The 60948-nt window shown below is 33.8% G+C and overlaps 1 pseudogene; it reads left to right on the top strand.

Moving 5' to 3' along the window:
* Window positions 1-48283: 48283 nt before the first annotated feature.
* Window positions 48284-59806, top strand: LOC124354190 (annotated as a pseudogene).
* The last annotated feature ends 1142 nt before the right edge of the window (window positions 59807-60948 follow it).

A 60948-nucleotide genomic window follows, 5' to 3' on the forward strand; every position in this document is an offset into this window, starting at 1 on the left:
AATCATTTAATTGAGGCTCTTACTTGCCTCGATCAAATGAAATTTAGGATATCGCCACCCATACTATAATTTAACAAATAATATTCTATGTTTATAATTAGTAAATGAAAGCCACATAAGGAACAGAAAATTACTTCTGTAATAATTATAAATAATTAATAATTATATAAGTATTATTTAAACGGATTTAGTTTGGTGTAGTTTGTTAAAGATAAAAACATGTTTTGGGTTATTAAAAACATTATTATTAAAATATCTTTATTGTCTTATCGTTAGCGAAGGAGCCGGAAAATTTCATTTATGTCTGCCTGTCTGTCCGTATATAACATAAAATGAACTGACTTACAGACTTGACATTTTGAATGTAGCTTCATTTCCATATAGGCAACACTGAAATCGATGATGGTGTATGTCACTCCTTGGGGTTTGGCTGAGCGTTAGCTAATATTTTTACATTAATCTTATGGGTACGATGGTAGGAACAGGATAATAGCAGAATAAATAAATTTGTAAACAAGCTGAGTATAACCATATGAGATTTTAACGTGTGATAATTTTATTCCTAGAGAAAATAGAAAATATAATAGAGTGGAAAATCAATGTTAAATGTTAGTGACAAGATTCGATTACAGCGCACTCTTGCTGAAGATTTAAGATTTCCAAGATGACGGTTTTAAAAATTGTATGATAACACAGGCACAATTCTAGAAAAATATTTTTCCTACAATCTCTTACTGATTGAAAGTAAACTTGACATGATTACATTTGATTTGTTCTAAACAATTAAAAGTATATGTTATTTCTGAAACTTTATATTTTATTTTCTCAGTTATTCCATATGCTTGAATAATGAACTACTTTATTTTAAACGGTGGGATTTAAAAATATACTCCATGTTTATTAGTTTGCAATATTAAGAGTATATAGGAAGTATAAGTTATTTCACAAACTGTAAATTTTTAAAAGAACTTATGTACCTGTAACCAGTGCTTTATTTAGTAAAATTTGTGGATTATGGGGATCAAATGCTTAAAAACAATGTATTAACCTACCAGCCACCAAAGATCACAGTGAAAACTATTCAAAATTAAGATGCAGCACACGATTTCATGTTGAGATAATTGTTTTGTATTGTATAGTCATATTCATTTCAGAGAGCTTACCTAATGACAGAAAAATAATTTTGCTAACTCCACGAGTACTGTTACTACAAACATTAAACGTATGAAATTAAAATTACATTAGTAATCAGGCCAAAATAAAAAGGGATGAAGATAAAAATGTTGATTTTTACAGTCTCTACATAAGTTATAGCTTTAGGGAGTATAAAGAAAAGAGAGGGAGGGGGGAAGAAAAAGTATCTTAAAAGGAATACACAAAAATAGTTAAAAGAATATTATTACAACTGAAAATTGATTGCACAGGTAAAATTTAAAAACTATTATTACATCTTGAAATTAATATTATTTTTAAGATTCCAGTCAGACATTAAAACCCTTTGAGTGCCGCGGCGGCGTTTTTCTATATGATATGAATAAAATGCCGAGCGAAAATGCCTGATTTTGCAAGGATCTGGTTAAAAATTCTTAAAAAAATTATTTATTGGAGTTTTTTTGTAGATAAATATACTTTCTTTATAAATATAATACATTGATAAGTTATTTAATGTTTTTATAGCAATAAAAAAACATTAACAAAAACTTTATGAGCAAAAACATTTTGTTTTTTATTTTGACACAACGTAGTGTTATTGAAATATTTTATTTTTTCACTTTCAGTTATACTATCTTATACTCCATTTAATTCTTTACAAAAAGACATATAAAAACTTTATTTATGATTATAAATAAAGTTTGAAAAATAAATATGAAAATATGAACCGCTACAAAACTAGAAAGTTTCTAACCTAACCTAACACTCTGTGTTTTGTCTACACTGCTAATGATTAAATATAATGCCTGCAATACTAGATCTTCATTGTCAACAATGTTTTTACGACTCATTGTTTATAAATATCACTGAAAAAAACACAAAAAACATAAAAACTATACAAATGTATTTAGTAAAGTACTAGCTGCTTACAATCATCGTAACTCACGGTCAATTCATTGTTCTACTTACACACAGACTAGAACAACATACACAAACGAAATAATTTGAAGATACTAACACTACAAACCCATTTACACTTAAAAAGTTTCAATATTTACTATCATTTGTGAAATAAACAACAAAACATGTGACGGCTCGTCCGTGTAGCTGTCGATTCTAAATTCGACCGACGCGCTCTCTTTACAACCGCCGTAAAAATCAGAATCTACCCAGAATACAACAAAACCTTCGTCAAAAGTTACGATGAAGCCTTTGAAATGCGTATATATATATAGTCATTGATTTTATATAGTATTTAGATAAATACTATGTAAAATATAAGCGTTACTGCAAAAGTCGCAAATAGCGATTCTAGCATTTCTTGCATATAATGCAGGATCGCAAATAGCGATGCTCCGGCACTCAAAGGGTAAACTTACCTTTATCTTACATTTTTAAGATAATAAGATAATATTCTAATAGCCTATTTGTATTTGAAATGATTGTTAAATAAAAACCCACTGTAATTGTTTTGATAGTATTTTATTATTAGATATTCTTTATATGTTAAGGAAAATGGTAAAAACTTCATTAGTTAAACTTATCCTGCTTTAAAAGCTATAACAGATTTTAATTATAATAGTTTTGAAGTTGTATTGAGAACCCATGTAAAGGTTAATTTTTTGTAAAGGTCTGCATGCAATTATACAGGGTGAAATAGACAACCCGTCCAGAATATATAAAACCTGAAAACGATTTAATGTAGTGACATAAAACAAAATGATTTCCCCATAGGTCGAATATTGAGAGTCCATTGAAAATATGTTCATAAAAAACTATGTTTAGGGTTCCAAAAAGGGTAGAAGGTTTTAATCTCAAAGTCAACGGGAAATCATAGGGCAAATCATACATCATTTTTAACGTCTTGTTGAAATGAACTCATTGGTGAAAACAGAACTCACTTGTCTTAGTCAGTTTCAATATGGCGGCTGTTTTTGTGAAAGATATTGTAATTTGCTGAACGGACACTCCCCCCCCCAACACAAAATTTTAAAAACTAAAAAGTTCACATTGGTAAAAATATTGCTAAAATATAAAATAAAATTAAGATCCATGGGAAAATTACGTTAAAAGACATTTCTGTTTATTTTTCAAAAAAGTTGGAGATAGAAAAATGCTTAAATAAAAACTTGAATAGTCTTAATTAGACTTTAAAAATTATATACATCATGACGCATGTTAACATTTATAAATTTAGACTTCCATGAATTTTGAGTTTTTCAACACTGTGTTAAAATACCAGATCTGGGTATTATACAGGATTAAAGTAGGATTAGTTGTCAAAATTAAAAAGTATTAAAAGATGTATTATGTAATTTCAAGTCATTTATAGATGATCCAACCAAACAGTTTACTTTGCCTAAAGCAAAGCGCTAGCACCTTAATAGCTGCAGTTGTAAAGTGACTTTATATCGTCCATCAATATCAGTTTTAGTGCTTAAGCTTTCAAACCTTTTATAATCTTGAGCTATAGTTAGACTTATAGAGTTATAGTTCTTCTCTATATAATATTTTTATCACCAGTTTTACGGTGTTTTAAACAAAGAGATTTAAAATGAAAAACCTATTTGAAATTATACTACAAATCCCCAGAGAAGTATAATACTTTTGGAGAAAATGCGGTGTACTATATTCATTCCTTGACCTTGAGAGTACAGTTACGGAAAATTTGTTATTTTATTCACCCTGAGAAAGTTAATTGTTGGTAGTCATGTTACAGCATAAAATTAAAAACATATTTTATTCAATAATAATTTGTTATAATTAAAGCATTTGTTTAGTTATACATTTAAAAACATGTTTTCAAGTATCGAAAACTGCTGTCTAGTCTAAAGTAATTTATCGAATAGAGCGCAGTCTAAAAGATAAATACACTCGGGAAGACTCGTCTACAGGTAACGATGCAACGTACTATCCACGGCACGATTTCCGTAAACGACTCGATTTATTCGGCATCGTGCACTCCAACTCTCACGTGACTCTGGAATCATCTCTGGACAAACAAACTGCTGCGTGCAAATCGTATTTTATAATCTTCTACCAAACTATTATTTTGAAATTTATTACGCATTACAATTCAACACTGTACTCTGTCGTACTTACCCATTGTATGTCACTCTAATGTTTGTATTACAGCGTTAACCATATAAACGTTTAAGTAACGATGTGTGTAGGCTGTTACTGCGGGAGCCAAAGCCAGTTTGCAACGTATGGCTTTTATTGAAATAGAGAATCGAATTTATAATAAGAAAGAAATGAATCGTCACGTAAGTTTTGGTGGAGGTCAAAATGAGAGGGTAACCTAGGGGTTACAAATATGAGAATATTGTTAAGGTAACCAAGGAGTTACAAATATGAGAATATATTTTGAGGGTAACCAAGGGGTTACAAATATGAGACAATATTTTTTCCTAGATAATATTTCTCACATAAATAATTGTCGTCAGTTAAATCATATGCAGACAGATTATTTGGTTGAAGGTGACGATCTAGTATCTCTATAATTAGTCGAATGCCGGTGATTATTATTAATATGACTGACGGTAAGGTTTTTAAGTGTTTAAAGTTAAAAAAGTATGAATTGAGAAAAATTATACTTTAAAATGTTTGTTTTAAAACCTTTTAATAACCCCCCATTTCAAGCTCCACAAAACTGCGCTACTGTCAATCTATGTCTTTGTTAGAAGTCCTATTGTTTTTAAGATCAGCGTTCGGCAAGAAATGGACGGCTGCGATACTTCGCAGGCTTGGTAAGCTTCACGCAAATCTGTCACAGCGGTTCAAAAATAACATTGATTTATTACCTAATATTATCTAACGTAAACAAATAAATAACATCGTACTTTACTATCGCATTTATCATACTTGTAGAACAGTTTTATTACTATCTAAGAATACCGAGAGAGATATGTGGCCCTCAGTTGTACCTGGCCGTAACCAGCAACTGTGTGTGATATCGCACACACAATGGTTACACGTACCTCATCTATCATGGTGATGTCACAGACCACCTCCATCCATCTTGCATCCTGTCTCTGTCTCAAGTGTTATAGCAGCAGCTCGGCCTCTTGTGGGAGGCAAACAGAAATACGAGTACTACCCGACAAGAAACTATTCAGCCACTTCTTAAAACCCTTGATTATCAAAAGCCTCCGTGTCATCTCTCTGTGTTTGACTGTTTTCAGTGCCTCAATAACGTGAAACTGATATCTATCTTGGTATGGCTACAGTAGTAATATATACAGTTTGGTGAAGTGAAGGCAATGTGTTGTAAATATGTGTGAAGTAAATATTTAATGTGTTGGTGTGGGTTATAACCAGCTGAACCTGGTCACCTTGAGTTTTGCTTAACACATATAATCAATATGGGATCATAAGCCATTCAATTTTTGATTTCAGAGATTTTCAAGATATCTAATTTTGTTTGGCACAGCTAATACGCCTCCAAAGCAAAGTCGTAGCCAACGAGGGGGTCCAAGGGGTCCGGACTCTCCCCAAATTTTTAATTTTTTAATTACTTTTATAGTAAACCATTATTCTTAATAAAAGATTCCAGTATTACTAAAATCTAATGCTGAAAGATCGTTCTGAAGAAGAGTCGGGTCAAGAACGTTTTAAGGAACGAAATGGGGTCTTACTCTCTGCCCACTACGGAAATTATCAGTTGTCTGGATCCCCTCCAAATTCTTTCCTGTTTAAGTTCTTGCTCCAAAGACATGTGTTCAATAACATTTCAGTTGTTTAAAATATTAAAAGTATAATCTAGGTTTTAATATCATAACACTCGACTATGAAAAACTATAAACATTTTACGAAACTCTAAAGGAAATTGGAATGCATATAAGGTGTAAATGATATAATTGTAAATACTGCAACGGAAAATAGGGAACAACAATTGTATGAATTGATTACCTATGTTCCCAAGGACTAAACAAAACTCAAAATTGGATCAGCACATCCAGATATCAATACCCGATAATATCTGCATGAAGATAAATAGACCAGTCATGAAGATAAGAAGACGTCCGTGTCGACCAAGAACAATTAGCACGGATACTAGACTGTTCTAGTATCCGTGACAATTAGTATATTGCAGCCTGCATACGTGGGACATTTCCCAAACTTCTACAAAAAAATTTCAATTCAGAAAAATGCTAGAAAATTTCTTATTTTTTTAGGCCAATCTATTCCTAATAGATTTTTTTTTTTTTTTTTTTTTTTTTTTTTTTTTTTTTTTTTTTTAATAATAGCTTGAACAACAATAAACCTCTATCACTTCGATTTTGTTCCAACAGAACAACTTTGTTTTTGATTGCAGAACTGAAAGATTGGGCCTAATTCTTTTAAACTTTTTGGTCATATTATCGTTACATTAGAAATCCCTCAATTTATTTAGTTTGAATACTAAAAAACTGGACATTTTACAAGAAACCCTCCATCAAGTTTGGGTGAATTTTAAGTTCTATATTTTCTTCTTGTCACGTGTACTTTTTTTATATTTAAAAGTTGTAATACAAAACCGTTTTAGTTTTGTTGAATAACCAATAAAATATCTTAGAAAATATTAAAATTAGTTTAGATGCGTCTTAATTATATCTTTAAAACGAGATATGTCTCATAGTACTACGATCAAAGTTAACGGTGTAAACATGTTGAAGTTTAAGAATGTTCTTAAGGTTAAAAATCTCAAAATAATAACTTTTAGTAACAGATTATGTCATATTCTAGTGTACAGACTATTATTAACATGCACTTGTGTAAGAGTAACAATCAGGTATAGAGCAAAATATGGATAAGGTATTTTATCAGCACGTAACGAAAATGTAAATTATTTCAACTTCTGGGTTTTCATGGAAGGAGAGTTTTAATATCAGCTCCCATTAAAGCTGTATAATTCCCATAATGGGAGAAACGAGATTTGGCCTCTTATCGCCCCCTTAATGAGTCACTGTAACTGTAATGGGAATCCATTAGAAGTCGGAGTTTTGTCAAGTTGGCCAATTAACCGCGTCGTGTCCCGATGTGATCTGCACGCTGCACGGCACGACCAGGGCCGTAATTAGCAGTGCGGGACCCGGGGCAACTGGATATCGTGGATTCTATCTACACTTTTTCACTAAGAGATCGGTATGCGTGGAAAGACTTTTTTCAGTACTCGGACCTACGGTGGGAATAAATTTAACTTATTAAATAAACATAATCTTTGTTAATTGTTAAGTGGCCTATTAGTTCTGTAAATATTGGAATGGTCTCTTTATTTATATTGACTTTTTCACTAAGAGATCGGTATGCGTGGAAAGACTTTTTTCAGTACTCGGACCTACGGTGGGAATAAATTTAACTTATTAAATAAACATAATCTTTGTTAATTGTTAAGTGGCCTATTAGTTCTGTAAATATTGGAATGGTCTCTTTGTTTATATTGACTTTTTCACTAAGAGATCGGTATGCGGGGAAAGACTTTTTTCAGTATTCGGACCTACGGTGGGAATAAATTTAACTTATTAAATAAACATACTCTTTGTTAATTGTTAAGTGGCCTATTAGTTCTGTAAATATTGGAATGGTCTCTTTATTTATATTGACCTGTCTATTTAAATAAAGATTTAAAACTTCTTATTTTCATTGCCCTTCATCGATTGAAGACGGCTCTCAACAGTGAGGCCAAAATATTTCAAGGTTATGATTTTCTTATTAACGTGTTGCCGCAGTTGTTAATGAAAAAATCATAATCATATATGACGTATACAGCGGAAGACTAAGAATTAGATTACCGTTATTGTGTCGTATTCTATTTGTTTTATGTCTTTAATTCATATCTTATCTAAATATACAGAATGTACCGCAACACTGGAAATTCTTTGCAAAATGTATTCCTTGTGTGGAACAAACATATTATACAATATAAAAATGAGTCTACAGTGCATTTCCCGGCCGCTTTATCTGTTTGTGCTTCATTATTAATTATCTTATATCTCAAGAACACTTTGAGATAAAAATTTACAATGTGATATGGTGTAAGTAAACCATTAATACAATTTTTACTTTTACGACCTGCAGCAGAATTACAAACCTAAACCGATGAACCAAAGTGGTCTTATAATTAAAATAAAATAATAATTTTGCTCATCTGCTTATTTACTTGTTTATCCTTTTAATAAAACAATAAAGCTTCAGTAAAAAAATAATAATTTTATTTAATTTATTTTTTATCTAATCGTTTTCAACCATTGGACTTGTAATAAAATTGCGTTACTTGTATGTCCCTTTACACATTTTTGTTTAACTAACGGTTAACTGTTGTTTTCTTTTGAAATGGCTTTACTTATTAACCTTTTTATGCTTATATGAAAATTTGTGGTACGTATCAATACCAAATTTCAAATTTGTTTACAAACCGTTGTTGTGATATGAAATGATTTAAACATAAACAGACAGCCTAATGGAAAAATACACTGCATATCAGTGTTTATATTACTTATCCTGAACTCAGGAATGAATATTGTAAAAAAGTTTCACAGTGTTCCGGGACATGCCGTATAGTACCTACATATTACATATACATTGTCACCTACATATTATGTTAGTTTTTAATACTATTTGACATGTTATTTGTTGGTCCTATAAGTTGTGTTGTTTCTATTCATATGTTATTTTAAATGTTGTTGAATTTACAAATAATGTAATTTTTTATCTGTCATGTACGAGTGTTTACAACATGTAAATGTAATTGCGATGATATTTCAAAACAAAACCAGGCACTAATGATATAAGTGGACAAATCTATTTAAAATCAACAAACTATTAATCATCAGCCCTTTTGTAATTAGCCGTGATTGAGGTCCGCAACAGGCGATTTACCTAAAGAGTTCCTAAAGCAAAACAGCACAGAGAGAATATTACATTAGAGTTCATCATAGCACATAACCATTAAAATGTACAAAAACACATTTTACAAATGTAAAAATGTGCATTTTAGTGGTAAATAAACAAAAGTATTTAAAAAAATATTTTTCGACAATAAACTGTAATCTAGATTCAAGAAATATATTTTAGTATAAAAAAGTTGTGTAAATAAAAGCTTGGGTACAGAAAAAAAGTTACTAATATATCTATTACGCCGAGTAAATTAAATTAGAAATCGTTATTATTGGATTAGGAATTGGATTGTAAAATTGCGCCTTGTTGTTTGGAGACTGGAAAGGAATCCTATGGCTGTCAGCTTATCTAGGCTGTATGGCTGAGTCTAGCCTCAGTTTAACATCCGGCTACCACCGGAAAGGCTGGAAAGCGAGAGAGAGAGAGAGAGAGAGAGAGGGTAATATAAAGCCCTTCCTGATTATAGCATGAGGGAAATCTGCAACTCCCCTTAATGTGTTATTAACATTGTGATACTCACTAGCAGTTTAGGATACCACACTTACACAGTCACGATCGTAAGTAACTTTATAAGCTTTGTTCTTCACGGGTTCTATTTTCTTGTTGAGCCAGTTTCACGTTCACTGAAGGCTACCAATTCTCCACATCTTATTTTTCTCCATGTCAGTGCCACATTCCAGCTCCATCAGTCTCAATTAGGATGGTTTCTGCTGGAAGCTCCACGCATTCCAGTCACATGATTTGTTGCTGTTATATAGCTGTGTTCACAATGAGAGCCCTGCCTCAATATCTCGGAAGATCACATAACTATCAGGTGGACACTGTATACATTTATAATTTTATGAAGTTATTTATGAAATTTGATACTTGAAAGGGTGCCAATTTTAGTAGTATTTACCAGTTCCAACTGAAGTCTCATTCGTATATTTATTGATTTACTTTGTAGGCCAGCCTGATCATAAATTGTAAAAAGGACTTCTACTACATTATTTGTGAGTAATTTTGAACAGTTGAAGAGCAGAAACAAGAAAAGGGACAGACTGGTTAGAACAGATGTAATAACTTTTGAAATAACACGTTTTTACAATGTCGTAAGGTTTTAAGGTTGCCGCCGTTCAAATTTATGAATATATCAAGTATATGATTATGTCCCAGACTCTTAGTGTAGTAAAACAAAAGTACTCATTTATAAATGCTGCTTTCACAGCGATATATTTAGATTAGTCCAATTGCTAATGTAACGGTTTGATATAGTACATCATCAACTAGTATAATGCAGTGGTTAATTGACAACCTTTAATATGGGAGCCATTAATTTAAGGCTTATTTGGAGGTATAGTGCTGCAGACAATGTTTCTTTAGGTTGTAATTCAGCTTAACTCTGGAATTCCCAATAAATGAGAGACACCTTGCTAATCTATACTATTTCCTTTATCAGTCGCGTATTGAGGATTTTGGCGCCATGGAGCGACTCAGTCGCTGGCGCCCCTTCCCCAACTTTTTACCTACATGATCAATCAGTGCCGACAGTTCACCTCACTACCGTAACAAACCTTTCTTGGCCATCATTTCATCAGCAATGTAAGGCGTCTTTGACCAAAACATCATTTTTTATAATAACTTACAGTCTACTATTCTTTATAAAGTTTTGTTCCCTGTAAGAGACCTAGTTTACGTATATAGCAATATGTATTTAAATCTCAATTCAATTCCATAGGGTTTGGAATGAAAGTACAAATTTCAATATATTTAATAAATATGTATTGAAAACCCTAGTTTAAATTTGAGCACATTATCTAAAACGTGAACAAAGTAGTTAAGTTAGTTACAAAACCAACTCGCATATTACTATCTTAACTAATCTTCTTTCGTGACTTCATGCTAGCAAACTGTGTTATTGTGTCGTCCAAGTTGATGTGCCTGGCTCTGCTGCGCTCTATAGATATGGTTGCCAAGGCACTCAGACGTTCTTGGGACATGGTGCTGCGAAAATAGTTCTTTATCAGTTTAAGTTTTGAAAATGATCTCTCTGCACTTGCATTTGTAACAGGTAGTGTCAAAAAAATCAAACAAGCATTCACAACATCTGGAAAGCTGGAACCAACTTGACCACGCACTATTAAAGTATCTGCAAGATCCCTTATACTTTTGAGTTTTTCCACGCGACTTAAAAAACAAGTTTTTAGCCTTACAAGCTGTGGACCTAAGTTAAGGAAGACGTCATCTTGGTAGTTTAATATCAAAATTTTGCTTGATTCTAAGATTTCTTCATCACTTGCTCCAACTAAAACAGAAGGCTTCAGACATTGGAAACTACTAGTAATGTGAGTAACAGCCTCAAAACGCTCTGTCAGCTGTGTTGTGATTTTATGTCAAGGCTACGGGTTGAACACCTCAACCCGGAAAAACGTTTCTCATTGTCTTTAATAGGGTTCATCAACGTGCACTTCATCAAACATTCTTGTCTTCTTTTTTGTTCTTGAGTCAATGAAATGTGGTACAACTTTCCATTGCAAACAAAGCTTAGTTGCATCTGCTTAAACTGTTTGCCACTCATTCCTAAATTTGTTAATTTTTGTTTTGGGATTTACGAGCATTTTTGTTGCGTCGTGTTCCAAGTCTTCTTCGGTACTTTGGCAGTTTTTTAAGAAATTATGTCCATAGTTTCAAGCAAACACACTTTCAATAACTATCAATATTACTATGATATTGAAAAACAACATTTGATAAGTATTCTGATTTCTGGCTTTCCACTTCCAAAAAGCCCCCGAACGCTTCTTCTATGACTAGTTGTACTGGCCTGTCGCCTTCGTCAGTTTTTATCTTTATATAACGAAACACTGTACTCAGCTGATCGGTTTTTCGCTATATCTTGAGTTGTATCAAAGATAATAGACACATAGGGACTTTTTTTCATTTCTTCCTTGATTTTCTTTTTTTATCTCTTTGGAAATCAGGTTGATCAGCTAATTTTTGAATCTGAGGACTAAGGTAGTTAACACTACGTTTTGGTAACTTAATTAAATCTGCAAGGACCTGGTCATATCTTGCTAGCATATGTATTATCTCAAGGAAATTTCCTTTCGATTTAGTTGCATCTTCATCGTCATTACTCAATCTGTGCTCTCTCAGTGGTAAGTCGTTTGTAGCTAACGTAATAATGACGTCCACCACTCGCCTTAAAACTTGTCTCCAGTAATCAGTGGCTTTTTTAATCTCCTCCAGATTCTCACTATCAACTGTTAGGCCTAACTGCCAGCGATAGTATATTTCACACGCAATTGCATGACTTTGCGAATCTTCTTCATGGTCTTTTATGTTTCGACCTAAATGTTCCCAATCAGACCTACCTTTCGAAAATCCCACATCAGTATAGGCCATATTGAAAAGCCAGCATGGCTGACAATAGCAAACATTGAGGATGTTTGAATAGCATAACCAATTACGTTTTATTCTCAATTGGTTTTCTTATTCTTTTGAAAATACCATTTCTCGTCAAATCCCCTATTTTTATTTCTCCCTTCTGATTCTTTTGAAAATGGCCCTTTAGGCTGATGAGGGCCTAATTTTATATTTGCCGTTTTTGTTTGGCTGTAAGAGTGTTTTCTAAATTACCCTTATCAGAAGAACTTATAACAGCTGTTACATTTTCTTTAAGGTTCAACTCGCAATCGGTACCTTCAGCTTTAACTAGGCCTACCTTAGAAATAGGTTCCTGAAGAAGGACGTGGTCTTCTGCATCTTCAGGTAAGCCTACAGGTGTTTGCTCCAAGTCCTCATCGCTTGTAGGTACTTGTGAGCTACAAGTGGGTTCTTGAGAAACTGCAACTACTGAAGTGTCCCTCGAAAAGTAGGTAGATAACTTCTTTACTTTCTTAAGTTCAAGATTTTCTGCGTGACCTTTCTCTAACCTTCGTTTCCGATACTCAGCACCACTTAGTTTTTTTTGACATTATATACCAAAGGTAATAATCAACACCACACAAATCACATCACAACAAAATAAATAATATAATCAATACTTTGCACTAACGCTAAATCTGCAATCACTACGCAAAAGGTAAATTGAAGTAAGTCAATCACTCGGTGGGTCCTGTACGGACGCCTTTTGTCTCAGCCAAGGTCAATGACAGACTGACTGACACAAAGACACTGCGCGGCCGTGATGCGCGTGGAAGGGGCTACTTCCCGCAATTTTATCGTCCGCCCGCCCGCCGCCCCCCTGTCGCCCCCGCCCTGGAGCGGTCGCTCCACTCGCTCCTCTGTCGCTACGCCCACTGTCCTTTATGCCAGAACTTTTAATTCCACAACTGATTATACCATATGGTTTTGGAGAACATCGTAATGCTTCTCTTGTTTTCCAATATTTTTACCAGGTTATCATCTAATTATAGTATTCAAATAGACCTTTGAATCTGTAAAACTGCAATTTATTAAAAATCTTGTGTATACATTTTAACCATGGCGTGTTTTTTGGCTGAAAATGAACCTTATCAGAATCGTTTATTATGCACAATAGAACACAAAAAAGGTTTTCTCTGCTAATCATAACATAATTCATGTTTGATGTATTAAGTTGTAATTTTAAATCAATTAGCTAATTACCTATTTCTATAAAATTAACCATTAGACAATTAAACGTCACAGAAATACATATGTTAAATACCAATATGTCTGCCGCTGCCTCTTGAAGACTGCAAACAGCCTTTACCTCCAAGTAGGCCCTTTATTTCCCTTAATTCGTATCCGAAACATTTTGAATTAAAAAAGTCTAAACCAGTCTCAAGTGTCGTTTTCGTGATTAAAATGCAGAAAAGGTGTTTGGTTTAATAACCAAAGATAGAAGAGTGAAATAAAAAAAACATATTGCCCAAACAACTTCAAGTAGCATCATAACTAATATGTGTTTGATTTAATAACATTAACCAGAAATTGTAGGTCTTTTGATCCTACGCAATATTTGTTTTTGTATATAACAGGTTTAATGTTATTTTGTAACTGAAAGACACGTTCTGTTTAGTAATCTGCATATTATCACGTTTGAAACTCTAAAAAAGTAACTCTAAGCCTCGAAAAAAAGACGACAACTTTGGAAATTCTAGTTACATATTGATGACTGGAAAGGAAACTAGAAACGTTATACATTCTGTTTGAAACTACTACTCTAATCGTTTGGCCAATCTAATTAGGTCCTCGTAATCAACCACTTTTTCTTTTAATGCCATACATTTGATATTCAACGGGAACTTGTCAAAACCAGACCATAATAACAAGTAAAACATTGATTCGTTAAATATGTCTTACCTTATACGATTTCTTCAATTAATGTACATAAGAGTGAAAAGTCATGTATAAAAAATAGCAAAACTCCTTGTTTAAAGCTTGTCATTGACGATGGAGGGTTTGAAAGGATACCAGGATAACATTTGCTTTCCCTTCTTTTCTTATTTCTGTACTTTAATTATTTTTGTATCAATAACTTCCCCAACTGAAGAAGAGGACAGATTCCAGTCTTCGAAACGTTGTGTTCTATCTTTTGTAAGACTATCTTTTGTTGGATAAAAAATATCCGAAATACTTTCAAATAGCAAACATTGTGACAAATTTTTAATTTTATGGTTCAAAATGCAATGTTTTCAATTCGAGACCACAAATAATTTTGACCTCTTTTCTGACTGTGACGTAAGAGAAACGTACCGGCTTACGTCACGTCAATGATAAAGTTAACGAATTTAGTAATGTATATGATAATTATGTATTACGTTGTAAGCTAAGGATAGTAGGAAGAATTTACAATTCCCTTACCACGTTTATAAAAGTAGTGTTGTGGTACAAACGTTAGACTAATTCATACAGTTTCAGTCCTTTCTTGAAGATATTGTTTCTACCCTTTTGTTGGAAAATATCAATAAATATTCAGATGCTAGAACTGGTTTCATAGTCGATAGAAAATGGAAATTTGATATCTGTACACTTTTGTAATAATAAAAAAAACACGAAATAATTTTCAAATAATTTAATTTGAAGAAATGGTGGGCTTTGTAAAAGTACTAGCTATCCAAATAAACAATAACTAAGAATGAATTCATTTAGGTTTGATACTTTCATTAATAAACAATATTTGTTATCAAATCAGTTTATAGCGGATGTTTTTCATTGGTTATCGCCAGTGTAACACGATTCCTACTAAAGCACGCACTCACATAGCCCCAAGCACGGTGCTGTCGACCGCTGGTTGTAAAGCATTCATATTGGACAGGCACCACGGCATATTACTTATCGATTTCACTTCTTGGCTGACGCGAGTCGACGTCTTCTTCTCTGATTGCTCCTCTGACATTCCTCAATATTAAACTTCCAATTCTTCCATTCCATGTTTTCATTTGTCATTCTATTTATGCTTTACATTTCTAGTTCTGTATTCTCGAATATGGTGTCTCGTAAACCAACAATAATAGAAGGATTCAGAGATCTGCCAATGACTAGTCCAAATATTCAAACATTGGGTTAATAAAATAGTTCATTATCTGAAATACTGCATTGAACAAAATACTCCATTAAGATAAGTTTATAATGTTAATAAATTAGATGCAGCAATACTAGGTAATAACCATGATATTTCCATGCAAAACTGAGAAAGTAGTTACAAAGTATTTGATAGTAATCAATACTGAGCAAAATTTTAGTTTGTAATGAAGCGATTCCTATACTTTGTTATACTAAATTTGTTAAAATTTGTCTTGGATTCTATAGATATTAAAACTATTTGACGGAATCTATTTTGTAACAAGTTCTAAATATACATTTCCTTTACTATAATTTAGTAATAACATGTTCTATCCTACTTTGCAATCCTCACCATTTGTACACTTAATGACTCTAAAATATTAAATATACAGGGACTTATAAGCAAATGACAATTACAAATAAATTACAGATTGTACAATTTTAAGAGAAAATAAACTGATATTGTAGAAGTGTTTGATTTACTTAATATAATGCATTTATTTCATTCAGTCAAATATTAGTTCAGAAATTCAAAATTTTATTAGTATTATAAAGTACAATCTCTATCCGGATTAATTCGGATAGAAGAGACCCGGATAAACGGATATCCGGATAACCCGGTAATTAAGTGTATGTTTTTAGATTACATAATTTGTTGCAAATATAACATCAAAAGAGAGCGAATGTATTATTTAGTTTATAGAGGTTAATAATAAAGAAAACAAATATAATAACAAATAAAAATTCTTTACTGCTTTTTAAACTACAGACAGTATCTTTTTATTAACTGTGGCACACTGCTTCTAAGAAGTAGGTACACTCATTCATTTCGCAAACTGACCAAGTGCGGGACTGTCATTAAAAATAATCAATAAGGTGACCTTAGTATCAGGATGTCATATCATCTTCCGGTTCTTCAGTACCGAATCCTTTAACTTTCCTCTATTCCTTTGCTGCTGATACAATTTCTATGTCGGTCACCGCATCTATGCTACTGTCAATCTGAAGCCAATCATTAGGTTTTCCAAATTTAGAATTATAAAGCTCTCGTTGGCTTATTAGCACATAAGCGTAACAATGGGGTGGGTTTTTGCGCAATGTGTCCGAGTCAGCTGGGTTTAGACCGTCTAGAGACAGATTAGGTTTATCCTACAGATGACGAGTCATTGCAACAGTAATCCTGCTCAGTGTGAAAGGATTCGCAGATTCGGACAGTTGGTTCATGCTCTCGGTCAAGCGGCCGTTGTTTACCATCCGCGTGATCACAAGATTATGCCTGAATGCTTCTAATCCCGCCTAGTGAGCGGAGCAATCTACTCGAAGTCCCTTGTGGAGGACTGACGCAGCAGTCGCTTGTTGCATCCATAATATACCATTAGTGAGTCGCTCGTTCGATTTTCATCGTGTCCATACGGATAGAGGCTTATCTTTGGGTCGACCCTTCAAGGGGTTGAAGTCAGATTGGGACTCGGAGTCGTCCTGAAATTTGTATTGTTATTATTCTAAACGGTGAAACTCTATTAACTGTAAAACACATTGTTGAGAATGGAAATTGTCTGTTCTTTAACAAAATTTGACTCCCTCCACTCTGTAAAACTGATCCGGTTAATTGGGAGATCCGGATAAATGAGGTCGGGATAAACGAGGTTGTACTGTATGTGAACTTTTCATATAGAATAGGCGATCTTTGAATAGTGATAAGACATATTAAACGACATTTATTGAGGTCGTTTTGTTATTTGTAAGGACGCTGCCCTATCACCCTTAAAATATTATGTTAACGTTGACTTACAAAACCGGTAACAATATGTACTATTTAATAGTCCTCTCTTTTCAAGTAATCCAAATTTAAGTGAACGAATTTGCCGATGCCGATATTTTACAACTCTATGAGTTGTCTTGTTTCTTCTTCTAAAGAACTAAGCATTATTGGAATGTCTGAGAACCCTATTCGTGGTCCATTATTTCTATCATTTCTACAAGATTGAACAAACGTACAATATTAATCTGAATCATATTATAGTTTTAGCAAATATTGACTGAGGCTGAGGCACAGATATTTTTATACCCACAGAGACGCAGTGTAGGGGATTAGGTCCGGCCACATTTTCACCCTATTCTCTACCTAGTGTACTTCCCCAGTCGATGCAGGATTTTTTAATTCCATCCTTCAGTGTTTAGTATATAGAGATTGTAAATATCATAACGAGAAATATGATACCAAACAACGTATAATACACCGAAATTGTGACAGATTATTGCTTAGTCATGAAGCCGGGACGGAAAAGGCAAGCACGCTTCATCCCTCGTGAGTGTGGGAGTGCGTGCGTGCGAGGAAACTACCTAGCCCTTCAATCGCATTCCCTATGCGCTAATACTATAGTAGTATTAGTGTTAGTACTAGCTTGGTGGATGAATTAGTAACAGTCATAGTATAAGAAGTATTGAGTGTCCATTAAATAACTAAAATTATTTTAAATGTGATTAATAGTTGTCTAATAAATAAACATTTTTTAAATAGATAAATTATACAATAATATATCCTGCCTCAACACTTAAGCCTAATCTGAATTTCCAAATGGTAGGTGGTGTACGAGGTTTCTCCATACAAGATTTAACAACATCCGTCAATTAGGAAGATTAGGCGCGAGTTGTTGACAAGTGCGTCACTCACCCCCTCACCACCCTTTCCATCACCCCCTCCTCTTCTCCTCCCACCCCTTCTCGCCTTTTATTGGCGCGTGGACCCCGCGGACACATCCGATATGATTGGACTTTTTATTGCTTCTTTTACTGGTCCTCTCAGAGGTCTTCCCGGGCCCCGCATCGCGTCGTTGACCTCTCGGCTGATAACATTCTGAACTTCTTAAATCGAAATGCAATGTTTGCTCTCCTGCGGTTCAAGGTTTAACAGGAAACACGACTTACCAATTTTGGATATCAGTAACATAGTTTATAAAGGAGAACGAAAACCTGTTTCGTTCGTTTTTTTAAAATTAATAATGTAGTCTAATGGGGTCGAACTGATAATTGGAATTTTAATTGGTAATTCTACGGACATCAATTATAGCTAGCGACGTACTAAAGATAGTAGTGAAGGTAATAGTAGTAAAGCCTGTATAGAAGTAATAGTGAACATAATGTATCAAGGAATCGGATTTTAAATATAAAAATTCCTCATTGACGTCAGTTCATTCATTCACCACCATACGTTAAAATGTTACTCATAATGCGTGATGAAGTAAAATATGTATTTATCAATGAATGTTCGTAAAGTATACAGTTTAAAATATTTTACTGAAACTAATGGAATATTATACATATATGTCACATCTTTGTATATATCCAAGTCCATGTTTGTTCACCGGGTCACAGAAAAACCAAATGGGAACATTTTCTCAGCTGCAAAGGCGAGGTTGTAATTTAAGTTGTTTACTAGTTGGTACACTGTCTTCCTACGAGACATTATCATTAATCTATTGTAGTAATCCATTTACTAAAACCCTTTTCACTGTTTTGGTGAAAACTATTGAGTTTATGAAACAGTTTATAAACAATTCAAGAGTTAAATGTTCGATATAACTTGGTATTAGCTTCTATAACAGAAGACACCATCGTGATGGTATCCAAATTCCTTCAAGGAGCGATCTGCGCTGCTGATTGAAGGAATCGATCACTTTCTCCGGACAGTACTCTTCTCCATCACGTAAAACGTAATTCTGAGAGAGATCACGATTATTGCGCAAACTTCGCTGTTAATCTCTTCGTTTGCTCACTTAGCAGATTCTCTATCAAGAAAAAGCAATGGACATCATTTCGAGGGAATAATCTAGAAATTGGTTGAATAACCATTGTTGGAGGGTTGACATAGTAAATAATTTTCGAAAACCTTAGAATCATTCAGTTAAATTGTAAAGTGTAAGTTAAAAGTATGGATACACTCTGTTTAGTTCATGATGGATGAAGGTGGAGGGACGGAACTTGGGACAGCTTTCTAGGAAATAAAAGACAACTTTTTTTATGTAAAGACAAGTAAAAGTTCTTGGTAAAAGAAGAACAGTGGAAACTAGTGCTTTCTATCTCTTAATGAGTCTTTTTAAATTTAACAATTTTAAGCCCCCCCCCCAAAGTTCTATTTTGGGGAAATGGGAAAAGTTGTAACAGTGACTAAAAAGTTCACTTCTGTTACCTAAAAAGGTGTCCGGAGTTCCATCCCTCTATCTTTATCTATCAAAAACTAAACAGAGTGTATCCGTACTTTTAATTCACACTGTATATTATTACAAATATAGTTTGATTTGGAAAATGGAGGACTGATATAATATTGATGAACTTTCAAATGAATTTAATATTAGTTTTTTATTTATGAAACACTACGTCCGTATAAACCAGTAATGACAGGAGCAACATAATAAAACACAACAAAACAATCGACGAAATTATTGGAATCGTTATCATTAGTATTGTGATTATAACGGAGCTGGGATCTGTAATTCAATTACAACACAATAAACAATGGCTTATCTCCCAACTCACTACACGAGCTATCTGCTCCAACCCCCTGTGGATGATTACATTGTTGTACACTATGCAGATATCTACGAATAGGGACCGATAAAAGTGTTTATTTTTAAATTTAGTGATTAGATTCTACTTTCATGTCTCTCAGTTGTCACAGAGATACTGCAGATTAGCAATTGTATAATGTACTTCTAAAATAAAACTTTTTTACTGTCGAAAAGATAATCCTGGTCGGAAGAAGTCGTGTACGTCATCCGCATAAGTAGGAATTGTTTGGAGTTTTTAATTCCAAACAATAAGATAAGAGTTTTTAGTTCAATATGCATTAATTAATAGTCATTATATTTAATTAACCGACTTTAAAGTAGCAATCTTCATTTTTAACATTACATTTTCCAACGGCGCACTAAGAAAAAGGTAAAATGGAGCTGAACTCAACATTCGCATTTAACCAATTATAACAATGTTTTATTATTCTGTCGGTCTTGCTCAATTCTATATATCTACTAATTATTTACGCAAAGAGGCCACATTCTATTTTTTTTCAATATGTGTAGTTTATTTAATCAGCCATCTTTCATCTTTCAAGAACTGGTTCACAGAAAAGTGTAACACATGCAACAACTTGTATAAATTGTAACGCTGATCTGTGATGCGGTTTTTAAGTTGTAATAAATTTTATACTTTATATTTAGAAATAAATACAAAACTATTAGTTATGTTTTATGAATACAAAACTGTTACATTAAATAATACTTTTTCTGATTCAGTTCAGTTGGCTGATTCAATAAAATTGGCTATTGTAGATAACATTCAAAATAAAAAGTATTAAGATTGAAATGAAATCCAAACGATTAAAAACAGACGTGTATATCTCAGGATATATATCCATTCAAATCATCTGGAATGCGAACAGGTTAAGCAATTTTTTTTAATCTAACAGCTACAAGTCTACAATTCTAAAAGTGACAGGAGTTAAAACTGAATAAAATCCTATAACAGTTTCTACTTCCGTTAAAAGTAATAAAATATCATAGCTAGTTGGTTTTTAAACCAGTCAATGACATTTTTTAAATTTATTGCCACTATTTTTTTACTGTAAATCAAAGAAAGTTGAACTCTCCTCTGACAAATAAAGGAATGTGACTTACAGGAAATAAAAAAAAAAACTCTTCGTAAAAAAACCTACTGAAATATAACCCACCCAGATTGATTCTGTAATAATGTAAAATGTTAATTTAATATTTGTGAACAAAAACTAAGTCAAAAGATTATAAAATATTCTGTCACTAGAATCCAATTTTGAAAGAAATGTAATTAAATATAATGGGAACGTTTGCAAACAACTGACATTTTCCCATTACTCCATGCACAGGTCAGATAATGAAGCGAGTTATTAATCTCATTTGATTATGATTGGATGTAAAACCAATCAAAGTTTACTCTCACGTGGAGCATGGATGCATGTAAATTTGTTTACTAGAACCTCGGTCGTGTGTTTGTTATTATTAAATAACAGCTACAACCTACACTTGTGGAATAACGGGGTTTTATAAAGACCTTCTGCAGGTATAAAATATCTTCAGTTTTTGTCTCTCTTACTTTTAAATATCTTACTTATATATCTCTCTCTCCCTCTTTCATCTCTGTTTCCCTCATTCACTATTTCCGTATTTTGGTAGATTCTTTCATGGCATAAGACATAATATATTATACACTAAAAATACACGTCAAAAACGTCCAACAAATTAAGGCAAATATTAATTATCTCCAGACAAGTTACAGAATTATAAGTTAATCCAATTATAGTTACTAAAACACAACTCTATCTAAACTAAATATCCTGTTTTCCTTCTTTATCGCTCACATTATATGAACTGCGCCATGTGTTGCTTTCGAAATGTTCTTAGGCATCCATTAGTTAAGAGACAGGTATAGGAGGAAACACCCATCTCTACACTTCAAACTACCCAAATACTCTAGGACGTACAATTGTTATAGCTACATAATGGAGGTCACTTAAAAACAGACTGTTTTGTAGCATATCTAAGGTAAGTGAAGCAAATTGAAAGAATGACCCATCTCTGTACTTCAAGCTACCCCACTACTCTAGGACGTAGAATAGTCATAGCTACATAATGGACGTCACTTGGATGCGAAATGTTTTGTAGCATATATAAGGTAAGTGAAGCAAATTGAAAGAACATCACCCATCTCTGTACTTCAAGCTACCCCACTACTCTAGGACGTAGAATAGTCATAGCTACATAATGGACGTCACTTGGATGCGAAATGTTTTGTAGCATATCTAAGGTAAGTGAAGCAAATTGAAAGAATGACCCATCTCTGTACTTCAAGCTACCCCACTACTCTAGGACGTAGAATAGTCATAGCTACATAATGGACGTCACTTGGATGTGAAATGTTTTGTAGCATATCTAAGGTAAGTGAAGCACATTGAAAGAAACACCCATCTCTGCACTTAAAACTACCCCACTACTCTAGGACGTACAATTGTTATAGCCCCATAATGGAGGTAACTTGGATGCGGAATGTTTTGTAGCATATCTAAGGTAAGCGAAGCACATTGAATGTAACACCTATCCCTGCACTTAAAACTACCCCACTACTCTAGGACATACCATTGTTATAGCCTCATAATGGAGGTAACTTGGATGCGGAATTTTTTTGTATTATATCTAAGTTAAGTGAATAAAATAAAAAAAAAACTCCCAATTCTGCATTTCAAGACCCCTGGGATAAGGGACTTACACTGGAATAAGCATTCATTCTACAAATGTTTGTTGTCTGTAAAACATTTTCTAATATTTCATTATTAAAATCACACGTTTTTTTTTTGTATTTCATGACGGGAAATGATAACTAATTCGAAGTATGAAATATCATTATAATAGAATTAAAACATTTTTTTACAAACACAAATATATTAGTTGTGTATTATATTTAAGATGTTAGTTGGTTTGTACTAATAGGGCTGTTTTAAATATTGTCCTTAGTCTGTTGTTTGAATATGCTGGAAATTATGAAGGAAGATCTCGATAAGTACAGGAGTGTACAAGACAGGTTTATCATTGTTAGAACAGCTGGGAAGTAATCAAACAGAGCTTCCTGACTTGATGTTCTACTGCAGCCACTGCTGGTCTAGTTTGCTGGCGACATTGGTTGTTAAATGGGGTGGAATTCGAGCGAAATTTGGCGTAGATTTTCCGAGTAACTTGTATTCAATTGGCTCCGAGTATTACTTTACATAAGTAATTAAAATTTGGATAGTTGTGCCCTTTTGAGCTTTGCTTGTTATTAATATCTATTTAATTAAATTTGACGTAAACGTTTATTGAATATTGAAGTATAACGAATTTACGTAATAGTAAAGTCATAACTACTAGGCCGTTATCAAGTGGTAACGACATATATGCGGTTAATATAAGTTCATATTACGCAAATTTTAGAATATTAAATATTATCCGTGCTCGAATAAATTTATATAGTTGCAAGGAGGTAGAACCAAACTTTTCAAATAACTAGTGTTTGACACTTTGAGTGCGAACGTCAAAACTCCCGAAGAATACAGTCATTTAATGTTACGAATTGTTTTTAATTTTGGCTTATTACCTAGTTGCAAATTTTACTACCTAATCACGTATTACGTACTTTGACGTCTGTTGTGTTGCCAGTAACACGGTTCTCCACTAGACCGCGCCAGCTGTATTACATCAGCTTTATTACAAAGAAAAGGCTGGTTGATTGCATTGATTGTAATATATTCTCTCGTCAAGTTAACAGAATTTTCATTAAAAAGTGCTATGTAATGTTTAAGTAGTATAAACCACCGTTTCAGAAAACCATCAAATTTGGGATCAAATGTACGATCTTGGATTTTTTTATTATATAGGCCACAGTGTGTTCTACTCTAGATTTGATTGCACACTGAATATCTTCCAGACAGTTACTTATAATTTAACATTTTTAGTTTCGCTCACAAGTTAGAAGTAATAATGTTAAGCATGTTAAAAATTTACTTTAGTTTACTTTGTTTAACAAAAGCTATTTTGTCTGCGATTTTGTTTATTTAATTTAATAATAGTAGTCTTTGAGTTTTTTAAAATTGAATGTGTTTTATTTAACCTGCAGTGGTATAAGCTCACTTAGTCTTAATTTTAGGTAAAGTTTAATTTTACCTGAAAGAAAAAAACTAAAAACTACTTTTATTAAAAATGAACTATACATTTTAAAACTAAAACTAATAGGCAGTAACAAAACAGGCGTAAATGTAATAATGGTCACCTTTGCAAGTAAATTGTTTAAAGAAGCTAATGTTGAGTAAGTTTTACTATTTCTGTAACTAAGAGAAATATTTTGTACGAAACATCAATTTCAGGGATGTTTAGCGTAATTCCACATAACTAGGTATGTAAAAGTTTATTTTGTCACTATACAATTAGTAATTAAGGTTTGCATCTGAATGGGCAGATAGTCGTCTCGCACTCGCGCACCCCCACACTCACGAGCGCAGAGGGTTGGACCCAGCCCGACACCTGTCGTTTTACGTCCCGGGTTGTTCGGTTACGTCTTTTCAATATATGTATTATACGTTGTTTGGTATCGTTTTTGTTCTTATGATGTTTATAATATATATTTATATATACACTAATCACTTTAGGATAAAATTACAAATAACAATAATTTTGGTTTTATTGGGGAGGTGCACTAGCTAAATAAAATAAAATGGCGGAAATGCGGCCGGTCCTAATCCCCTGCTCTTGTATGTGTGTGGTGTCTACGTGTGTGTTGGTTTAAAACTACCTGTGCCTCAGCCGCAGTTATTATTTGTTAATACTATAAGTTTGAATTTCTAACTGAAGTCATTTTTTATATAGGATAATAAAAAAAGTAATCTCAATTCTTAGACTTGAGGAGCTTTCTCCCTGAAGCGACTATGACTGGAGCGATTCTTTTCATTTGTTCGGCAATAAAACCAGTTTTACTATTGTTGTATCATATCATTTACAGGCTAATAAACAGGACAAATGATACCTCGGAGAAAAAATATTTCGCACTTTGTTTGTTTCTAGCAAATGATATATAGGGCAAATCAATTAAATTTTTCAATCAAAAAATGTATAAGGCACATATGAAGGAAAGATGATATTTCGAACAAACTATATCGTTTGGCACAGCTATACGTGCAAGGCTAATGTTAGATTATATAAGGTGGTCGGACAATAGTGTGAATTATTTACAACAACAAAACATTGATATTTTTATTAGTGAAACCCAGCCTTTTTTTGATTGTAACATTAAGCCTGTTCAAGATTCTGTGGAGATTTGTTAAAAGCAAAACACCGAAATAAGTAGTGTAAGAACTTTTAAAGTGGGGAAGAAAGGTTCGTAAAAAGAACATCTAGCTGGACCTATAGTCCCAAGATGATGGACATGGACGGGTTTCAAAGACCAACGTCCTCGCCCTTAAAAAACCTTTTGTAATTCCTTTCTACAGATCACATTCCTTGTAAATGAAAATTAGAATTATTTTTAAATACCAGTTATAATTCTAAAAAATTTATTTTCGATCAGATAAAAAATTAATAACACTTTATTTTGTGATACTACTTTGCAAACATTCTATGTAATGCGACGACATGAAATCTTCACGAAACGACCAGAATGAATGACGTCAACATTACTCAATAAACAAAAACAAGATGAAACATGACGAAAACAATAAATTAATACTGTGCAGAAATAATGGCGTTGTTTGCATAACAATAAGCTTACATTAATGATATCACTAAAAGCGGGTAAAATATAAGCTCTAATAATAATGGCGAGTGAGGTCTACACCTGAGTAATTGAATAATTGTTACAGCAGATATTGTTTTGTTAATAGGACAAAATGGTAAATACAATAGAATAGTCTACACATGTGAGGTAGTAATATCACAAGAGGACATTTTACTTTCAAGATTGAATACGTGAACAAACTGAGTTCTAATTTATCCAAACGAATTGAGTGAGTAAGGAAATGTTTCTCCCCTGACGATCGTTACTTCAAAGCGGCAAACTGCCTTCGTTTATTACACTTTTGTAGTCTACCGCACTTAACTAAGTATATCTTACTAGTCTGGAAACTATTTCAAATCTTTTATAGAACAGGAACGATTTTCTTTGATAATACGTAATTACATAATGCGTTTTTAAATAATTGTAATTTTACATGTTTCAGTTAAATTCTGCAGAGTATTAAAAAATTCCAGAAATAATTTAAATCGATATAATCATTAATAGAATAAGAAGAATACGTTTGAGCAATTATATTTCAAAATGATAGATATCTAGATAAGCCAATATCAATAAATCTTTCTGACATTTAAGCCATATAAGGATTTTATATTTTATAACCCACTCAAGTATTTTGTCAAAATTTACAAATATTTTTGGAATTTTTAAAAAAAAATTGTATCAATCATATTTAAATCCTATGGGTAGGTGAATGGAGAATCTTCTTCAATATTCGCTTCAATCTTCTTTTTAGTCAGAATATCCAGTTTGAAACATCTTATAGTATGACACACTTGCGGATCCACAGAACGGTTGAGTCACTATCACATTAAATGCTGAACTCAAAATTCCCTTATGACCTGGAACAAAACAAACGGTAACGTTGTTAATCCTAAAGGGAGAGAGAAAGGGTTTGAATCTCAAACTAGTTGCAAAAAAGGTCTCAAAATATTACCTCTCTTCCTCAGTTGTCTTACCTTCCTGCAGTTTCTTGTAGAGACGTTATAAATTGTATTTAAAACATTCTAAAAATATTCAATGTTTATAAATTAAATTAAAATTAAACTGTTGACCTTAATCATAGCGTTAGGGTAAGTAAGGCTGTGGCTCTAAAACCGAAAGGTCACTGGATAGATTCCCGCAGGGGGCAATCACTATTTGCAAAAGCGTTTAGACAGTTTACCCCTAAAGCAGTGTAGTTTGAGATATTATAATATAGGTATTATTTAAAAATACAAATATTTAAATGGGAGCCCAAATTTATAGATTTATTATATCGTTTTTCAGCTTTAAAGAGATTGAAATACAGATATGTGTAAATATAAATTTTCACTATATTAAACACTTAAACTCAAATACATTTTCTTTTACTAAATGTATATATATATTAACTGCCACTCCATCTCAGCTAGACATACAAATGGTCATACTATATGCAAGTGTGGCTTATTACAGTCAAATGTTGTATTTTAATTGCTGGGCTGGTATGTGTTTAACCCTAAAACTGTTGTTCATCAAAATTTTGATGGTCCATTCGGGAATGTTGTTCGTCAAAATTTTGACGAATAAACATTCCTTTGCATAATTACTCATTACAGTATATTCCGGCAACGTATCGATTCGATTCATGCACCATTGGATTCGGGAAAAAAAGCCTAAGGAATACTATAGTTTTATTCCTCTTTGTATTGTAGTTGCAACGTACCAAGTTCGTCGTTTGGAACGTAAAAGAAGATGATGCAATTCATTGTGACCGCCATGTTGTCGATGCCGTCTGATTTGTTTATGTGACGAGTCGTGTTTATTAGTAAGTTTTATTTGTGTTTTAGTGTTGTGTTTAGTGTGTGGTGAGTTGTTAGATATTGCAGTAGTACAAATAAATATATTTTAGAATAAATAAATTTCTTTTTACTGAAATATGTTTGATGAATTATCGAATCTGTGTAGGCTATGGCAAAATGACTTGGCTAAAATTCATTTCACGTAGTTTGTTATTGTTTTTCACTCACTAAACGTTATTTTAGGCACTCTTTTAGTTCTGAAATAACAATTTTCACAACCAAATATATATTTACCGTAATTTCTTTGGTTATGTATGATAACTGTTTGGACCATTCCAGGGTCATTGTTAGTCGCGTAGGCTATATACTGTTATTTTAGTAATACATGTAGTTGTAGAATCAAAATATATGTAATATATTTAGACACAGTTTATTTTTTTCTAAAACTACATAAAATTTCCCATCATATTATGTAAACCATAGATTTATAAATTTGGATATAATACAAGCTTTGAAACACATTTTATACTTTGCTGTTTGAAAATTTTTCGCAAAAGTTTATAGTAATGACAAAATGAAACTTTTTTCGACTCTTCAAAAAAATGTTATGGAATTTTTTTAAGGCCAAATTTAAATACTAATATTATTATATGTTTAATTCTGAACACAAAAATATATACTTCTATATATATTACTTTTAATTTATATTTTTAATACATTTTTTAAAAAACCCTTGCACGAGGCTCGAAAACATGCCGCCACTACAGGAAAAAATGACCGCCACTAGAAGGGTTAATACATAAGTCCGTATCCGATTCTCCCTGATTAGGAATGTCGAAGCTTCTCTTGAAGGGTATGTTTTAATTAGTGGCCTCCTCATTAATTTATGGCGAACTATTGCAAGACGTTCAGGATGTTAACTCACAGTGTGGTATTTATACTGGACTGAGCTTGGGAGTCGTCAGGAACTGGACAACATGATCTGTTCGGTGAGTATTGATAAGTTTAAAAATGTAATTTATCTACTAATAGGCGTAATTTATAGTTTAATTTTTTTGCATTTCCTTTAAATTATCTTTGTTTCTACATCTTGAGTTGACCTTAAATCCTGAGTTGTCCTGTGAGATTCAATCATTTAAGTCAGCAAATGAGATGTTTTAATTTATTAATTATTCTAATCTCATAATTTTGATTTGACGTTTATGCAAATAAAACTAATGGTGGGTGAAGGTTATTTTGAACTTATATCTAGCTATGATTTAATATAGTTCAAACTTTTGCTGAAACCACCGTAGTATAACATCAATATTTTGCTGGTTTTCTATACAAATTATATAAAAACAAATTGATAAAAATAATTTGCGTCTTTAATTACTTAGAATGAAGCCATTTTAAGATGTATTAAGTTGTGCATCTTTCAGTGATGCATGTTTTATTATTCAGGAACGTTATTGTTATTAATTAATAACAATTCAATTAGTGAGTTGAATAAATAATTTTACTGCTCCTTTACATGTGTAAATGTGATGTATATGTGCTTGTGAAATGCATGACTGTAATACAGGGTAATAGCATTAATGTTATACCTTTATTCCAGCGTATACTGATGTAATGCATATTAGTGAGTTGAATAAATAATTTTACTGCTCCTTTACATGTGTAAATGTGATGTATATGTGCTTGTGAAATGCATGACTGTAATACAGGGTAATAGCATTAATGTTATACCTTTATTCCAGCGTATACTGATGTAATGCATATTAGTGAGTTGAATAAATAATTTTACTGCTCCTTTACATGTGTAAATGTGATGTATATGTGCTTGTGAAATGCATGACTGTAATACAGGGTAATAGCATTAATGTTATACCTTTATTCCAGCGTATACTGATGTAATGCATATTAGTGGCTTGCTCCTATCATTAAACGTAGCTCAACTTGGATATTTGTAGGTTTTAATAATTATAGACTCAGAAACAGTACTTACTAAAAAGTGGATTGTTTTAAACAACTAGGCTTAACACACATACATAAAATTGTAGAATGCCAAATATTTATGCTACGCTGTATAAAGTTAAAATACAAATCTTATATCGCACATAAGTTACTGTTATATAGATTCTTTAAGAAGTAAATATTTTAAAAAAATCACATGTACTTAAACCGAAATATCATTAATGTCAATGTTATTACCATACTTTAAAATTGTTCAGTATTTTCTTCGTTTCATGTTCAGCAGTGCATTTCCCAGCCTCATTTGGTACAAAATACTTGTTATTAACTTTGGAAATAATGTTTTTATTACAGAATACGTACAAGAGCGGACGATATGGTGAGAATTCTGAAGCGTAACATGGATACTCGCACCATGTCGCTTCGTATCACAGAACTCTCGCCAAGCTTTATGGTACTGAAGTCTGGATACTGGCTGACTCAGGAAATCGCTGCCGCCAAGCAACACCGTATTCATCTGTTACAGTCTAACTAAACTGATCGTGATGTTTAAAATATATAAACAAGTTTTCCAATATAAATGCATTGTTTTAAATGAGTTCACTTACAAAGTGTAACTGACCACAGTAAAGCAGTAATCCAACCAACACCTTTTATTAATATAATACTTTTTGATTAGTTTATCTTTACTTATCGTTACTACTTTTCAAATTACTCAATATTAACTATTGGTGGAGATAGATAGGAAAATACTTTCGCAAATTGTTTTAAAATTGTTTATAAAACTACAGTTTATTTAACAAAAAAATTCAAAAGAATCATTCAATAAAATAATCTTGATCCAATATTCCAAATATTTTAATTTAATCTATGAAGTAGTACAAGGTCTTAAATAAAGTAAATTAATATTCCAAACTTCTTTCCCCCAAAAAGAAATAATAATCGTCCTAAAATTAAACTTTCTTCTAAAATTGAAATAAAATAAATCTTTCTAAATTTAAACCCAAATAAATCGACTTATTCTTATTTTTAAGCGAAGCTAAATAAAAATACAATTAAAACTTAGTTGAAAACTTCTTCGTGTCACGTGATCCACTTCCTGTTACAGTTGGCACGGATTCAAAGTAAAAACTGTAACTAAACTATATTTCTTCGAAAATTATTTACTTCAAATCTTGAAATCTTGGTGTATTAATCTATTATGACTGTTGAATATTAAATTTCTATTCCAAAAACCTTTAAATAATATTAAAATTGAAAACTTTACTTCAAACATTTTGATTTAACTTGTAGTATCTTGTAATCTTCCGTTAATTTAGTTAATCACCGATGTTTCTGTTATCCAAATTCTATCAAAGTAATACAAGTTTTCCTATAAAAGTAAACGTAGGTATTTAGCAATAATTTCCCCTACGAAAACGTAATTCAAATATAAAATTTGTACTTATACAAAATCCCATGCTGAAAGGTTTTTGGACAACATGATAATACACCAAAATGCCGAAGCGGGCTTCGCGAGCCGGAGGCTTAAATAGTGTCCCTTCCCTACCCTCATTACATCATCATCTGCGTGCACCCCTGATTGGTCTCCGAAGATCCGACCAAGAGGCTGAAGAAATTGATTATCCACTGTCCTACTCTATTGTAATCGATGTCCTGGGAATCAGCTGTCTGTCTGTACCATTACCTCCCTTCGCCTTGATCCTTTCTTGAGAAATTAGATTTTTGATTTACCTATGTTTTAACAATGCTAATTATTTCTAAAATATTTTAAATATATTTTCACCCATAATTATTTATTAATTAAATCTACAAACATTACATGTAAATTCCACGAGAAGAATTAATAGTACTTAATTTGTATAACATGTACATACTTATTCAGAATAAGCCGGAAGCGCTGTTTTAATAAAATTTCGGTTGGATACTAATACATAACATGGCAAAGTTCATAAAAAAATATATTATAAAATAATGATATTTGATGTGACTAGAATAAATTAGCACAAAATAATAAAATAGTCAAAATTAAATATTTATATGTGTAATATAGTATTTTAAACCGATTAAATTTAAAAAAAAAAATAATGTAATGTTTTATGTTATATCCCAAATCAACAATATTACAAATGCAAGCTATGGAATCCTAAACACTTTATTCGGATTTATTGTGTAATTTTATATTATTTAATCTCGTAAAAAGTATTCCCGATTACCCTATACGTGTTTCACTTTGTCGAAGAATTTAAACTTCGTGAAAGTTAAAAAATAATATCACTTTTATATCAGCAATTTTTATACCTACAATAATCCAATATAACAAGTAATGGATTGTTTACAGGGTAAGATTAGAAAATTAATACACTTTATATCAAGCAGTGTTTTTAAGTTCTACGTACGTATATCATATTTATATGGAATTTGAGAGACAAAGCTCTTATTGTTGCCAAACGTGTTTGTAGTGTAGTAAAAAGATCTGTCACGATATCACTAACAAGAAGAATAACTAAAAAGAATAATAATATATAGATCAAAAGGTTCAACCACCGAGCACTGATGATGATTTAGGTGTTGAGATGGAGATCTCGTGCTTTGATTTGGACTGAGAGATAATACTGACATTGACGTCAAGAACTAACATTTATTGTCAACAGTGATATTACAGCAACACTTAAAGTAAGGTGAAACATTACCTTGTGATATAAAGTGTATAAGGTTTAACAATGAACTCAAACCAATTTAAGTGGTAGTTTTTTTTATTATGGACTCCATTACGCCATTCCCTGAACTTTCATAACATATCTTTTAATAAATCCACGAGTATAACAAAGACTACCATTTTTTCGCTCTGTTTCTTAATAAACAGTAATCTTTAAAGTCTCTCAAAAATTTATTTATAAGCTTTCTATTTCTTTTGCTTAGCCAATCTGTACGCATATACTCATTCGTCTCAGTATATTCGTAATCGTGTATTTAAAGTATTAGCTCAATTTAACTTTTTAATTGAAGCGGAAAATAAATAAAATAAACCAAATCAATCATTGATAAAACGATATTCTTTAAATCTCTTATGTGTTTTTATAACTAAATTAGATATTTGTCTTCTGTTAATAAATCCAAGAAAAACCAAGCTGTTGAATAATGGAGGTAAGTAAAATACGAGGAGGAAGATCTGAGATATAAATGAGGAACATCGTAATTATCTGTTATCATCTCTTTTTAGAGAAAAACAAACAATCAAGATATATGATCAGTTTTCCTTACACAATGTTACATTATATTACACAGGGCTGATAGTTTCCTATCCGGAACCCCTTGGTTGTCCGGAACACCGTCATGATGCGCTTCCTCGGATCTCGACGCTGGGTGACTAGGTCTACAAGGCACGAACTCGGCATCTCTTTGATTCGGCTGATTCCTCGGAGTAAGACCATATCAGGGTCTGGTCTTTCCGTGATAGCTCTGCTCCAATGCACAACCCGAGATGCCCCAGGGCATTGCTGGACGACCCTTCCTAGGTGCTTCACTCATCTAGACTTGCCGTCCATCCTCAAGCTCTGCCGACAACATACACCTTCATCGTTCACCTACTTGTTATCGACTTGACTCCATTAACTACACTTCAGCACTGTATCGTTCTCCCCCAGCACTAAAGTGTATGCTGTAATACACTGATGCTTTGCTTTCCAGCAGTCATTGGGACATTTTTTTCAGATGCTGCTCTGAGGGGAACCATCCCGTCTTCCACGGTTAATTATATTAAAGAAAATAATATTCAGACCATTTGTTGTTTTTGGAAGACGAATGAGAAACGACATTTCAGTGTTTTATTTCATAACACAGCAATCACACCACCAGATTTCCAATTATGTTATTATAATTAGTGTTACAACCGATGAAACAGAAAATGAGAATTCAGCGAGTTGTACTCATAAATCAGGTAATTATTTTTTTAATGGTTGCTAGATAAGTATGTTTGCAAATTAAACATTTAATAGTGTGTATGCGTCCGTGCGTGCGTGCGCGCGCGTGTATAAATAAATAAATAAATAAATATATATATATATATATATATATATATATATATATTGCATTAGGAGCTTAAGTTCGTATATCAAAGACCGATTAGCGGCTTATGGTGTACTTCGTTGCCTATTCTTTGAACATATAATTATAAAAATATTTATTTTGTTCTTTTATTGTAATAATATTATCTATTAAAATCTATATCTAATAATATAAATCTATTATATCTCAAATTCTTTACCATTATAATGCTCAATTTAAAATGACAGTTTGAAAGACATTTTATAATCTTACATTATACCAAAGTACAATATAATTCCTGGCATTATTGTGACATAGCCTACTTAGTTAAGTGGAGTAGACTCTGCAAAAGTATAATAAACGAAGGCAGTTTGCCGCTTTGAAGTAACGATCGTCAGGGGAGAAACGTTTCCTTACTCACTCAATTCGTTTGGATAAATTAGAACTCAGTTTGTTCACGTATTCAATCTTGAAAGTGGCAAATTGTTTGTAAAATGTTCTGTTGCGTTATTGCTACCTCAATTGTGTATCCTCTCGTATTTACCATATTTTTATATTACCCAAACATGATATCTTATGTAAATTATTCAATTAGCCAGGCATGAGATCTCACTCGATATTATTGCCTATAATTTACCCGCTTCCAGAACTATAATTAATGTAAGCAACTAATAAAATTATTTCTGCAAAGTTCAATAATTTATTGTTTATTATTGTTTCTATCATGTTTTGGTGTAGTATACTAATAAATTATAGTTTTCTGAAAACCAATGCAAATGAACAAAAACAACATAATATATGCTTTAATCATTATACAATCAGTCTATGAGTTAACTATATTGATTTTGTCCTGTAATAATTTTCTGAGACAAACCTTATTCACTTCTTTTAATTGTGATGCATTTAATTATTTTCTACTGAAGTGATGTCCAAAATTACCGATATTCGAAGATTCATTCAACTCATCACAAGAGTGTTAGACCATTGATGAAAACAGGACTAGCATCGAAACAGCTCAAATAACTTAATAAAAAGTCTTGACTGTTTTTTTTCCCAGTATCAATACTTGTCAATGAGTCTAGCGAACTTTACTACGATTTCTCTGAAACTAATTATCCGCAATCTTTCTGGCGTGCACCAATTCCCAAGTCAGGTTTTTCCCACTGTCTTCTCTCCCATAAATGTCTATGACATTTTGCACTTGGAATATCAATTTAATTTATAATTAGTGAGTTACTCGTCATTTTCAGTATTTTAACCTCTACGGAAATATTGTATATGGTAAGGAAGAATACACTTACCTTCCTCGAATCCGCATCCAAGCAATTGTTTTAGATGATGTTATAAGCATTTAACTATACTTCACGCCACATAATATGCAGACGTGGGTATGTACTGTGATATTAAAACTATATAACTAAACATATGAAATAAATTCACCAAGTTCACATTCTTAGATTTAAAAAAAAACTGTATTATTTTCTATATTATTTAGACATCTTAATCTGTTGGGGATTGTTTCTGTTTATTCTTTTCAGACTATGCATACCAACTATAATGTTACAAGTCACATGTATAATAATGGAAGTCGTCCTTATTGACACGGATAATAAATAGATAAAAACAAAAGCAAGAGAGTCACAACATGGCAGTTCATTTAATACATTTCTTGTTTTCTACTTCTACATTAAATATTGAATCTATTGAAATTATTGAAGAATGCATAACATTTGAGTAAATTACCACTCAATCGTCACTCACAGCACATGGGCAAGTATTTAGAAATGTTTTCATCAAAATGATTAACCTTAAATTAAGCAATCATAGCAAAATAATTTGTATTGAATCTCAGCCTTTTAAAGTTTTTTACTGGACAAAATCCCATACGATATGATCTTTTAGTGGGAGTGTTATTCAAGTACAACTAAGAAAATAAATTATCATTAATGTATATCTAGTATAAGTACAATAAATTCCAATCATAATTTATCTTTTAAAATAGTTAATTGGTGTAATTTTCGAAGAATAAAAAAATATTACAAGGAATTATTAGCATAAGAAAGTATAAATAACAAAGTAATTGAAGTTGGAATACGATTTTGAAAGAAATTGTTCAGTGTTTTTGCCGTTCGCATACACAATAATCACAGATAGTAAAATGTAGGCTGTGATGGCTTCCCCACTACAAGTGACATACACCGAGAGCCGAGCCGCCTCACATGGTAATTATGCCGGTCCTTACTTCACGCCGGGACAAAGGCCTCTTGCTTGAAGCATCTCCTCTGTCTCTCGCGCCTTACACAGTGTCAGGGCAAACTTTGGCAGAATATAGTTAAAAGTGCTTCCCCACTACAAGTGACATACACCGAGAGCCGAGCCGCCTCACATGGTAATTATGCCGGTCCTTACTTCACGCCGGGACAAAGGCCTCTTGCTTGAAGCATCTCCTCTGTCTCTCGCGCCTTACACAGTGTCAGGGCAACTTTGGCAGAATATAGTTAAAAGTGCTTCCCCACTACAAGTGACATACACCGAGAGCCGAGCCGCCTCACATGGTAATTATGCCGGTCCTTACTTCACGCCGGGACAAAGGCCTCTTGCTTGAAGCATCTCCTCTGTCTCTCGCGCCTTACACAGTGTCAGGGCAACTTTGGCAGAATATAGTTAAAAGTGCTTCCCCACTACAAGTGACATACACCGAGAGCCGAGCCGCCTCACATGGTAATTATGCCGGTCCTTACTTCACGCCGGGACAAAGGCCTCTTGCTTGAAGCATCTCCTCTGTCTCTCGCGCCTTACACAGTGTCAGGGCAAACTTTGGCAGAATATAGTTAAAAGTGCTTCCCCACTACAAGTGACATACACCGAGAGCCGAGTCGCCTCACATGGTAATTATGCCGGTCCTTACTTCACGCCGGGACAAAGGCCTCTTGCTTGAAGCATCTCCTCTGTCTCTCGCGCCTTACACAGTGTCAGGGCAAACTTTGGCAGAATATAGTTAAAAGTGCTTCCCCACTACAAGTGACATACACCGAGAGCCGAGTCGCCTCACATGGTAATTATGCCGGTCCTTACTTCACGCCGGGACAAAGGCCTCTTGCTTGAAGCATCTCCTCTGTCTCTCGCGCCTTACACAGTGTCAGGGCAAACTTTGGCAGAATATAGTTAAAAGTGCTTCCCCACTACAAGTGACACACACCGAGAGCCGAGCCGCCTCACATGGTAATTATGCCGGTCCTTACTTCACGCCGGGACAAAGGCCTCTTGCTTGAAGCATCTCCTCTGTCTCTCGCTGCGCTTTTTTTTACACAGTGTCAGGGCAACTCTTGGCAGAATATAGTTAAAAGTGCTTCCCCACTACAGTGACATACCACCGAGAGCCGAGCCGCCTCACATGGTAATTATGCCGGTACTTACTTCACGCCGGGACAAAGGCCTCTTGCTTGAAGCATCTCCTCTGTCTCTCGCGCTTTACACAGTGTCAGGGCAACTCTTGGCAGAATATAGTTAAAAGTGCTTCCCCACTACAATTGACATACACCGAGTGCCGAGCGCCTCACATGGTAATTATGCCGGTACTTACTTCACGCCGGGACAAAGGCCTCTTGCTTGAAGCATCTCTCTCTGTCTCTCGCGCCTTACACAGTGTCAGGGCAAACTTTGGCAGAATATAGTTAAAAGTGCTTCCCCACTACAAGTGACATACACCGAGAGCCGAGCCGCCTCATATGGTAATTATGCCGGTCCTTACTTCACGCCGGGACAAAAGGCCTCTTGCTTGAAGCAATCTCCTCTGTCTCTCGCGCTTTACACAGTGTCAGGGCAAACTTTGGCAGAATATAGTTAAAAGTCCTTCCCCACTACAAGTGACACACACGAGAGCCGAGCCGCCTCACATGGTAATTATGCCGGTCCTTACTTCACGCCGGGACAAAGGCCTCTTGCTTGAAGCAATCTCCTCTGTCTCTCGCGCCTTACACAGTGTCAGGGCAAACTTTGGCAGAATATAGTTAAAAGTGCTTCCCCACTACAAGTGACATACACCGAGAGCCGAGTCGCCTCACATGGTAATTATGCCGGTCCTTACCTCACACGCCGGGGACAAAGGCCTCTTGCTTGAAGGCATCTCCTCTGTCTCTCGCGCCTTACACAGTGTCAGGGCAAACTATGGCAGAATATAGTTAAAAGTGCTTCCCCACTACAAGTGACACCACACCGAGGGCCGAGCCGCCTCACATGGTATTATGCCGGTCCTTACTTCACGCCGGGACAAAGGCCTCTTGCTTGAAGCATCTCCTCTGTCTCTCGCGCCTTACACAGTGTCAGGGCAAACTTTGGCAGAATATAGTTAAAAGTCCTTCCCCACTACAAGTGACACACAACCGAGAGCCGAGCCGCCTCACATGGTAATTATGGCCGCGGTCCTTACTTCACGCCGGGACAAAGGCCTCTTGCTTGAAGCATCTCCTCTGTCTCTCGCGCCTTACACAGTGTCAGGGCAAACTTTGGCAGAATATAGTTTAAAAGTGCTTCCCCACTACAAGTGACACACACCGAGAGCCGAGCCGCCTCACATGGTAATTATGCCGGTCCTTACCTCATCGCCGGGACAAAGGCCTCTTGCTTGAAGCATCTCCTCTGTCTCTCGCGCCTTACACAGTGGTCAGGGCAAACTTTGGCAGAATATATTTAAAAGTTGCTTCCCCACTTACAAGTGACATACACCGAGAGCCGAGCCGCCTCACATTGGTAATGTATGCCGGTCCTTACCTCACGCCGGGACAAAGGCCTCTTGCTTGAAGCATCTCCTCTGTCTCTCGCGCCTTACACAGTGTCAGGGCAAACTTTGGCAGAATATAGTTAAAAGTGCTTCCCCACTACAAGTGACATACACCGAGAGCCGAGCCCGCCTCACATGGTAATTATGCCGGTCCTTACCTCACGCCGGGACAAAGGCCTCTTGCTTGAAGCATCTCCTCCTGTCTCTCGCGCCTTACACAGTGTCAGGGCAAACTTTGGCAGAATATAGTTAAAAAGTGCTTCCCCACTACAAGTGACATACACCGAGAAGCCGAGCCGCCTCACATGGTAATTATGCCGGTCCTTACCTCACGCCGGGACAAAGGCCTCTTGCTTGAAGCATCTCCTCTGTCTCTCGCGCCTTACACAGTGTCAGGGCAAAATTTGGCAGAATATAGTTAAAAATGCTTCCCCACTACAATTGACATACACCGAGAGCCGAGCCGCCTCACATGGTAATTTATGCCGGTCCTTACTTCACGCCGGGACAAAGGCCTCTTGCTTGAAGCATCATCCTCTGTCTCTCGCGCCCTTACACAGTGTCAGGGCAAACTTTGGCAGAATATAGTTTTAAAAGTGCTTCCCCCACTACAAGTGACATACACCGAGAGCCGAGCCGCCTCACATGGTAATTATTGCCGGTCCTTACTTCACGCGTGGGACAAAGGCCTCTTGCTTGAAGCATCTCCTCTGTCTCTCGCGCCTTACACAGTGTCAGGGCAAACTTTGGCAGAATATAGTTAAAAGTGCTTCCCCACTACAAGTGACATACACCGAGAGCCGAGCCGCCTCACATGGTAATTATGCCGGTCCTTACTTCACGCCGGGACAAAGGCCTCTTGCTTGAAGCATCTCCTCTGTCTCTCGCGCCTTACACAGTGTCAGGGCAAACTTTGGCAGAATATAGTTAAAAGTGCTTCCCCACTACAAGTGACATACACCGAGAGCCGAGCCGCCTCACATGGTAATTATGCCGGTCCTTACTTCACGCCGGGACAAAGGCCTCTTGCTTGAAGCATCTCCTCTGTCTCTCGCGCCTTACATAGTGTCAGGCCAAACTTTGGTACAGCATATTTTAAGAGTTGCAAACCGTGAAATTGGGCGTTTAAATCCAATAACATTGAAACACTAAGGTTTACAAAAACATGAAGTTAAAAATCAACTTATATACTTTTAATCAAATAGTTTTGCAGTAAATATAAAACTTACCTCAATACATATATTACCTTCTGCTGTACTCTCAAGATGTTCCGGTAATGACTTAATTATTTGTTTTCGTGTCTTGATTCCTACACTCGGAGACATCGGGTTCTGTTAGGGTTAAGTTTATTGAGTATCAACCACTATTAGTGTGAATGTAATGGTAATATAACCAAGCAACAGAAGCATATAATGGAATGTCACACTTTACATTCCCTGCGCTTCGTTCATATTCTACATACTGCAGTTTGGTTCTATTCCAGACTTGGCTGTTAAAGGATCAACTGATGAAGGATATTTACAAAGTTATATATTAGTGTTATACCGTATATATTCCAGAATATTAACTCTTTTAGTCCAAATTTAGGGTTATTCTTAATATTATTAACTCAGGTACTTCAAAATAAAATAAAATCAAACAGAGATAGTAATAGATTGAAACTACTGAATATGTTGTATGAGCTGTTTTATGGGATAGCCCCAAATGTGGTTCTTCAAACAGAGCATTTAAAATATTGTATTATAGATAGTAAACGCTAAATTGCAGAATGGATGATGATGATGAAGATGATGATCTTACATAGTTCTAATACGTTTATAAAGTAGGTGTACGCCAGACCATATGTGGACTAACAGACTTAGCTGTTGCATGCGAAAGATCATGACTACAGCTCATTTTATTTAGAGATATTTTTCGGACAGAAAGACAGACAGATAGAGAGAAAAGAAATTATCCAGCATCTTGAATGATGGGCTTCAATGACCCTCATCCAAATCGAATGAAGGGGAGTGTACTATAATCAAACCCTAGCTTAATTCTATCTCGAGATTTTTTGCTAAAATAAATCAGACAGACAAACACAGATTGACAGAAAATGAATAATTCTAGTAATAAAAAAATATACAACATTTGAAGGATATAGCTCTATTCGTTATTGAGATATCTTGCAGAAAACTACGCTTCACCAACGCTCAGCCAACTCTCATGAACAAACACGGAATATAATCGAACTTAACGTTGCCTTTTTAAAAAGAAAGTTTCATGCACAATTTTAAAACTTTGCATCCATTCTTTCCCGAGATAGAGAAACGAGGAAACAGACAGACAGAAGGGAACTTTTGGCAGCCCTTTGAGTGACAGGCTTTTCTAACGCTTAGCTAATAAGTAATATTCAATAATACGTTAGGAAAATGATACTATCACCTCAAAACCAACGTGCAAAACTCGTCTGATGCGGAAGTAAAGATAACTTACTCGTACTTTCTCGTATCGAAGTACAGACAAAGTTGAAGTAACCGCCTGTGAAAATTGTTCAAGCAATGCAGATAATCTACTTCATTACGTTGTTTACGCAGAGAATAAACTTCTTCTTATAGAGGTTTTAAAATCCAAATTGTACAAGCAATGCAGAGATCAACTATTAAATCCAAAACGAGCCATGCACCACTATGAATGTACCTTATTTTTATTTTTTCGTGTTTAAGTTCTTGGACCTAATATCGATAACGAAAACAACAATGAATCACCTTATTAAAACTGTTAATTATGACCTAAATAAAACCCGTAGTAATTTACAAAGCCAGCAGTCAATGAAGGTGGAAGAAATTGTACAAATTATTGTATGACATACAAGACACAGTGACGTCAGTGATTATCATTGTCCATCATGTTTATGAGTTTACGTTATTACATGTCAGTTTATAACACATACAAAACATTTGCATCGCAGTTGTAAAACAATTAGATAAATGTAATGTCACTGTTACAAAAGGATTTACACTCAGAACTGGACAGATAACTGTTTATTGTTTAACAGCTCTACAAGTATAAAGTAAATACTCTTACTTGTCCACGTAATATGTTTTAAATATAATAAATAAAATTTCCAAGCTGTAACGCTCTTTGAACTTGTTTTATTTTGAAATAACAATGTAAAAATAAGCAAACAACAATGTAGGTTAAATTGAGTCACGAAGTGACATTACAATACGAGTTTTATTCAATTAACGGAGTTTACGTTGAACAAATATTTTTGATCTGCCAACTTTCATTGAATTACATTAAAAGCAGCTCTTTAATTGCGTGAAAATACAATAAAGCAAACAATCAGCAAATAAACATTGGTGTTATGTTGTGTAACATTTAAAATGTGTATTTTTTTGTTAATGAAATAAGAGTGTAATTAGCGTTTTGAAAATCATTAAATTACCTATTGAGTGACCTCACTATTTCTTATTGTTCCAGGAAGGTAAAAGTAATGTGATTCATATAATAGTTTCTTTTAATCATAAAATAAAGATGTAAAAATATATTAATTTATAAAATTATCATTTAAAACAACAATAACTAATTTAGAAGTTTATTTATAAGCATACTGTACAGGAATATTAATTTCCAAGCTAGCTTGAAAACGTAATTGGAATACAATATTAAAATAAAATAACTATCGTTATATATAAAACAATGATAAAAACACACACGTTCCGTATCAAATATGTTTAACACCTAAGGTTCCAATTTTCAAATCGTAGTATTCTCTTTTCTAACATAAAACGGTGGAAATTGCCCGAAATACTTCCACTCAACTTTATGAATTTCAACTCTGGAAGAGAGGTTAAAAATATACGAAGTATAAAAGTCAAGGAAGTATCGATCGTATTACAGATAACGACTAAGGTATTACATAACGTTTACTACAAATGACGCCAGTAGAGCTGCAGTTGACCTTATTTTATATCTATAGTTAGTGAAGTAATATCTTTATTTGATTCCTGTAATTTGATTAAGTTGTGTAATATTTGAATAAAAATTAGAATTATGGTTTTGAGTCATAGTGACCACAAATTATTCATAGACTATAGCTAGGAGTTTTTCAGATTCAAGCGGAAAATACTTTTCAACTGATACCCATTCATCTGTTGAGTTTATAATCACAAAATGGTTTATAAAGTCAAGAAACATATTCGGTTTGCTTACAGTAATATTTTTCAACTTAGATTGAATCATAGTTACCGTTTAATTATTATTAAAAGAAAACTTGAGAAGCCCTAAAATACTTATAGAAGGATGAACAATTTTTTCCAGAATCCTGAGAACACAATGCTTACAGAAGTTCAAAATTTAAAGTTTCTAGATTAATAGTACAAACCAGTATATAGTAGAATCATTATATTATAATACTTTATTAGCCAGTTAGAACATTAATCAGTTCTTGTACGATAACGTAAGATAATAACACTAAACTATTCGAAACTTAAAATACTTACGGTTACGACATGTACGATTGTCATGGCTGTGATAAGTAATAAGATAGCATTGTCAATAGAACAGATGTATATAAGATTACGATTACGAGTCACGATGCACGATTGTACTGTGAGACCGGAAGTGGCAGCTGACGATTCGCTCCCAGGCTTTCCCGAGCCTGTCAATCATTGGCTGATCCTGGCCATAAGTGACATTATCTCATACTTGTAGTCCTGTACTATGAGGACTCTGGATTAGCGAGATTTGGAGTGACGATAAATACGGTATTACGACTTTTGCTGTTTTACGGTTTGTTGTTTGCCCGTTTGTCGTCTCTGTTTACAATATTCAATTTAAACTTGGTGCATTGCAAACTTTGGTTAGGCAAGAGAGTTTATTCTGGCCTTAGTCATCATGAAAATTGAGAGATGGCATCGTTTTGACGTAAGGATACTAAGGGCTTAATGACAACACTCAAAGAAACAACGATGACCAATTACAATGGTCGTTTGGAATCTTGGTTTCGAAATCTGTTATGTGGATACTTTTGTTTCTATGGTTGATAAGCACTAACTACTTTTACAAATATTTACTTAATTTTATTTAGTCATAAACTACTTATAAATACAAATAGTGCAAATCATTACTTACACAGTGCAAGTGACTTTTTGACTTATTACAAATCCATTCTTGATAAAAAAGGTTAAAACCGCCAAAAAACGAATCTTTACAAATATTCCACAAATTGTCACCACATTTATTCTAGTTCAATTACGTTCGTATTCACCCCGTGAATTAAAATCCCGCACCGTATTGAAGAAATAAGAATTACTCCTGTCGAACGAGTGGTTATCCTATATTAAAGTTGTGGTCAATTATACTGACGGCTAGCCTAGACTGCATTGATGCCTTCTTGTGCTCATTCATACTATTAGCTCACACGTTATATACTTAACTTGGTCATACATAAAACATTTTCTATGAATTTAAAAAGAAAGTAGTTGGAATCACTTATGTCAATGTCACTTTGCACATTATCACTGTTAATGCGGTCTGTGGATAGCGTATAAAGTACATCCATATCACTTTGGATTCCCATCTTGAATTCACGAGTCATGTAAAATTTATATTATAAAGGTGAAGACGTTATATAGACGTGTAAAATATTGCCAGTGTCTGCTATGTTGGAAATTGTCCACTAAAAATTTTTTTCTACTGTGCACTATGCTTTTCTATCTTTCGCTCGTTGTCTTACTCGGGAAAATGTAATCGTTCTCACTAGATTGTAGAGTTTTGAGATTTGTCTACAATCTCAAAAAATTTTAATTATAGTCGTATTAGTGAAATTAGGTTAAGTTGTAGGGTGTATACGCTTAAAGATTGCTGTGACTTGCAAAGTGTTCAACTTATATACAAAGTTCTTCAGACTGACAAGACTGAATATCTCAGGCAAAAGTTTTTTCAGTCATGAAATAAACACTCGCAGTACTCGACAACACGGCCTACTTTATTTGCCAAGGGTGCGTACTTTATTATCCAAGCTTTTAGATACTTTGGACCGGAAATATAAAATGCTTTGTCCCCTGCTTTGAAGAACCAAAGTTGTTGTTCGTTTAAAATTCACATCAAAAAGATATTAATTAATTTTATTTAGATTTAATTTTACAACGATGATTATTTGTTTGTATGTTATGGCAAGAGTCTTGTAAATCGGAGTCTGTAACTTAGAAGAACGCTTGCTGAATAAAGACGTTATTTATTTATACACGGATGGGCGGTTACGTTCTAGAAAAGGTGGAAAATGTATTTAAAAACAATGATATTAATTATATTTAATATAACATTTTGTTTTACATAATACATATTTAATATAAAAGACCCGTATCATATTGCCGGAGAACAGTAGATGGCGCAACGGCTCGCCTCTGGTAGAATGAAGCGTCTATCAACAAGCAGCTTAACTGTGCTTGGAAATCAACGACTACTATATTGTTTTATTTCAACAATCAGTTGGACCGTATTGTGTTACCGTTTAAATACACGCTCTCGGTCTCAACCAATTTATAGTCTACATTGTATTATTGTTTTTACTTAATTAAAAATTACTTGTTCACGTATTATCCTGCAGGATCCCTTAGCGCTAAGCCTGGTCGTCTTGGAGCGCAGAGTTATTTATTACTTAAGGCACAGCATTTCGGCTGCTTACGAAAACCACCGCTTGAGTGCTGCATGGTCGACAATATTAACCAATAAGCGGAATACGATACCAGAGCTGCAGAGGAATCCGTGTGAGAGGTGATGAATTGATGACAGGCGTTGCGAATTTCGAATCTAGCTTCATTTCATCTTCCGGTTAGTGCGGCGTCTGACATCTGACACTGGTACAAATTGACTCCTGGAATCTGGAGTCCACATCTGTCTGAAGAGGTCCATAAAAGTCCGCGGCGAACTCTTTGGACCGTTTCGACATCAGATATACCTAGGCACAAAGGAGCTCTGTCTGGACTCAACTCCAATGTAATCTAGATGAAGAGGTGTTCTCACTGGACCATCAGGTGCACAAGAGTGCACTACGATGTTTTAGACCGATCCCAAAGAATGATGGAGCGACCGAGTCTTTTTTGTTCAATGCGAATGTTGAGTTTAGCTCAATTTAACCTTCCGCTGTGCGGTGTCTGGAATCTGGCACTGCCGGTGGACCTGCTTGGTTTTGTTTGAAATACTCAATTATGGAAATCTATTTCTTTTTATTACACCTTGTAAATGTCCAGCAAAACGGTGATTAAAACAAGGGCGTAAAATGGTAAAATATTTAGCATTATTTTTAAGCAGTGTCATTTATATGTACCTCTACTTCCTCACTTACGATTTAATGCGTTGCCTTTAGTTTGCTTAATATTTAGATTGATACATTATAGGATCTTTCTCCACATTAAAAAATAATATGTCAAAGGCTTTATTAAAAATGGTGGTCTATTAGTATGTATTACACAAGGTTATGGAGTTTACTTGTTAGCTACATGTTATTTACGGCTCTCGCGTTGCAATCAATTCTTCATTGTATCTGGGAACATCCAATAAAAAGAACTATTATGTATGCAGCAAAAAGTGATAAAGGAGCAATATTTCTGTTATCACATCGAGCGGCATTACTACTCGCTGTGCCAGCAGTATCTGTACAATTTCCGCTAGAAAATAACGCACTTCCGGTTAGAGAAGTCAGTCGCACACCCTATGCGACAGAATTAAACTGCTCTGGTGCCATATAAAATATCAATACCACAAGACTTTCAACTTGAGTTACCAGCAAGGATTATTACTAAATATGATTACTGAATGTAGAAGATAGATGTATTATTTATAAAATGATAAAACTGTTTAACTCGATTTCCAAAGAAAATACAGTATTACTTTTAAAGTACTTTAGATTCCACTAAAGCTTTACGTATACAACTAAGTCTGTGGGAATTTACTTTCAACAACTAAAATATATTGAAGAAACGTTCTATCGATCGAATTTGGCCAAATATGTAAATAGTTAGAAAAATATAATCGGCCAAACCAGTAATGAACTAATCATTCGTTTTCTCTTTTATTAAAACTTCTAAGTTGCAAAGTTTGCTTGAGCAAGCTCAAGATATGCAATAATCTGTAGAGAGCTTTACCACGATAAACTTGAATACTTTATAATCCTTAGTGGCTGTGGGTAAACCAAGTATTCCCCATAAGAATACTATGTGGAAACTTTCCGGCATTAATCATTAGATAAACGCAAGGAAAATATTTATGTCTTGACTCGCTTAGTTCAGTTAAAATTCTGTACGTGCACTTCTATGAAAAATGAATGTTCTATGCACATATGGAATAACGCTTGAATAAATCCGCGTAGAAATTCTGCGCCTAAAAATTCATTGTAACGTTCCAAACTCTACGTTCCTTTCCTAACACAGTTTTTTAAAATTTCCTACAAATTTATACTTCTATACCGGTTTAATATAAAATGTCATAAACAGCCACAATTTGAAACTATTAATTAAATTTTGAGGCAAAATATCCGTACAGTAAAAGGTGGATCTTTATTTTTTTAGGTGGATTTTTATTTGCTCAACAATATAAATCTGGAGATTTCAAACCATAACACGGTAAACTTCTCTTTCAAAAACTTAATATTATAACACTGCCTTCTATTTATGTATTATATGTGCTCTTGTATGTAAAAGATAATTTGAACTACCTTTCTAACCATATAGGCTAATACTCATAGTTACTACACACGTAATATAAATAATCTAGTAATATCTACTAGTAATCTAGTAGTAGCAACAAAATGTAATTTTCCAAGCCCAGTTTTAAGTATTTAAACTGTACAATGCATTGCCTTCAGATACAAAAGAATTAAGTAGAACTAATTTTAAGTGTTTAAAAACATTGTTACTCAAATCTTGCCTGTACAGTGTTAATGATTTTTATACTGTATTAAGAGACAATTTGGAATAGATTATTTTAGACAGATAGTTATTTGACGTTGTTATATGTATGTATATTACATCTTGACAATAAATGAGATTTGATTTGGAATAAAACTTTGTTGTAATAAAGACGCAGGCAATGTTTCATAAATACTTAATTAATAAATAGTTTTGAAGGGGTATTTTCAACAAGAAGATTCTTACAAAATGTTCAATCCCTGATAAAGACAACAGTAATAGAGCTTAAATTCAATAATATTCATATGCCATGATTATAATTCACGATTAACAGATCAACTTAGCCCTTTGCTTAGATATAAGACTCGTCAATGAAAGGTGTACGCCCCACTTCAGAGGTCCAAGAGCTGAAGACGGAGTCTGTGTCTGTGTATGATACTGACATCATACATCGCCTTCTTTATCAAATTCATAGGGGACAGAGCACGGAGCGTGCTTGTGCCTTAGAGGTCGAGTGAACAGTTTATAACTGTTACCTCGGGGCTCGGGCTAGGCAGATGCTAACATGGACCGAAACACAACAGTCCTCTCGTCGTGCTCGACCACTTTGAATTCTTCGTTGCTGTCAGATGCGTGGGAGAGGCACGGCAAGGATTCTTCGGGGAAGCTATACGATCTCCAAAATGGAATGAATGAATACTAAAGTTACAGAGGCCATAGCAAGTACTTCTCTGACTAAATATGGATTGCATAAGTGATACTGACTTCCAGTTCCTTCGTCAAGGATCAGTTCTTAAGTCACTTAATACGTATTGAACTTTTCAGGCAATGCTCACGTTGTCCGAAAACATCAATATTCACGGAGTGCCATAATTAAACGTCATCGCAATTTTCCCTAATACATTGCTCCAGTGCTACCAAGCTTTCAGCACTGCACCACGGTGCATGCCGCACTAGTACTGGTACAAATAATGGTACTGCTCCACCAGCAGCAAAATCAGGGCGGGGTGGGCAGGCTGGGCTGGCTGGAACAACTGAAGCGCGTAACACCAGACAGCTGCTGGCGGCTGTATGTAATTTGGTTTTTGAGAGCCCTCCTGTAGTGAGTGTTTCATGGAAGTGGTCTAGGGCGCCTACCCACCTCGGCGTTCAGGAGGGCGAACCCCTCTCAGTTCCTCGTCACTGGCCGATCTTCCATCAGAATATTAAACGTAAAGTTAATTCTGGGAGAATTCGGTGAATTTTAAAATTATTTTCATACTGTGACAGGAATGAAAACTATCTTTCCAGAAACAATTACATTTTGCCCATCCACCCTCAGTACATCTGTATAGCATTAATCTTTTTTCAATCCAGTAGTAAACTCCTTAATCTAAACCAAGTACGAGTACCTCATCCCAAGTACACAGGAACTCGTGTATAGCCTTGTGAGTCGGCCAATAGTTTAAGAGTAAAGTGTGTATTATTTTGAATTAAAGTGGTGCAGTTGATTTTTAGTTTAGTTAATTTGATTAAATTTTTAGAATCACATCCCTTTAAAATAACTTGTCTGAAAACAGAAGAATAAAGACCATGATGTTTTATTAATTTACTATAAATTGTAGGTATTTCAAGCAGGAGCAATATTGTGACAGATCCAAATAAAAACGGTTGGTTATAATACGAGTTTTATGAAAGATGACTGAAGGACAATCAGTTTTTTAATGGTTTATGACTAATGATCCTCCGCATTGACGGCCATCTTGGTTTTATGCCTTATCACTAGAGCGTTAAACCTTGACACTTTTAAGTTGTTCATTTTGGGTCGGGGAATCATGGGATATGTCTAATTTAAAATACATTTTAAAGGGCTAATTTGTATCAAAATTATTCTTAGTAAAAAAATATATTTTTATCGGTTATTCAGAAACAATGCTCAACATTTTTCTGAACTTTGACTTTTAAATACTCAGCATATATACAGTTTATTAGCAAACTAAACAAAGTTTTGTTGTTTATTAGGTTTGGTTATAAGGTATAATAATGAAATGTATTTGTCATGTCATTAAAAAAAACATCTAAAGGTCTCCAAGGATTCCAGGTTACTTTACTGGAGTGACATAATTTTATTAAAATATTACTTAGGAAAATTAATTAATTTATAATTAAAGAGCATATCATTCACTTCAATTATCTTTTTCAAAATATATACTGTAGCAATACCATTTACGTATTTTGGGCAATGTTCCTTTGGGCCTGATTGATATTGCCCTTAATTATTAAGTAAAAGGTTTAAATTCCTTGTAGAAAATTTTTTTTCTGTGTTTTGGAATTTATTTAATTTTATTATTTATAGATCGACGCTCCAGTTTCCGTCCTTAATAATGTCTAAAATATTAAAATCCGAAATAGGATGGTATATCAATAACAATGGTTTATAACTTATTAAAAAAAATAGTTTGTTATAGGGAATCTATATAAAATTATAATCAACTAGCTGTTTCCCGCGGCTTCGCACGCGTCTCTTAAGCTTTGCCCGTATATTTCTTTGCCTTCAAATAGTGTTTGGCTATTTAATAAACGTAACTGTGTCGTAATTGCAGTTCATAATGTGCAGGCGCTTTGATAACTGTTATATCTTGCAGTACAGCCTGGTGGTGAGTTACATCAATGGGCATTGCATATAAACCTTCTACATAGAAAAATACAAATTTTCATAGTGATCGGTCCAATAGTTTCTGAGTATATAAAGGACAAACACACAAACATTCATTTTTATATATTACTATAAGTGTAAAGAAATTTAAAATAGTAATTAAATTATAATTATATAAATATATTTTTTGTCGCATTATATATGTTTACAAAGAACAGCTGATTAAAAATTTGAAAAGACTCTTTCACTTAATAACATATGTTTGCTGCAATGCATTTCTTACGGGTATTTCTGTAACCAGTGGGGCGGAATCCTGAATCGGGAAAGGGATAAAAAGTATCCTATAACCTTCTACAGATCAAGACGAACAAATTAAAAAAAAAATTAGGCGAATCCGTCCAGCCGTTTGTGAGTGATGCTGTTACACACGAACAGTTTCATTTTTATATTATAGATTGTTATTAACAGATGGATGGATGGATGGTCGTATTTTTAACAATTCATTATCAAACGCTACATCTAAGTTGCTGAAATGAAACATGTATGGATTTGAGACGAGTTTGAATTTACAATGCAGTTTTAAAGTTTAGCCCCAAATGTTAAAATCGGAGCGTCAGATGCTCGGCCGCCACCTGACTGCCCTTTGGTCAAAAAGTTTACATTCCCGAGTTTGGAAGTTAACCACAAACTAATAAGTTGAGCTGCAACAACGAGAATTACATTATAATTTAACTTCTGCGTTCAGACATACAGAGAGAATCAATTACAAACAATAACTACCTGTTTTATGTCGATACAACGAAGCAAGTTCTTGGTTAAACTCAGTTAACGTTATAACAAGGTTTTGTGAGCTTGTCAATCACAACGCAACTTTGAAAATATATATATCTCGTTAATTTGTGATGCGATTCAGACCAACTTTTATACAATTTTGTTGAGTAAAAACTTTTTATGTGAAAAAATTGTTATTAAATAACAATGTTAACATTTTTTTCTTCACCAGGTGGTTAAAAAAATCGGTATTGATTTCGTTATGAAGCTCTTAAAATTATAATCTGGCACCAGCCCACGCTTGTTAATTGTTAGCGACATAAACACTGGAAGTTATAGTTTGTAAATTATTTACTATTTACAGTAAATATTAAAATAAACAAACTCAATTTTAATGACTTTCCTGTTATTGTAGCTCCGGTGGTCAGTTTGTGGTTAACCCAAACTCGGGTATCCGAGAATAGCGTTGCCCTCTTAACGGAACTAGCGCACAGTAATGAATTATGTTGACTATTTAAAATCAGCTCAGTGAAAAACTAGAGTTGAATCATCTCAACAAAAAAACTTGTTTATATCTGACATACTTATTTGTACTCTGTGGGTAATTGTATTTATATTTACAACATCGTATCACAGTGTATTGCTTTCAAAGTAAATTCTGTTCTTTATATTACACCTAACCAACCTGAAACCTGTTGCTTCATATATAAATGCACTGTGGTGTCATGTATAAATAATTTTTAACAAAAACATACATTGTTCAAGTATTTCAAGACAATTTTAATGAAAGGGAATTTCAATATAAAATGGCGGTTAATTGGTTAATTACTCCCTAACCGACCAATAATTTGTTCGAAGAAAACATTAACTATGCTCGTATATTTTTATAAACTAATTTTAATCTTCTAATTATAAGAACAATAAAATCAAATAATTGAGAGGTATACCAACTGTTCACAGTGAGGCCGAAATATTTCAAGAAAGCTAATTGTTTCAAATATGTATCCACGTGATGTAAACGGAAAAACTAACGTGATAGTCTATAGCAGATTCGGACTCCAAATGAATTAAAAAACTACTAGGATAGTTAAGTAGTTATCGGCAATGTAAATGATAAATGCAATGAGGTACCAAATTATCGAATTAGTAATTAGTAATCGAATGACATTAATTTTAATCATAGATAAATATACTGCTTATGTGGGTTTATTAATTGTCGAACTTATTAGTAAAACTCCTTGAAACAAAACCCATCAGTTTTGGGCTATCAAAACATGGTAAAAAATCCTGGCCCGTTAGGCTTATTTTTAGCATTTGGAGTTGAAAAGTTTTTCAGATGATTTTTTTCTTCTAAGAATTCCAAAAATCGTGTGAGACGAGAGTAAGCAGCGTTTATTCCTATCTTATTGTCATATTGTCAGTTTATATAACATGTACCTACGGGTAATTGCAAGGAAGCAAAAAAACATATGTAATCTGAATTGAACTAGATACTGCTAACCTTGATTACGAAATCTTGTAGAAGGTCAAGGGCACTACTCTATTCCAGCTCAACTAAAGATGTATCATAAATTATTCTATAGCAATAATTTCCTTGATGTGTAGCCTATTTAGTTTAATCAAAAGATTTTTGAAATCCAAAATTCTTTCTAGTGTTTAAAGTAATTTTAACCTTTTCTTATGAATTTGTTTCACTACAATAAAATAACGTTTGAGGTGATCAGTGATTAAAAGGGGACCGTTATAAACATATTAAAACTGTAACATTGTATAACGTTTAGTCGTTAAAAAAGTTGTGTTCTGATTTTTACACCTCAGTTTCATTAATAAATGTACTATATATTAATGTTATAATATTAGTCACAGTTCTTGCAGATCACAAAATGTGAAAGTCTAGGAAAAACCAACAAACTAATATTTTGTAAATAGCGCCTTTGAATTGTTTGCAGCAATCCACAGTTTGGTGTGGCATTATAATCGTATCGTAATTTTGTAGGCGCCAACATTAAAACAACATTTACACGACAGTCATAGCTTAATTAAAAATTACATTTGAACATTCACTTGTTTTTGTAATAATTTATACTAATGATACTGATAAGTTAGAATTAAATGTGACATAATTTAACGTGGCTTTATTTAACGATTTTTTAAATTTTTTTTATAAACATTCAATCAAGAAAACAAAAATCACCACTTATAAATTCAACTTTACATCTAGTAATAAACATAATTTATTAAATTTTGTAAATCAGAATAAATAAAAACTCTTGTTATGCAGCCAGTGCATGGATTGGAATTGATTTGTTTGTCTAGTTGACAGTAAAGGTCAGAAAAACAAACTGATAAATGGTTTTCAAAGATGGCACTGAAATGAAAGTCCCTCTGCTTACTCTAGTGTAGGGTCGAGTAAAATGACAAATACCACCACTTTACCGGCTTAGTCCCTAACCCCATTATCTGGTGGTGGGCATTCTTTGGTACTGACTGAACCTGCTAATACAAAACTATGTTGAAACTTTGTATTGATTGGTATAGTCAAACTCTATTGAACTTATGAAATTCTGTTTTGATATGTCTTGCAGATAATAAGAATTTTAAATATTATATAGCCCTGAACTGCGTACCTTCGTCAAACTGTAGTCATAACAATCTGACTTCTAGTAAGTAATCTTCTGGCGTCAGTAAGTATTAAAAGCAGGAATTGTCCATCTGGAGTTGTCCTAGTGTAAAATTTAAGAATACAGCACAATATACAATGAATAAATTAGTATTTATTTTTACTCTATATTGTACATGATTTCAAATATTAATTGACGAATTATATTATTTTTTCTCTTATATAGCATGATAATATACTGAGACATTCTGCTAATATTTAGTTATAGACTGATACGCAGGAAGGAGAGAGCCTAATTGCATTTCGCAACTGTCATTCTTAATATCTTGTTATCTTAGCCTAATATAACTATCATACAACCTAATATAACCTAACAACAACAGGTAACTTGTTTCAAAAAAGTGTAAAATACAATAAAATAATGTGTGAAAAATGTTGTATTTTTAACCCTTTCACTATCCTACTTTCGTTTCTACTGGACGTTGCATAACCAACCTATGCTTACATTTAAATTTTCCTTCTGACTCCTTGTGGGCCGTACCCCTGAGGAAGTAGTAGGTCACTGGATATGTGTTAAATTAGAAACTTTTTGTCCATTGAGTCTGTACGAGTATATAAAGTCTGTTCAAAACTAACATCAAGTCAGAGGCCCGGGTTCGTGTCCCGGCAGAGCAAGTACTTTGTGATTCGATGTTTAATGGAATTAAATTAGGCTATAATACAAATATAATGAATGTTAATAAAAGTCGTTTGACAGGTGTTTGGTCTTCGGATCATATGTTAGTTTGGTAATTTAAACACATACGTAAAATAAATGGTCATATACAAAATAATTGAATCGTAAATAGAAAAGGCTCTGTGGTGTGTGGTGTAGCAACACACGCTTCAAGCAAACATCTGGTCTGAACTAACCAAAGTTTACGTTAATGAACAATCTGTTAGGAAATATTTAAAGAGAAATGGATATATAAACCACTGTAACATACTATATATATATATATATATATATATATATATATATATATATATATATATATATATATATATAAATTGGCAAGTGGCAGGAAACTATTGCTTTTAGTTTTATGGTAATCGGTAAAGCCTACTGAATTTCCAATAACCAGAGCCTTACAGTTCTGGTATATAACGGTATATTAGGTTAAGGTAACAAGATAATAAGAATGGCAGTTACGAAATGCAATTTGGCTCTCTCTCTTTTCCTTATCGGTATATAACTAAATATTGGCAATATGACTAAGTATATTATTTCGCTATAGAGGGAATAAATAATTTAATTCGATACTTAACATTTGAAATCATGTAAAATATAGAGTACAAATAAAGACTAATACATTCTTTGTATTTTGTGCTGTGTTCTTAAATTTTAAAATATTCTTTAGAGCTATCAGACGATCTATATCTTATGAATCTGGAGCCAATTCAAAGGTACGGGAAAACAATTATAAATCTGTCACGTCAAAAAGTAGACCTTATCGCACAAAGATGTTTATAACCATATTTGTCTATGGCCAATGTCGTATCACATGTTATTTTGGGACTATCATATAAAACTACAAGCATAATAAAGTGGGGGGGGGGGGAAAACTAGTTCGTAATAGATGCTCTAAAGTTTTATTTCAATAATATGAATGAGGATCTCGCCATTTAAATTGTATGTATTGGAACGGTATAAATCCTGTAAATAATATTATGACGTATTCAACTCCCAATTTTGATAAAGTTGCACAAATCCGTCTTTATGTCCGTTTATTACAATCGCAGGCGAAATTAAAATACTGATAACCATATTCGGTACAAAATTTAGAAGCATCAGTGTCTTAAACAACTTGGCACCTTAATGAACCATTTAAATCTTAGGCAGTCAATAAGAGTTTGTGATTTTTGTTCATCTGCTGACCTCAAAAAAAGCCTTTAAAATTATCCCATTACAACTCCTCAGTTGTATGATATCTGTACATATTAAAGCTGTAAACAGCTTAAACGTAATAACCCAAAAGTATCATTATCCGATGGATATCAGTCCTGGATGAAAATATGCTTTGTGAACTGGATAACGATCGAAATTAACTACATGTTATCATTCCCATTAATTCAAACATTCAACTTGAATAACGCAATTCCTAATATTGATGACGCACTGAAGGTGCTACTTGAAAATGATATTTCCATCACCAAGCTCTAAAGATTCTATAATGTCCTGTGATGTGGAGGAATCTAAACGTTAGTGGAACATATCGGGTGTTCAAACACATGGACTAGAAGGACTTGATTTGTCCAAGGGTATCGTCTGTGGTGTTATATTTAACTATATAAAATAAAAGTATTGCAAAATAAAAACCTCTAACACAAACAAATGAGAAATTATAAATATCTTATTTTGCCAACGGTCGAGGGACATTTCCGTGTCCACCGGCACTAAAATTGATTAAGAGGGCCTTGGTATTATAGATGTGGAAGGCACAACATATGACCCAAATCGTCACCCTAAATTTTAATTTGGACCCCACCTCAACCTTCCCCTGAACTCCCGGCACACAAGAATCATACGTGGTTAAAACACATAAATGTCTGAACAGAGAACAAGAGAAAATTAGTGTATTAAACAGTGTTTTTATTGGGATAGATATACTTAAACAATTTTATCCCTATAATATCGCTATAGATTGGACAATGTATACAGGAACTTTAAAATTAGAAAAAATTTTTAAAGTTTCTGCATAGGAAAAAATATGAGGTATGGCACGATGATGTAATTATCCAAAACCACAATTGCGGTACTAGCAGTGACGCGCATAATACATTGCTGAGCCAAACAATTATAAACGATTGCAGACATTTTGGCCAACCATGTTAGAGTATTACCAAGTCCGGATCTTGCCTTTGATCTTACTAAATATAGCCGGAAACTTTCTAACCTCTGTCAAACCTTTTCTAGTCTTGGATGTTCCTCATCGGAGATTGTCATTACTCCGTCTTCCTCAGGCAAGGCCCAAACGAGACTCTTACTTCAAAGTGCCTATTTCTACTCCCTCGCATCACGTGGTAGATGCCGAAGGAGGTTCAGGTGAGCTACCTACAACAGTGTTTGCATTGGCATGTTTTTCTCTTTAATTTTAAAAATTTAAACTCTAAAGACACCTGGAGTCTTTCCTAAGTCTTTTGGAAATTTCGGCGCGTGTATGTTCATGTGTGAACTGTCCTATCATGAAAGAGCTGGGTAGGAGGTTGTTGCACCAAACAAGTGAAGACAAAAATCAGGTGAAAGATGACGATATAAAATTTTAATATGGTCAAGGAACTATATGAATCTGGTTTGTTTGAAATTCAAACTCCCTCATATTTTCTCGCTTTCGACCAGGAGCTGACAAATAGGACCTTGATGCGTATCCCCAGTGAAGGATGGTTCAGGATGAGCAAAGAATGGGGTCGTGGCGAGAGATATATTACTTCCCCCACACCCCCTTTATTGAGGAGGGAATGCAGGTTACTACATCACCATGCTCACTAAGAAGAAAGGGAAGGCAGTAGGCTGCGGAATCTCGTTACGTGAAAGGCTCGCAACAACACTTCAAAGCACAGGCAAGCCCCACCCACTCGATCAATCATTCTCCATAGTAAACAATACATATCGATCATGCTGATATCCAACAATTTAGACATTTTGTTGTTGACGCGGCTGAATGTCAATTAGGATACTCAGAAGATGAGGTGGGGACAAATGGTTTATTTTGTCGGCCCAGTTGTAAGGTCTGACTGGCAGGACATTGCGTCGGTTTCACAGTGTGGGACAAAACTGACATATCCCCGGCAAGTTGACGGGTGATGTCCGCCCGGGCGATTGTGATTCATTGTTTTAATGAACTGAGAATAGGTATATTGCCATTCATACAAATTTACATGAATGTAATAAAAAGTCGTTTGCGTATTTTTGGTCATTCCGATCATATGTTAGGTTAGGTTTATTATTTAAAAGTATGCTGTTAGCTGCTCCGGCCTCATACAAAAGTAATTGAATCGTAACACAGTCGGGCTGTAGTGGTTGTAATGGTGCCCCCATAAGTGAAGTGAGAGATCGGGTTCGAGTCGGGCAGTGCAAAACTTTTTGCGAAATTCCCAATGTTTTTATTCAAAATTATATATATATATATATATATATATTATATATATATTATATATAAAATTTTAAATATTATATATATATAAAACACAACACCCACACACCACAAACACCCACCCCACACAACCCCCAATGAAATATAAATATATACGTCTTAATAACCATTGAATCGCAAAAGTAATTTTGCAATGCCGGGACTCGAAGGATGCTCATCATTGCCCGGGGTGAAGTGCTACCATCTACCCCACACAGCCCTTTTTTTACTTTTTACGATCAATTATTTTGTATTAGGCCTATCTAACCAACTATTGGTAAAACACTAGACCTGTCCCAAATAACCAGTACAAGGAATAATTTGTAGGTGAAACTAAAGACGTTGTGCTGGTAGTAGGTAAGCCCCGCACGGCCCAAAGGACCGAGCCAGATGGCGGCCCATGAATTATGCAACCTGTAAACATCGGCTCCGAAGTCACACCAACCATAACTCCTTTGTTTGGTCGGCCCCGGAAATTTGGTAAAATACATAAAATCGTATCAGTATGTTGTTTTTAGCTAAGAATCAATCAGTGTGCGGGCTTGAAATTTGTTTTATATAGAAATGAACAAAAGTAAACGTTTTAAAGATAAAATATTGGGAACATACTTGGGATAGATTATCAGTTATGTCAAATTTTTCAAACGCAAGGAGATCTAAAGCGCGAACCGGTTCTAACATATAAACAATTTGCCACGATGATCACTTGTGAAATCGAGTAGTCTATTGAATTGCGGCTATATAAACTCTAAACCATGTTTAGTAATAAGCGACCCTCAACCAGCTAAACCCTAAAAAAGACAGCTAAGTTTGGCTTCCCAATAAAAATGGATATTATTCCAACGATATATAATGATCTGGGATAATGATTACGATCTTTAAAACATTATCTTTAGCGATGTAAAGGAATAAATTGTCCCTAAATTAATATTAAATCTTAGGAATGTGGGTGAGTTGTTGACCGGAGTTTATTGTAAAATGTGTAAATTCAATAACAAAAATGCTTATATTTTACAGCGACTTACAGGATACATTGTTTAAAATTTCATACTAATCACGTCACCATAATACAATCTATTTTAGACATAAAACATATTTTTGGTAAAAAACAGTACAAAGCTTAAAAGTATAATAACGTTCACTCATAGTGAAATGAGGTGCTTCCTTAAGTGACGTTTCAAATGGGTTTTAAGCCATTTAAGGTCACAAGGGAGACCGTTGTACAATATGGACCAAACATGGGGATATACCATGAGAAAGAAGAAAAGAAGAAAAAAAAGAAAGAAAAAAAAATAAAAAAAAAAAACAAGGAAGAAAAGAAAAAAACAAAAAAACAAAAAACAAGAAGATAAAAAAAAAAGAAGAAAAGAAAAAAAAAAAAAAAAAAAAAAAAAGAAGAAAAAAAAGGAGAAAAAGAAAAAAAGTAAACAAAGGAAAATGAAAAAAAAGAAAAAACAAAAAAAAAAAAAAAAAAAAAGCAATAAAAAAAACCAAGAAAACAAAAAAAAAAAGGAAGAAAAAAAAAAACGGAAAAGAAAAAAAAAAAGAAAAAACAGGAAAAAGCGAAAAAAAAACGAAAAAAAAAGACAAAAAAAAGAAAAAAACAAAAAAAGAGAAAAAAAAAAAAAAAAAAAAGAAAAAAAAACATGAAAAGTAACAAACAAAAAAAACAAAAAAAAAACAAGAAAAAAAGAAAATCAAGGGGAAAAAAAAAAAAGAGAAAAAAAAAAAAAAAAAACAAAAAGAAGAAAAGAAAAAAAAAAAAACAAGAGGGAAAAAGAAAATAGAAAAAAAGAGAAAAAAAAACAAAAATGAGAAAAAAGAAAGAAAAAAAAAAAAAAAACAGCAAAAAAAGAAGGAAACAAAAAAAAAAAAAAAAAAAAGAGGAAAAAAAAAAAAAAGAAACAGGGAAAAAAAACGAAAAGGAAAAAAAAAAAAATAAAAACAGACAAAAAAGAAGAAGAAAAAAAAACACAAAAAAGAAAGAAAATAGAGGGAAAATAAAAAGGTGAAGGAAAAAGTAGCAAAAAAAAAATAAAACAAAGAAAAAAGAAAAAAACAAAAAGAAAGGAAAAAAGAAAAAGAAAATAAAACAAGAAAAAAAAAAAAAAAAAAAAAATAAAAAAAGAAGAAGTGGAAATAAAAAAAAAAGGAAAAAAAGGAAAAACAGAAAAAGAAAGAAGCAAGAAAAAAAAAAAAAACAAAGAAAAAAAAAAAAAAAAAAAAAAAAAAAAAAAAAAACAACAAAAAAAAGAGGAAAAAAAGAAGGAAAGGGGAAAAATAAAAAAAAAAAGAGAAAAAGAAGTCGAAAAAGAGATAAAAAAAAACAAAAAAAAAACGATAAAAAAAGGAAGAGATGATAAACTAGAAAAAAGACAAGTAAATAAAAAAACAAAAGAAAAAAAGACAAAAACAACAAATAGAAAAAAAAAGAAAAAAAGAAAACACTACGTAAGAGAAAAACACAAAAAATGGAAAAAAAAGAAAAAGGGAGAAACAACGAAGAGAAAAAAAAGTACAAATGAATAAAAAACAAAAACAAGGAAAGAAAAAAAAGGAAAAAGAAAAGAAGATAAAAAGGGAAATAAAAGAGCGTAAAGAAAGAAAGAAAAAAGAAAGGAACAAAAAGAAAAAAGCAGACAAAGAAAATTAGGAAAAACAAAAAAAAAAAGACACAAACAAAAACAAAACCCCATCGACCAATCTCACCTCACATTGTTAAAGTGAAGTTGGTTCACACTGCCGCGCAGATTGCGGTAAAACGATTCTGCCCGATGCACAGCATATTGCAGGATACGTGGTCCCGCTGGAACGTAACATTGTTTATAAGCAGCCCAGTCTGCAACTCCCACGGCATCAGGTAGGAGTTGGCAGCATCTGAAAGGGTGACACGTCGATCTCTTCGACAGAGCGGTAAACAAATCGAATGCCGATGTTTTGCATTCTTTGCCTGTTCAGGATTCTGTTGAGCAACTATGCCGACCGAGGACACAACCAGAACTCACCCAATTGGACCCGACCGACTGGTCACGACGGTTAACGGGCATTGCGAAGGCTGGATCACAAGCGATAGTGCTTCCGCAGTTTCCCGTGCAACTGAGACACCAAACCGGACAAAGGTCAGAAAAACCCCCAGCACTGTCCGGACAATGCCAAGCGTCTTATACAGTGATCATTACAGTCAAGTTTTTTCGATGCCCAAAATTCGCTCGTGCCACGTTTGCTACTCTTTGATACATGCACCCTGCGTTGTGTGCTTATTTAGAGACGTTGCATTTATAGCGCTTCGTTAAAAGACCATGTCTCCCCCTTTCCACACTCGCCTGGCCTACCAAATTGAAATCATTAGCAATAGCTCTCCCAACCCCATTTTAAAAATAGAAGCAATGGCCTCATCGGCCCAACGAAGGTCTTTGCAGTGGCGAACAGTTGTCCAAG

This window comes from Homalodisca vitripennis, chromosome 1 (genome assembly GCF_021130785.1).
Source record: "Homalodisca vitripennis isolate AUS2020 chromosome 1, UT_GWSS_2.1, whole genome shotgun sequence".
Lineage (NCBI taxonomy): Eukaryota > Metazoa > Arthropoda > Insecta > Hemiptera > Cicadellidae > Homalodisca > Homalodisca vitripennis.